Source organism: Saccopteryx leptura, chromosome 3, assembly GCF_036850995.1.
Source record: "Saccopteryx leptura isolate mSacLep1 chromosome 3, mSacLep1_pri_phased_curated, whole genome shotgun sequence".
NCBI lineage: Eukaryota > Metazoa > Chordata > Mammalia > Chiroptera > Emballonuridae > Saccopteryx > Saccopteryx leptura.
In genome coordinates, this window is record NC_089505.1 from 339,755,571 (window position 1) to 339,827,207 (window position 71,637).

The following is a 71,637-nucleotide window of genomic DNA, read 5'->3' on the forward strand; positions in this document are numbered from 1 at the left end:
GATGCACCTCAGTTGCCATCCGTCCCTTTCTCGCCACTGTCCCAGGTGAAGAGAGCTGCCCAGCAATGGGGTCCTGTGCTCTGATAGCTGTCAGTTACAGCTGCAGCTCCTGGGAGGGGAAGGTGAGGTGGCCTGTCCTTAGAGCCTGAGGCAGCCTTCCTGGAGCCTGTGTTCACCCTGACCCTGATCCCTGCTTTGTGACTTTCAATATATGGACATGGAGGAAGGAGAGGATATTGGGCCAGACCTTCCCTATATTTAAAATGACTTTCAGTCAGAGACAGTATCATTATCATCAGCAAACGGACACTTAAATCTCACCTCTCGTCCTCAGCTAGCTGAGCACTGACCTCCAAAGAGTGATTTGAATATTCCTGCTTGGTTCAGAGAAGAAGGCACAAGACCAAGCATTACAGCACTTCTAACGTCAAAGGTGAACAGAACTGTTGTCAATTAAATGTGTACCATTTATTGGATCCAACCTACTGTGCCTTGATATGATATAAGAGTTGTGTGTGCATTTTAATATGTGATGCGTACTTAAAAGTTCATTGTAGGCCCTCATGTTACCAATGTACTATATATATTTTGTAGGGCCTGGAAAATAAATTCACTCTTTTGAAAACTGTGCAGATTTATAATTACTATGACATTGTTTTATGGTATGTTCTTGGCTCTATGATCCATTTGTTCAGGAACCTCCAATTGTAACAATATTCCTTTGGGGAGCTTTTCTACTTCCCCTTGATAATCCCAGATTTCATTTTTATTTTCTCTTTGCTTCTATAGCTCGTGCTTTTTTGTTTGCTTATTTTTTATTTTTTTAAAATCTATTTATTGGTCTTTAGAGAGAGAGGAAGGGAGCAAGAGAGAGAAAGCAACAGGAACATCAATCTCTTCCTGTATGTGTCGTGACCAGGGATCAAACCCACAACCTCTGCGTACGGAGATGGCGCTCTAACCAACTGAGCTATCCAGCCAGGGCAGTTTGTGTTGTTAATTTTTTTTTTTTTTTTCATTTTTCTGAAGCTGGAAACAGGGAGAGACAGTCAGACAGACTCCCGCATGCGCCCGACCGGGATCCACCCGGCACGCCCACCATGGGGCGATGCTCTGCCCATCCTGGGCGTCGCCATGTTGCGACCAGAGCCACTCTAGCGCCTGAGGCAGAGGCCACAGAGCCATCCCCAGCGCCAGGGCCATCTTTGCTCCAATGGAGCCTCGGCTGCGGGAGGGGAAGAGAGAGACAGAGAGGAAGGCGCGGCGGAGGGGTGGAGAAGCAAATGGGCGCTTCTCCTGTGTGCCCTGGCCGGGAATCGAACCCGGGACCTCCACACACTAGGCCGACGCTCTACCGCTGAGCCAACCGGCCAGGGCCTAATTTTTTATTTTAACAATATCCACCACATCTAAAAGTTTTTAGTGGTAGGGTTGTAAAAGTAATTCATGCTTATTTTTTTTAATTTTAGAAGAAACAGCAGAATACAAAAAAGGAACTAAAATCTCCCAGAATCAAAACCTCTTGGAATATTTCCTTTTTGTCTTTTTTTTTTAAACTGAGTGTAAATAAGTAGTGCACGTGTGAGAGGAACAGGTGGGACAGGAGCGCCGTGTCTGCGGCATGACTGGGACATGTCCAGGGTTGTGTAGGAGACGGTGGGCGGGCTGCCCGTGTGGCGCCGAGGCCGCGGGAGGAGTGAGGAACCACCAGGTGAGGGCTCAGCCCCGGACAGAAAGGGGCGGGCGGGTGCCTTTGCCCCCAGCGAGAGAGCCTTAGTTATTGAAGGGCTGTGCGTCTACTGTAGCCCAGCCCGCCTCTGAGCGCGGAGCCTGTGGAACCAGGTCTGAGCCGCGTGTGTGCCTGTAGGTGTGTCGGTCTGAGTGTGTGCGTAGGTGTGCAAGGGTGTGGGTGAGGGGACAGAGGTCCTAGGTAGCCGTGTCAGAAACTGCAGAGCAGTTTCACTAGGAGCTCAGATGGCCCAGCCTTCCGACTCCCCGGCAGAGTGTGACACGGGCAGGACAGAGGCGTTATCCGTGGTGCCACCTAGGTTCAGGACCTGTGCTCCTCGGGCAGCCGCAGGGGCCCAGCAGGTGTGCGGTACAGAGTGCACGGGGACTGAGCCGTGAGGAGGGCGGAGGACAATCGTCGAAATCACATGTTAGCAGCAATGCCTGGACCTAGGCATGAGTCCACACGAGACACCACAGGGAACTTCTAGAAACACTGAGGGAGAACTTGCAGAGGAACATGGGAGCAAGAACATGCAAAGTGCCGGTGCCTGTTACTGTGATGAGTTGCTCCAGGGCGCCGGCAGGACAGTGAGCACCCTACAGTAGAAGTCACGCTGTATTTAAGTTCACTCTCCATCACCTAATTCACTACTTACATATATATAGTAAGTGTTCAGGGCATGAAATTTTTGCTGACAAAACACGATCTTCTTTGTGATAATCTGATTTATGACATGGTTTCCAGGAATATATTGTGGTAAAAAAGAGAGAGAGAGAGAGAGAGAGACTCCCTAGACAGAAATAATAAAATCAAAGATGCTGCTCACAAATTTGGCCTCAATGAATGTTAGCACTCCCTTCTCCTGAATTCCCTGGGTCCCCGCGATTCACAATGTCTGGAAATACAAGGAATAGAGAGATACCAGGGTTCTCCATCAATACCCCGGAGCTCTGACACTTCTCTTCATTATTTAAATGGAATCATTGGGTTAGAAGAGAGCTCAGAACCACCCAGGCTACCTCCTTGGATGAATGTGAGCCTGGGGACCTGGCCTTTGTTTTATTGGTAAATAAGGGGTATTAATTGAGTGCCAACCATGCTGGCACTGTGCTGGGTATCCTGTGGGCTCCTAGAGAAACAATCATAGCCCTTGCCTTGGGGAGTTTATCCCTAGTTAGAGATACCTCTATTACAGAGCCGTTCAGAGCAGCATGTAATCAGGAAGCTGCAGGTGTAGGTGAAGTAGTCAGAGGGGTCTGAGAACCTGGGGCTCAGAGGAAGGAGAAGGCTTCATGGAGAAGGTAGGGACAAGTGACAATGGAGGACAGTGTCATCTTGGATGCTGAGAAGGAAGTCAGCTAGCTGGGTTCTAACAGGTATAACCCCCATCTAGAGAGGTGTGCCACCTCTCTAAGCCCTGGCTTCTATAGTTTCTACCTTACAAGCTTGTTGAAACACAAAGACCTATACATATAAGGCACTGATCATAGTGCCAGGCACATAATAAGCACTCAACAAATGTCAGTCCTTGTTTTATTATCAGGAATGGTGGGTAGGATTTGGATAGGTGGAGAGATGTAGGAGCCTGACGGAGCTTCTGGAGTAATTCAGTTCAACAGAACAGGTGTTTATTCAGCACCTACTATGTGTCAGGCATGGTGGTTGGCTCTTGGGTGATGGAGACAAGGGCCCTGCCCTCAAAGAGCTGTCAGGCAAGTGGGACTATAACAGAAAGCAATGTTTCCTATTGTATTCCTTACAGTAAAGCAGGAATGGGGTGCTTTCATAGGAGGTCACTGAGCCAAGGCTACAGATTCAGAAAGCCCTTTCCAGGGAGATGCATTTAAGCTGAGATCTGGGCATGAACAGGAACTAGTCAATGAGTAGAGGAAGGGTGGAAGGGAAAGGAAAGGGAGGAGTCTCTTGGGCAGAAGGATGAATATTTTGACTGTCTGGAGAGTCCAGTTTATTCAAGCCACTACAAGTCAATTTGCTTTTGCTGGACCCAGTTAGATGGGAAGGGAATGGGAACCAGTCATAAAAGCTCCATCCAGGGGCTATAAGGGTCCCTGAAAGGGGATGCCACAAATGTGCCTGTGCTCTCAAAGAACCACCCCAATGGCTGACAGGAACGGACAAGGCCAGAGGAGACAGACCATGACATTTTGTGACTGTCCAGGTCAGAGATTGAGGTGGCCTCAACTAGATTGGTGGCGGTGGGAATGATGACAATGGGACAGATTCCAGAATTACTTTAGAGTGAAAGTGACAGGAGCTAGTCATTGTCCTCAGGGTTCTCACACATATCCTGCATTTATATCAGGTGTGTGAAGGACAGACACAGACACAGACACAGACAGACCATGGGAGACGTGTAGCAATGGAGGTATGCCCTGGTGCAAGAGGGGTACAAAGGAAGGCGTAGCAAAGCCTGGCAGGTGGAGCCAGGACACAGGCGAAGGCTTCTGACAGGGGTGCCAGCAGCAGCCTGGGAGTGATTGCGCAGAGATCTGGCAGGACCAGATTTACACTGGTCCTCGGGATCCCAGCAGGACCATACGTGGTGACCGAGGCTGTAGGGGCTCCCAGAGGAGAGGAGGCAGAAGAAGTGAAGTGCAGAGGAAAGCAGCTGCCTGCAGAGCTGATCGGAATGGGGGGAGCTGGAGCCCAGAAAGACAGATGAGCTGGTTTGGGCCCAGGACAGAAAGAGGAGGAGGAGAGAGGAGGAGAAACTTCACAGGAAGTGACTTGGCTGATGAGGGAAGGAATCCGTTGCAGCCCAGGGGACAAGATTGCAGCAGTGACCTGTCAAGCCCGGGCTGCTGGAAAGAGAGCGATTTGGCACCCAGTGCGATGAGCTCATTTTAACGGCTGCTCTTTCCAGAGTGCCCGCTGTGGCCAGACCCAAAGTCAGGTGACATCGTTTCATCCTCACCCTCACCATCATTCGTGTCGTTATTCCCCATTTTACAGACAAGGACACGATGGTTCAAAGAGGCTAGGAAACTCACCCAGGGGCATAAGGGACATGAAGCCATGAATTCCACACAGCCTGAGAGCCGATTATGTAAGTTCGGGTTAAAAATCAAGTATGTGAATGTATGCAGAGAATGTGGAACAGTGCTTTGGACAAAGTGAGTATTTTCCAAGAATTTCCTGTTACTGTCATGTGCCAGTCACAACCTCAGGCCCTGGAGATACTGTGGTTTAAAAAAAACCCGAAACAACCGTGGACCTTAGTGTCCTGTGAGGGAAATTGACATGAGACAAAGAAACATGCAAGTGAACACACAAAGCAGCTCACAGAAAATGCTATAAAGGAATGAGGATTCTGTGTTATGAAGCCCCAGTCAGACCCCAAAGCCCAGACCACTGGACCACAAAGCAGTGAGCATTAGTGGTCGGGTCACTGGGTCCTCCAGCTGAGTCTAATGTAACATGAGTCATGGTGGCCTCTCCACGCCAGGGTTTGTTTACCAGAAGAAGGGGAGGCAGGCCAGAGCAGGGTTCTCCAACTATGTTTTAACTGAGGAAATTTTTATTTAAACATCACCTTAAACAAAATCCAGTGTGCAAACAAATGCAAGCTTGGCTTCTCTGATTGAAGGCAGAACTTCCCCCACTCATCCCCCCACTCGCCCCCTTTACCCTCCTCCTCCTCAGCAGCCCCAGAGGAGCCTCACAGAATTCTCAGGGCTCTGCAGAGCCCAGTGGGAAAACCACGGGATCATAATAGGATTTGACATAAAATGAGCACTTCCTAAGCGCTACGCTTATTACATACGCTATCTTGCACATTTTCTCAACAACCCTATGAAGTCATCGTTTTACCAGTGTGGAATCTGAGGCTTAAAGGGATCAATCAATCGATCAATAGCTGCTTGAAATAGCTGCTTCTCCATCATGGCCTGGCCCCTGCCCAGCTGTCCAGCCTTATTGCTCCCACCCCCATCACCCCCCCACACACATACACACACACATCAATTGCACCTTCTTTGCTTAGATCGCAGGCACCCCTTCCCCATCCCTGGCCTTGCACATGGTTTTCCATTCTTCTCCTAGTGCGCTAGTTTTTCGTGGCTGCTGCAGCTAGTTACTACAAACTTGGTGGCCTAAAGCAACATGAATTTATTCTCTTACAGCCCTGGGGGTCTGAAGTCCAAATGGGTCAGCGGGACTTTGTTTCTTCTGGAAAACCCATTTCATTGCCTTCTGCAGCTTCTAGAGGATTTCTTGGCTCATGGCCTCCTTCCAGCTATGTCATCCACTCTGATCTCTGCTTCCATCACCACATCTTCTCTGCTTCTGACCCTCCTGCCTCCTTCATATATGGACCCCTGTGATTACATTGTATGCACCCAGATAAGCCAGGGGAAATCTATGTCAAGATCCTGAACTGAATCACATCTTTCTTGCCATGTAAGGTAGTGTATCCATAGATTTTGTGGACATCTTTAGGGACCATCATTCAGCTGTCACACCTTGTAATCCCACACTCATCCTTCTCATCTGAGCTTAAATGTCATATTCTGGAGGCAGCCTGACTCCCCTGATAGGACCACTTGGTGTGGGGCTCTCGCCGCAGCCTATTCTCATTGCTTGCCACGGCCACAAGTTAGCGTTTGTTTGGATATTATTTAGTTAATGCTATGACTCTAAACTTCAAGAGGGTGGAGAACCACATCATTTTCCCATTTGGATTTTCAGCAGAGCCTGGCACACAGTAGAGGCTCAACTAACATTTGCTATGTAAATAGATGAACAAATAAATGAAATTGCCTGAGGTCACAGAAGTAAGAAGCAGAGGCAGGATTTGAACTTGGGCAGTGAGTTTACAGAGTCCTATGGTCATAGCCTTCCACTAGATTGACTCTCGCAGCCCTATTGTAATGCAGGCGCAGGGTCCTGTTTAAGTGTCCAGTGTGACACCCCACCAGGTAAGTGGTTGGTTGGCTAGACTGTGCTTGAACACCCCCTCTGCGGCCCAGCAGTGTGACATCCCGTGCTTGAAAACATGATTCACGGTGTGGGGGTGGGGGCCAGAACTTCTCTAAACCCTGACTCTGTGTGATTGGTGACAGTGGGTGCAAGAGGCCAGACAGGCAGCTGTGTGGGAGGCAGTGGAGGCCCAGGGGAGTAGCTCTCCGGGGTGCCTGGAGCACAGGGGGAGGAGGGAGCCGAAGGCATGGCCACGAGGAGAAACCAGGAGCCAGTGAGGAAATGAGTGTTCAGAAGAGATGTGGGAAGTGCAGTGTCACGGAAACTGGAAGAGCCAGCATGTCCATCCTGGAAGAGACAGCTATCAAGGCTGCAGGGCAGGAGCAGGAGTGGGAGGCCCAAGGCCACCTGTCCTGGGCAGGCCAGCTCTGTTGACCTTCAGCTTGGTGATTTTAGCAAACTGCTCGGGAGTTGGAGGACGAGCTGGAGGCTGAGTGGGCGCTTCCAGGATTCAAGAGGAAACTGGAGGAGACCACGCATTTCCCTTCTGGCAGGGAGAGAGGAGGGTGGTTGCTAGGAGGGGCGGCGGGGACGGGGGGCAGGAGAGCCTCACGTGGGTTTGCAGGCTCCTGAGGAGAAGCCTGGGAGGAAGCAGCGGAGAAACAAGAAGGTGGCACGTCGTGGGCGTGCACCTGGTCGGACGGGGAGAGTCTGGGGATGAGTCAGCGCCCATGCAGCTCAGCGAGGGAGAGGTGGGAGACCAGCCTGTGGCTCCGGGCCCTCCTCCCACAGGGCATCGAGGGCCTGGGAGCTGAGCTTTCCTCAAGTCCCCGCAGGCACTGTTTTGGAGAGGACCCTGGGGAGCTGGGCTTCCAGCTCCTGGACTCAGAACTAAGCACAGCTTCTTGCCCAGAGGCCGAGTGCTCCCAGGGCTCTAGGAGGCCTCAGGGGGCCCCTGTGCCCCTGCTGCCGGTCACAGTGAAGCCACTGGGTGGGGCTGGATGGGGGAGTGCAGTCCCTCTCCTGCCTCACTTTTCCAAAAAGTTCTGGAACTATCTTCTTGATCCCTATGGGACCTGACAACCATATTTTGAAGTTACAAGTCCAATTTTGTGCATTGGGGCCCCTTTGGCAGGTTGGTGAAGCCTCTGGGTTGTTTTCTCAGAATAAATGCTTAAAATAAAATACATGAGTTTACCAACAAAACCAAGTATATGGAAAAACAATTGTCAAGAGTTAATTTGTAAAAACCAAACTTTTAAAAGCACAATATATGCTGAAGAAGGGGAGGGCACAGGGGTTTAGGGGGGATAAATGGTGATAGACAAAGAGTTGACTTGGGGGTGAACACAATACTATGTACAGAGATGTGCTGTAGAATTGGGCACCTGAAACCTGTATAATTATATTAACCAGTGTCATGCCAATAAAATTCAATTAAAAATAAAATCACGGCCCTGGCCGGTTGGCTCAGTGGTAGAGCGTCGGCCTGGCATGCAGAAGTCCCGGGTTCGATTCCCGGCCAGGGCACACAGGAGAAGCGCCCATCTGCTTCTCCACCCCTCCCCCTCTCCTTCCTCTCTGTCTCTCTCTTCCCCTCCCGCAGCCGAGGCTCCACTGGAGCAAAGATGGCCCAGGCACTGGGGATGGCTCCTCGGCCTCTGCCCCAGGCGCTAGAGTGGCTCTGGTCGCAACAGAGCGACGCCCCGGAGGGGCAGAGCATCGCCCCCTGGTGGGCAGAGCGTTGCCCCCTGGTGGGCGTGCCGGGTGGATCCCGGTCGGGCACATGCGGGAGTCTGTCTGTCTCTCCCCATTTCTGGCTTCAGAAAAATACAGAAAAAAAATAAATAAATAAAATCACAACATATGTGCTTCTTTATCAGATGCATTAAAGAATAAGATCTAAAAACAGGCCATGATTTTGGAGTAGAGATGAGCATAAACGACATTTGGAGATATTTGCAAACTCTGTGACATGAAAATGTCTGTGATATTTTCTGGTGACAAAGCCACACATCCCATTACTACTGTGGCCACTGCCCACAGTTGTAACAGAAGGAAATGTTCAGTTGTATGTAAAGGTTAGTGAAAATAATTACATAATTTTTACCCACCTAAGTGCTTGGACCACCTGAATTCTATCCATGACCTTAAAAATGTTAAGAGCTTTTGTTCTGTCGTAAGACTCAAAAGCTCCAGTGCTGACGGGGCCCGGAGCGGTGGCGTCACGGAGGCGGGCCGCGGGGAATGGCTGTAGAGTTGGTGCCATGGAGGGCACACACGCCTTCTGAAGGAGCAGCCTAGCTCAGCTCCTGGGATAGCACAGCAATCCTACATGTGCTCACATTTTTAAGAAATGCCAGAAATACCAATTCTTATGTAGATTGCCTAATTTTGAAGTGTTAGCAAATAATTCACATTTCATTTTATTTTTTATTTTATTAACAAGTTAGGGGGCAGGTAGACAGGAAGGGGAAAAGATGAGAAGCATCAATTCTTCGTTGAGGCACCTTAGCTGTTCATTGATTGCTTTCTCACATGTGCCTTGACTGGGGCAGTGGAGGGCTCCAGCCGAGCCAGTGACCCCTTGCTCAAGCCAGCAACCTTGGGTTTCAAGCCAGCGACTTTTGGGCTCAAGCCAGTGACCATGGGATCATAGATATGATCACAGATCATAGACATGTCACACTCAAACTGGTGACCTCGGGGTTTCAAACCTGGGTCCTCAGCGTTCCAGGCCCACGCTCTATCCACTGCACCACCTTGGCAGGCTAATTCACATTTTAAAGAGTACTTTGGGGCCAAACATGACACGGCTGCTGGTCAGATCAGCCTGGAGATTTGGGATCCCTGACAGATGGGGTCTGTTGTGGAATCTGGGCATCACCCTCCAGGTCTACAGTCTTCTGTGAGAGGGCCGTCGGATCAAACATAACCCACGGCTCAAGTCTAAAAATTTTCTAGGCAACAACCCCAATCCACAGTAAATTGCCACATTAAACCTAGCAACTGTCAACTGTGCCACCTTACGGGTTCAGCTTCCCGCCTCCCAGGGGGCTGACAGGGTCACGGCTGTGTCACCATGTGCATTGTTCCATGAAGGAGGCCAGATCGGAGCCAGAAGCCCTGGGTTTCAGTCTTCGCCTTGCCACTTATCAGCCCAGCGACCATGAGAAGGAAGTCATGATTCCCTCTCAACCCCTACAGCGTCTCACATACAAAACAATTTTATGGGTTAATGGCACGTCCTAAGTTGCAGGATGCCAGCCACATGCAAGGAACAAGGGTTATTTCTATCAAGCTTATTTTGTTCTCTGCTTCTGTCAGCTGGGTCCCTGTGGGCTGAGGGGATGTCGAAAATCAGGGAAGCCATATATGTCCCCAAATGTAGCATAATGATCAATATCTGTCAAATGCCTAAAGCAGGAGCATATGCAAGGCAACTGTGGCTTATTAACGCAAGGATCACTTTGGAAGGGTCCAGGGGCTGGGTAGTTAGTTACCACAGTTCTTCCCGCAGCACTGAAACCTAAGTGTCTTGCAGATTTAAGAAGGGAAGGGAGAGGGATGCTGGCTGCTTTGTTTTGTGCACATGTCTGGCCAGCTCTCAGGGGTTTCGCTCTCATTTTCACGCAGTGCAAACTGCTGTTCTGAGCTCTCAGCAGTCGGTTCTCGGGGGCTGGGTTGTTATGGGAGCGGGGAATGAGACTGGATGAGATTCCTGCCACCACACTGTCACATCAGAGCCTCTAAAAAAAAAAAAAAAATCCCTGTGGCTCCGTAGGAGTTTTGCCTGCGTTTTCCGGGTAATTGCTCGCCCCGCCCCCGGTCTCTTCGAGCTGGGCTGTGGCAGGTGCTGCCGGCTGGGGGTGGCGGCGAATGGCGAATGTCTGCCTTCTTCCGTTCTGTCAGCCACGGGGCAGGTGGGCTGCCTGGCGCCCGACTGGGGGAGCCTCAAACCCCCAAAGGCAGACAGATGAGAATAAATTAATGCCCTGTGGACAGTGGGGGCCACAGGGGTACAATCTATTTTGGGGCACAGAGGAAAACCCGGAGCCATTGGCAGCAAATGAAACTTCAAGAGGCACACACAGGAGACAGATTCGGTGGAGACGGAGGGCTGGTGTTCTGCAGCTGAACTGCTGCGTTCAAGGCCCAGCTAGGCCCTTGTGCAGCTATGCGAACTTGAACAGATACAGTACTTAGATCTCTTTCTGCCTCTGAGCATCTCTCTGCCTTATACTTTATTATGCAGATTAATACATTAGTATGGGAGGGGGAGCATTTAGAGTAGCTAAAAAGAAAAACTGTTTCTTCTACACTCACAGAATAACTGACACCAAATGTGTCGAGATTTTTTCAATTGTCTGGACAATTTTCCAACTGTCGGCAATTCTCCAACTGTCCAGACACCAACGGCTGCCTCCAGTTCTCTTATGCCTGGCGTAGCACAGACTCCACAGGTTGAGGCCTGTCCTACAAGACTGTCCCGATTTTAGGTGCCCGTTACAAGTCTCAGGTTATCACCTGAACTTTTGACCAACTTTCTATAAATCGGGGGGCTTCTACAACCCCCTTCTCAGGTTGGATAATTTGCTATTAATGACTCACAGAATTCAAGGGAGCATTTACTTACATTTGCTTACATTGCTTACATTACTTATATTTACTTACATTATTATAGAATTTACTTACATTCTATAATAAAGGATACAGATGAAGGCGTACGTAGGGCAGGTATGGAGAATGGGCTGCAGAGCTTCCATACCATGTCAAGGTGCCCCACCCCCCCATACTGTCACGTGTGCACCAACCCAGAAGCTCCCAAACCCCGTCCTTCAGGGGCTTTTACAGAGGGTTTATCACGTAGGCATGATCGATGATTAACTCAACCTCCAGTCCCTCTCCCTCCCCAGGGGATGGGGGACGGTTGAAAGTTCCAAGCTTTCAATGATGTTTGTTCTTTCTGGTGGCCAGCCCCCAGCGAGGAGCCTACCAAGAGTGACTTCATTAGAACAAAGGACACTCTTGTCAACCAGGAAATTCCAATGGCTTTAGGAGATCTGTGTAAGACACTCTTGTTATCTCCATCACTCAGCAAACTAGAGGGTTTTAGGAGCTCCGTGTCAAGGATCGGGGTCAAAGATCAAATACAACAACAACAACAACAAGAAAAGATGTTCCTAGCACTCCTATCACTCAGGAGATTATAAGGGCTTTAGATGCTTTTTTCCAGGAAAACCGAATAAATTTCTTATTATACTGTAGCAGCTCATTACAGGTGCTCAACAAATGCTGACTCTTATCACCCTATTAGAAGTACTCTCTGCTGCCCCTGGTGGGTAGAGACTGTCATCAGGCTCTTCCCTCCACATCGGGACTTGTCCCGTGAAGGAATGGCATGTAAGCTCTAATGTCCCGTCTATCTCTGCTGAACCCCAGCTTTCTCAGGCTCACAGACACAGCTCATTCATCTCTGCCCCTGCGGAGCCACAGAAGGCACTCGTACTTGCATGTTGACTAAAGGTACACGCTCCACCTTCTCTGTTTTATGCATTTGGTCTCCATCAAATAATCCATTTCATGTTTCTGCTCATGGGTTTCCAGCCCTAGTTTAATGTTTTGGGGAAAGCTTTATGGAGCAGAAGAGGATGGCAGGGGGCCGGGGAGGGGGGAGAAAGAAACCTTCTTACAGGACCTAAGAAACAAGGTTACAGAAGAGGATAGGCAACTCGTACAATTAACAATGGGTTATTAGGTATCCTTCTAAGCCCTAGGAAGCAGGAGTGAACAAAACAGACAAATATCTCTGCTCCTAAGAAGCTTGCCTACTATGGAGGGGAAATAGACCATAACAAAATAAATAACAACATCACAGGCTAACAGATGGTGGTAAGTGCTGTGGAGAAAAGTAAAGCAGGAAAGGAGCACAAGTGTGCTGAGGGAAGTGGGGTGTGTGGGAACACCTCGTGGAAAAGGTGACATTTGAGAAAGCCCCGAAGAAGATGATGGAGTGAGCCATGTGGTCATCTAGGCAGGGCCTTCTTGGCAGAAGGAACCACAAATGCAAAGGCCCTGAGATACAAGCTTGCCTACTGAGTGAGAGTGAGAGGAACAGTAAGAGCCATTATTGTGAGTGAGGACAGACGAGCAGGAGTGTGGGATCCGTGAAGTGACAGGGGCCAGAGGGGATAGGCTCTACGGGCCACGGTGGGAAACTTGGACTTCACTCAGAGAGAGACGGGGGCTGGGCTACTGCAGGAGGGCGAGGAACGGAGTGACCTGATCTGGCTTTCAGTTTAGAAGACTCCCTCCATCTGCCAAGCTAAGAATAAACTGTGGAAGGCTAGGCTGGAATCAGGGAGACCAGTTAGAAACTATTTCAAGAATCCCAGATGGGAAATGGTTGTAACTTGGAAGAGACTGGTAGCTGTGAAGGGGTCAAAGGTATCCCACTGCCAAGTAATTTGGAGGACAAAGACGATGGGAAGCGGAATGTAAGAGAAAGCATGCAGTAAGGAGGACTGAGGTCTCAGGACTAAGTAACTGGAAAGATGGGCACGCCAAGGAGAGGAGGAGCTTTGGGGGATAAGGTCAGGATTCGGGGTCTAGACACGTTAAGCTTGAAAAGTTTCTTAAAGTCAAGTAGACAAGTGGATGCATAAGACTGGAGTTGGGGAGGAGATGCAGACTAGACAAATAAAATTGGGAAACATCCAGATATGGTCGGTATTCGAGGCCACGAGACAGAGTGAGATCACCATCGGACAGGAGACAGAGAAGGGGCCAAGGTCTGACCTCTGGGGCTTGGCAGTTCTTGGGTCAAGGAAATGAAACAGAAGAAACCAGCAAGGTCAGGGAAAACCGGGCGAGTGTGGTGTCTGGAAGCCAAGGACAGACGGTGTTCCCAGGAAGTGGTCAGCTGAGTCTAACGCTGCTGATGGGTCAGGTAGATGACAGAAGTGGTCACTGGGTTAATGACTTGGAGATCTCTGGTGACCTTGTCAATAGAAGTTTCTGTGGAGTGGTGGGGATGGAAGGGTGGGTCTAAGAGAAGTGAGAAGTGGAAGAGGGGAACCGCAGTCAGCAGGTGTAGACTGTCCTGAGGAGGTTTGCTATGAAGGGGTCAAAGAAAGGGACAAGAGCTGGTGAGGGAAGCGGGGTCAAGAGAAGGTGTCTGACGATGGGGAAGCAGCAGCATGTATACATGTTGATGGGAATGACTCAACAGAGAGGGGGGATTACATGTTGCAGGAAAGGAACAGGAGAGCCACTTGAGTAATGGGCGTGAGTTGGGCTGGGACCTAGGGCACAGTGGGCAGATTGTCCTCAGACCCCCTTTGGCTGTTTGGAGACATGAGCCCTTCTCAGAATAACATCCTTAAATTCATGGAATAAAATCATAAGATTACAAAGAAAAACAACTCTACTGAAATAGTATAAAAATACTAAATAATTATGATCTAATAGTAAATAACACATTAAAGAACAATCTAGCAATAGATCTATTAACTATTCTGCTTTCAGAGTCATAGCAATGAGAATAAATGGCACTTCACAGGATCTGCAGCGTAAATGATATGAAAATATCTGTGATTTCTATTGGAAATGAGGTCAAAGCTTCTGCCAATATTTTTGTTGGTGGCCTGATATCGTAATGGAAGAAAACGTTAATTTTCAGGTAGACCTTAGTGAAAATCAAGATGTAATTTTCTTCCCATGAAGGTTCAGAAAGCCTGGATTCTGGCCAGCCCTGTTTGAAACGTCTAGAACGTTTAGAACATCCCAAGTTTAGGACATCTGCCTTTGGGGATGGTAGGAGGACAAGACGGATGAATACTGTACTCACAAATAGCCATGTGAGGCAGAGCCACCCTGTAAGACTGTGACGGGAGAGAGAATTAAGTCCTGTCTCATTTACACTGTCATCTTTTATGGTAATTTACCCGGCATCCTAGTAAAGAGGTGGATGGTGACTAAACAATTTTCAATATGCAACAGCATGAATCAATTGATTTCCTTGTTCCAAAGCAACCTGAAACCCAGCCTGGGCCTCTGGACTCCCCACCGCGAGGACTCAGGAGCGAGATCGTGGCGTTCCACCCTGCGCCTCCTGACGCCCGGGCGTGGGCCTCCGCATGGCCCACCCCCATCTGGGCCTCGGCAAAGTCCACCTGTTTCCTGTTCTTGGCCTGGACAGGCTGTGGCCTGGCCTCACCCTCGATGTGACTGGCTGACAGAAGAACAGCTGCTGCTCCCCTCCCTCCCTCCGTCACCCCCTCAGGCACAGACACACCCGGACGGACCTCAGGCAGATCCCTGACTGCAGTCGGCAGGAATGTTAGCAGAGGACTCAGACTAGTTGGGCCATGACTGCTGGCAGGATGCCAGGACTCCGAGAGGGTCTGAACTGGAGCTGACGGTACAGCTGAGAGCTGCAGAAATGCCCTTAAAAAGGGAAAGGAGAGCGATGCCAAGGAGAGAGACAGTGCCTGGGCCAGCAGGACAGAAATCTCCCAAGGTGGGCACAGGGAACCAAGTCCACTGTCATGATAATGAGAGCTCCCATTGACTGAGCGCTGACTAGCTGCCGGGACAACTCCGGTGCGTTCCATCTACAGCCTCTTTAACCCTCACAACAGCCTCCCTCCCCAAGTTAGATTTTTACCATCTTCACTTTACAACAATGCAAACTGAGGCTCAGAGAGGTTGAGTCACTTGTCCAAGGTCACACAGCCAGTGAATTAATACGTGTTTATACCTCTTCTTAATAACAAGCCTGAATCTAAGAATGAGGTACCTCCTTCTTTCCTCGGAAAAAAAAAAGAAGTCTCAGCTCTCACTTTAAAAATTCCTGCCACTCTGGTTAAATGTGTGGCTTTCTCAGAAAAAGGCAAGGCAAGGCCTCTCCAGGGAAACTCTTCTGTGTGCTGGGGTGTTAGGGAACGCGTGGCAGCCACATGGAGCCGTAGGATGAGGACAGGGCCAGGGTGGGTGGCCACCGTCCAGGCTTCGTGCAGGACTGGCCAGCCTGACCATGCTTGCCTAGGCACAGGCCAGGGTGGCCAGAAGCTTTGTCTTGGCAAAATGTCACAGAAGGTGGCCCATGGAGCTCCAAGAGCCTGCGGAACAGAAGGAGGTGGCCCCGGATTTTGTGAGGCCCTGATCTCGGGGGGGGGGGGAGATGGAGCTAGAGAAGCAGCCCTGCGCTGTGAGGCCAGACAGCCCCAACACGCCCCAGATGTGTGGCGCTGGAGGTCGGTCTCCTTGCCTCCAGAGGACAAGCACCATCCCGGCAGCATCAGGGTCGGCCAAGGACTGAGATCACAGGGACTCTGTTACAAAGGGATGCTGAGGAAGGCGCTTGGCACACACTGTCCACCACGTGGTCACCCTAATTACTGTCCTAGAGCTCTGAGCGAAGAGGGTCGGGGCATGGTTGGCAGTCACAAGTCCTGAGAAATGGGCGAAGGCTTGGGGGAGGTGGGCGAGCTGACCCCCTGGAAGAGGCTCTCTGGCTCCCTGGTGCGCAGACCTATGGGGCAGTGACCCAGACTCCAGCCGGGCCTGGGGACTCATCTGGGTCTGGGACAGAGAAGACAGAGACGCCGCTCTGGCCTGTGTCCGGCGGGACTTGCTTACACCTGAGGCTCTGTGTTCCATTCGGGTTCAAGGAGTGAAGTCCCTGCGCCGTGAGCCCCGGGAAGAGGGGGAGTCTGAGCTGGCCTTTCTCTCCTTACCTCAGTTTCCCTCCACCAGTCCTCCCAGGCCGCTCTGTACCTGCTGACCCTTCATGAGCCACAGAACCCTGCTGTCAATGGCTCCCCTGCACTGCTGCCCGGATACCCCACCCTCCCTGGCCAAGGACGCCTTTAAAGTGGATCCTGCTGCCACCACGGCATTATCCAGCCTAAGATGAGACAATCTAGGTCTGTGAAGAAGAGCAGTGAAGAAATTAGTGTGGTCCCTAAGACTCCTCAGTCCACAGCATCCTCAGGTGGCCGCATAGTCTGGGAACCCCGGCCCCAGGGTCATTCATTCCTTCATTCATTCAACAACGTGTTTGTGGAGCACATCTTCTACAATTAGACCCTGAGCAAGAAGCTAGAAACAGTGAATAACCTGGTCCCAGACCTTAGGGAGCTCTCTGTGCAAACAGAGAGACAGACAAAAAAACACGCAACCATCTGTTCTTCACAGGTGTGCTTGGAGGGGTATCTGCCATCTTTGGGTGCTCAGGGAAGGCTTCCTGAAGGAGATAGCATCATAGAAAGTACCTGGGGGTGAAGCCCAGAACAAAGCAAGAAGGTCGTTAGAGGGAGACTGACACCACCTTAAAGCTCTGCAAGGAATTCAGTAAGCAGGAATGAGGAATTCAGTCAGAAATGAGGAGGAAAGGCAAGCAGGGGCCCGGTCAGTGGGGAACCGCTGACGGGTTTTATGTTTGACAGAGGAAGAAATTTGATTGGACCATGACTTTAGAACCAACACCTGGCTGCAGTATGGAGAATGTGTGGGGAGGACCAGCCTGGGACCCGGATAGAAGACCTGTTAGGAGGCTGCTGCGGGAATCCAGGTGTCAGGTGGTGGCCGCTAGAACCAAGGTGGTGGCAGTAAGGATGCAGACCGGGAGCTGCAGGTGAGAGTAGGTGCTGGAGCAGATGTGGGGTGAAGGGGGAAAGGACAGAATGACTCGGGGTCTCTGCTGTGGACTGCTCTGTAGATGGATGGTGGGGCTAGTCTCAGGGTCCGGAGAGAGAGCAGGCTTGGACAGAGGGAAATGATGATACCATTTCGGACTTGGGTTTAAGGTGCTGGGGGGGGGGGCTCCAAGTGGAGACAACCCAGGAGGTAATTACACACAAGAACCTGGAGCTTAGAATGCCATCTGGGGAAAGGGCCTAAGTGAGCGATTAGGTGGGCCAGAGCATCCAAGCTGGGAGGCTCAAGAGAAAGGGCAGACCCTGGGGGAAAAGAGAAGGAGAGAGGAACGGCACGTTCACAGCCAGCTCTGGTGAGCAAAAGCAATACACGTAGGAGACTAAAAGTGGTTCCGTGCAGCCGAGACAGACAGGCTGGGCTTTATCTTGAGGGCAGTGGAAACCATTGGAAAGGCAGAGCCTTGCTGAGATTGGCTCGTATAAAAGATGAATTCAGGACAAGGGACCCATACTTAGCATGAGTTGCTGGAACATCACAAAGACCCACGGGCTGTAGAGACATAGTAGGAGGTGCATTGGATAAGGACTCCTGCAAGATCTGGGAGTCCCTTGACCTCGGTTTCCCCATCTATAGTACAGAAGTTATAATACCTGCCTCCTTGGGTGTGTGCTGAGGACAACAAGATGGGGTGGGTCTGAAAGTGCTGCTTAAGGGGCTGGCTGTGCATGACTAGAAAGGCTGCCCTTCTATGGACGGTTGGGCTGCAGGACCTCCAACGCTAACACGTTTTAGAATGCGTTAGAGGAATCCTGGAAATGAGGAGGAGGGAAGAGTCAGATTCCCCAATCCAACTAGCCTACCGACTGACCACACGACCCTTTCTTGTCAAGACTTGATGAATAACCTTGAGCAGGCTAAGAATGAGACAAAGGACATATGGGGGACTAATAGCTGAATGCTTTGGGTTGTAACTGGCAGAAAACCCAACCCCACCTGATTAAGGACAAAAAATATATTAGTCACATCTCATTTCATTTCTCCCTCACTTCATCTCACCCTGGCTCTAGTGTCTCTTGTTCCAGCTCTTAGCTGAATTCTTCTGGGTTCTTGTCATTTTTAAAAAGCTCCTTTCACCTGACCAGGCGGTGGTGCCGTGGATAGAGCGCCGAACTGGAATGCAGAAGGATTCAGGTTTGAGACCCCGAGGTCACCAGCTTGAGCTCAGGCTCATCTGGTTTGAGCAAAAGCTCACCAGCTTGGACCCAAGGTCGCTGGCTTGAGCAAGGGGTTACTCGGTCTGCTGAAGGCCCGTGGTCAAGGCACATATGAGAAAGCAATCAATGAACAATTAAGGTGTCGCCACGAAAAAGTTGATGATTGATGTTTCTCATCTCTCTCTGTTCCTATCTGTCCCTATCTATCCCTCTCTCTGACTCTCTCTCTCTCTCTCTCTGTCTCTGTTAAAAAAAAAAAAAAAGCTTCTTTCTCTCTTGGGTAGCAATCTGGCCACCCCAGCCCCAGCCACACAACAACAGCCCAGTGTAAATGCGGAGGGAAAGCCTCAGCTCCGCCCTCACTGTGTCTCTGTGGCTCTGATTGGGCCATTTGCTCCTCTCTGAACAAATCACAAAGCTGGAAATCCAAACACAGGGAGGGAGGAGGCAGGAAGAGATCCCTCGGAGCAGAATCCCGTTGCTCTGCAGCTGAAAAGGGGCAATGGCCCCTGAGAGGCAGAGTGGCAGGTAGGCAATGACCCTGCTTCTCATTAACCCCCATGGTGGTCTTGACTGTGCTTTCCTCTGTTGGAGAAGCCAAGGCCACAGGCAAGAGGGTTGGGGTATGGCTCGTGTCCGCCTTCACTGACCCACAGGCAGGCTCTTGTTGGCACTGCTCTCAGCTGCTGGCCTGTTCTCTAAAGGGCTCTGCAGTGCGTGATAGACAGCCCTTTATGATAACCATCACACATGAACTTATTTTGATGCTTAGCTCAGTCTCTGTGCTCTGGGTCTGGCTATGACTGCATGGGCAGCTTGGGTCCCAAGGAGCCTGAGAGCTGGTCCCTCAGTCATCAAGAGCTCTGTGGGGCTCCTGGCCTTCAGCCAACAGGACTGCATAGATCAGCACTGTGATCTCTAGCTGTGGGGCTAAGAGAGGAGCCTTCATTTTCTCCTCTACAAAGCAGGGTGAGTTAAACTTCCCTCAGAAATAAATAAGACAACTTGTGAAAGTTTAATAAGGTTTCTGAGGTCTAGACCAGTGCTTCTCAAACTATCTGTGAAGAAGGAACAGTTTTGGGATTCTTTCCTATCTGCCATGGACAAGTGCTTATGTAAAATACAATAAAAACAAATTACTGGAAAAATTAAATTTAAGAAGATATACAGTCCTGGCCAGGGAGCTCAGTTGGTTAAAGCATCAACTGGATATTTCAAGGTAGCAGGTTCAATTCATGGTCAGGGCACATAAAAAAAAAAGTCTAAAAAATACAAACTCTAATTTTTATTATATTCAACCAATATGAAATTGTTCTGCCATATAGCTTTGAAGTTTCTAAAGGCTCACTCTCAATCCCTGTACTTTCCTCATGTGCAAACCAGTAACACTCAGACCAGTATAAATCCATGGACCATACTTGAGTATCACTGATCTAAAAAGAACTTCTCACAAATGGTTATGGATTTCCACATAAACCATTCTTGTTTATGTGATTATTATTTCAAAACTGACTTTTCTCTTCTTTCTTTTGCAATTCCAGGTTTCACTGGAGCATGAACTAGGCTTGTTGGCTGGTTCAGTGATGGAAACAGAAAGTTGTGTGTGAGGCCAGGGGTGATTCAGCATCACCCCTACCCAGAATGCCATAAGCAGCTGCAGCAGACACATGGACTCTGATCTCACCAGGTTTTATAACCTTGCAGTGGCAGAGACTACTAGGTGTTCTTCAATACCCATTTTCCCTGTCTTCCATAACAGAGTTTTAGGTAGCAACATAGTTGCCCAGCTAAAGACTACATTTCCCAGCCTCCCTTGTAGCTAGGTATGGTCATATGACTGAGTCATGGCCAATGATCCATAAGCAGAAGAGATTTCTGTTCTCTTGATTGGGTAAATGCTCCCCTGTCTCCCTTTTCTTCTTTCTGTCAGCTGATCCATCACAAGAACTAAAGTAACTTTGGAGCTAGAGATGAAACCTATGCAAGGAGAATGGTAAAGTCTCCCTAAAAACTCTAGATAACTGACTAGCAGACAAATTCCTATTTTGTCCCAGTCACTGTATCTGCAGGTTGTTCTGTCTTAGTAGCCTAAGCCTGGATCTTGCTACTGAAATGAACAGTGGCAACAGATCACAGTGGGTCTCTGGTTTCACCTGGATTCTGCAGAGGTTCCTAGTGCCTTGGGAGGGCTTGGAGAATCCTGTTCTCACAGTAAATAAGACTGTTACTGAGATCTAAGTTCTGACAGATGTCCAGAAATAATAAGCAAATACAATCTTCTAAAGTCCTTTAAGTACTAATATGCCAAGTACAACCACAGTTAATCCTCACAGTTAGTAGCCCTTTGAGATCGGAAGGACTGCTACTTACCTACTCCCTGAGCTTCTCCTAAGTTCTACCCTCCCTCTGATGAGGACCCAAACCAAAAGCAGCTGAAACCAGGCCGTCTATGGAAGCAGAGCATCCACAGAAAACCGGAATTGGGATGCAGAGCTGAAGTCATTCGGCTCACTCATTCGGCAGCTAGCTTATGAGTGCCGACTGTTTGCCAGGTCCTGAGCTAGGCACCAGAGCTACAGTGGTGAGCCAGCCAGTGAGAACCTGCCCTCCAGCAACGTGCCGCCTGTGTGGGGGAGACCTAGCGTGAATGGAGAACGACGCGGTGATCAGTCATTCCAGTGAGCACGAAGGTGAGGAAGGGAAAGACCGACCACTGGGTCAGAGTCACGGAGAAGGGCATATGGAGCCAGGTGTGGAAGACAGAGTAACTGGGGTGGCAGCTGGACTCTGGGACTTTGGGGAGAACAGAGTAGGAATTGCTTCCCCCAGTGAGGGAGCTTAAGAGCTCTGCCAACACAACATAATAAAAGGCCGTCTCCCCGTTTATTATGACAGGCCATGCACGTGGCACCTGTGCCAGAGCGGTTCTAAAAATCTGTGTCCCGTGTCCTAAATATCTGAGATAAAGATTCCCTCACACCTCTTTGGTTTTATTCCAAGGCGATTATTTTCAAAATGTTTTAAAAAGAAAGGTCTCTGACTTCAGCTATTAACAAAATAAAACTCCATCGTGTTCATAATAAAAAGGCAGCTTTTTACGATCGAAGGACTCAGAGTCCACTAACTGAGAAGTTAAAAGAGCCAGAACCGTGAGCTGGACCCTTCTCCCTTTGTGCCTGTCCATGCAGCTGCTCAGCCCCCACAGCAGAGCTGAGGAGTTTCTAGAAACGGGTCTGCTTTTTCATTTAGGGATGGACTTGTCTGGGAGTCTCCCACTAATAACCTAATTCCTGAGGCCTGCGTATTGTAATTCTCAGGGTTACTATATTTATTTCTGTAGTCCTCCAATTTAACAAGGGAGTAAATAAGGCGGGGGTTTGTTCTACAGAAAGATGAGCGGTGGAAATGCTTCATAAGCAAGCTGCCGCCTGTCAGCCCAGACACCTGAATCCCCGCACAGTGTTCCGCTTCCAACCAGTCTAGACCGTGTGGGGGACAGGGCGGGGGAGACTGCAGGGGAGGCTCCTCTCTCGGTTTCTTGGTGGGCAGATGCTGCCACTTGTCCACAGAATCTGGGCCTCAGGGTAGGGGTGGGGGGTGCAGGGTGATAGAGTGTGGGCAGTGCCAGCGAGGCCAGAGCAAAGTCAGACGGTGGCTGTGGGAGTGATGTAGAGTGAGTCCTACTTGAGAGAGTCACTGGGAAGGGGGCCCAAGCCATCAGCCCCAGGGACAGGTTTCTGTGTAGTCAGGGAAAGTGGGCTGGGGGCCCTGAGCGAGGAGGCAGCCCTGGGCCTGTGTGATTGGCTCACTCCAGGAGCAAAGAGGCAGGGGCCTGGAGAGGAGACATTGAGCTGGGAGGGAACCCCAAATCCTCCAGCCTCTGGCCTTCTCACAGCTGACATTACACTCAGGGAGCCCAGGTGCTACTCAGTCCTCATGAAAGAAAAACCATGGTGTCTCATCAGGCAGCAGAATGCCTGTGTGTGCACACATGCACACACACGAACGCACACATATACAGCAAACTTAGGTGAGGGTAATAAATTCTAGTCACGTGCTTTTTAATTTGAAAGCAAGGACATGGTGACTATTTAATAAAAGTTTGTCAGTTGCATGATACAAGTGGTAGCAGAATGGAGGCAGTGGTCATGGCCCACCTAGTTAAAGGAAAGGGAGGAAGAGGAAGAGGGATGAGAGAGAGAGAGAGAGAGAGAGAAGATGTGGCAGTGAGGTGAGATGAAACGAGAGGATGGAGCAAGCCCATTGGACATTGCTCATGCCTTGATCACCATGCACTGGCCTCCTGTCTTTTAATAACTGAGCACCTACTATGTGCAGGGCCTTTACTTCCATCACTTATTTTGATTTATTTTCACAAACCTGGAAGAGGAGCATGATCAGCCCCATATTGTAGATGAAATAGCTGAGGCTCAGAGAGGACAGATGACAAGGTCACACAGTGGACCTAGAACTGGAGCCAGCTCAGCTTGACTCCAGGGCCAGTTGTTCCTCAGCCTCCAGCCATCTCCCTCACTGGCTCAGCCTAATGGAGGGGATCCTGGTAACTTACCTGGGTCTGAAACTCCTCGTCCCTACCACAGTGCCTGCCACAAAGCAGGTCCCCGCGCCATGTGTGAGGGACGGGGTGAATGAGAGGAGACGGGACGTGGGGGCAGCGGTGAAGGGAGAGCTATGGGGCCGCTATGAAGATGAGGAGGGAAGGGAAGGAAAGCAGAGGAGACCTAGACAGCTGCTCCATTTCTAAGGAAACTGGGCTTCTGCCACCAGCAGGCTAGGGGGACAGAGCTGCCCTTGTGGCCTCAACTGTGGGTTGACTCTTGAATGCACAGCTCTTACGCAGCTTCATTAAAGCGAAATATATGAGGAAATGGGGGGGAGGGGACACCGCTGGGGAGGGGCCAGCTTGGGCGTGCCAGACTCGGCCATGGCAGCTGGTGCATTGTACCCTCCAGCCCCCTGCTCTCCCGGCTGGCTGCCTCAGAACTCTCTCAGGGAGCTCCGAAAGCAACAGCAGCCCAGGCCCAGCCCCAGAGGTTCTGAGTTCATTGGCCGGTGATGGGTCCCGGGCAGCAGAATTTATTAGAAGTTCCCAGGTACTCAAACATGCAGCCCAAATCAAGGCCTATTGCAGGCTCTTCCTACCACTTAAGGGAAACAAGGAGAAAACTAACACTCCTTGGACTGCCCACTGTCCTGCAAGGTAGGTACCGCTGTCTGTACTACAGGTGACAAACCGAGTTTCTGCAAGATTAGGGACTCACAGTTGTCACTACTCACTTTGTTAACTACTAAGGGGCGGAGGTGTGATGGGAATTCAGATGTGACTTCAAAACTCCAGCTTTCCACATGCAACACACAAAAGCCCACCCATTTGCAACGGACCCTGACTGGGATTGCCCTGTGTTCCATTGTAGAAGGCTGTCACCCTGGCTTTCTTAGTCCCCTGTCCACTCTCTGGGAAAGGCACACTCCCCTCCTTGACTAGGGACACAGGCAAGACTTAGCGCTGTTAACGACAAAGCTGCCACTTTGTACAGCTCTTAGCCTCTACAGGGCTTTTCCCACACACATTTCATTTGGTTCTCACACCAACACTATTAGGTAAGCCGGGCAGGAAGGATCATTAAGTCCCCTTGGAACTAACGCTCTGAGAAACTATGTGATTTGCCCAAGGTCACAGAGCTAATTAACTGGCCCAGGGGAGACTAAAATCCAGCTTTTCTACTTCATTTTTGAATCAGGGTTTGGACGATCTGGCATTGCTAGAATAAGCCACAACCAACGGCAGAGCAGGCAACCTGGCTTAACATGGTCCAGAACAGAGCCACCCTTGAATGGTGCAGAGCATCGAGAAAAATGCTGATGTGTGAGTGCCAACGAAAGTGTTACTCATGATCATTATTGTACAAAAGGTGTTGTGTGTCCTGCTAAATCAGAAAACAGGAAACACTGTCTGGCAAGTTCAAGCTTTTAGCGGGTAAAGGTTTTTGTTTTTGTTTTTTTTTAAATCAGAACTGAATTGGAGACTTATGTGTATGTCTCTTAGTTTTTTTTGTGTGTGTTTTTTTTAAAGTTGTTTTATTTATTCATTTTAGAGTGGGGGACGAGAGAGAGAAGGGGGAAAGGAGCAGGAAACATCAACTCCCATATGTGCCCTGACCAGGCAAGCTCAGGATTTCGAACTGGCAACCTCAGTGTTCCAGGTCAATGCTTTATCCACTGCGCCACCACAGGTCAGGCTGTCTCTTAGTTTTGAAGCAACCCTTTCAAGCAATTATAATGGGGCCACCAAGAGCTGGGCCTGAGTGGCATGACCTCAGAGCCTTCCTGCCTGACAGAGAATGTGCTCTGACCTCTGGCATGGCCTATGACCTTGACAAGGTACAGTATTTCCTCATGTATAAGACGTTCCCAGGTATAAGACACACCTTAATTTAGAGGCCCCGAAATTGAAAAAAAAAATGCATTAGATAAAGTTATTGAACTCAAGCTTTATTCATCATAAAATTCACACAACTCCTCATCACTGTCAAAACTCCCATCCATTAGCTTGTCCTCATCTGTGTCTGATGACGAATCACTGTCTTCAACAATGAGCGCAAAAACAAGCACGAAAAAGTGGAAAATGCAAGTAAAAATATCTACTACCACTCTATAAGACGCACACAGTTTTTTAGACCCCAAATTTTTCGAAAAACGGGTGCGTCTTATACATGGGGAAATACGGTAAGTCTTTCCTGTTGAAGAGGGTGTGGCTGGAAACCAGCTTGGGCTCCGCAGGATGAGACCACTGGGGGGGCAAGGTGTTAGGCAGCACATGACTCAGAGGATAACTGTTGCTTGCCACAGGTCCTGAGGGAGTTTTGACTCACCTGTCTTGGCCAAATAGGATTGTTTAAAAGGCCATAGAAATAGAGAAAATAAAGAGAACAGAGTTGGAAAACCAGGAAACGGATTCCCAGGATACCAGAGGCACTTCCCGTGGCTGTGTGTTCTCAGCTGACCCAGCTAAAGGAGTCTGAGCTCTAGAAGAGGGTCCAGAGGCACTGTTGGCTCCTAATCCAGCTCCTAGTCGTAGCTGTGTGGGTCCCATGAGAGCAGACATAGGAGCATGAGGGCAGGAAGAGGGCCTGGATAGCCAGGACCCCGCTGCCTTGCTGAAGCCCTACCCACTCCGCAGCCCTGGGAGGCTGCCTCTGCTCTGCTTCTCTCTGGCTTAAGTTAAAGATTTTTTTTTGCTGGCTCATTTTCCCAGTTTGAGTGAGTATGGTATTTCCCAGTTTGAGAGGGAATTGGATCCAACTATTGTATTCATTTTAATAAACATTGATGAGGGATTGTGAGCTTGCTGGCAGTTGAGGGTGAGTGAGAAAGACTCCACCTCCACACCAAGGATGACCAGGCTCTCTACTGGGAATGTAAAAAATGTCCAGACCTAGTCCTGGCTGGGTAGTTCAGTTGGATAGAGCATCTTCCCAATATGCCAAGGTTGCAGGTTCGATCCCCAGTCAGGGCACATACAGGAAACAACCAATGAATGCTTTGGCAGGTAGAACAACAAATCAATGTTTCTCTCTCTCTTTCCCTTTTGTCTCTCTAAAATCAATCAGTAAATGAAATTTAAAAAAAAAATCCAAACCTATAGAGAATTTTTATAAGAGTGTATTTGAACAAAACTGATGACATATGCCAGAAGCAAGATCCCCGATGCTCTGGAGAAGAACAGTTTTGCAGCTTCTTTTATGTATTTGAAATTAAGGAGGGAACATAAGATTGGAGAAAGCAAGGTGGGCTTGGATCCCAGGATAGTTAACAAGGTTTTGTGCTCTCCTGAGGGTTAATGCTCCCTGCAAAGGGTATTACCTGTGGCATTTCAATGGTACGTTAACCTAGATGCTCAAGAACAATGGACAGGGCTGGCTTAAAACCTTTCACTAAAGAAGTTGAAGTCCTGGGCATGACTACCCACCGTGACCTGCCCAGTTAGGAATTTATGATCAGATCTCCTGCGAGGTTACATTTCATAGAACCCCTTTTTTTGTCCACATTACCTTCCCTGATCCTTGTTCCTTCTTCTTCTCCACGTGTACCTATAGCACCCCACCCCGGAGGATGCCATGCTACTGTGTGCCCTGATGCCTTTGCACATGCTGTTCCAACGCTTAGATGTTCTTCCTCCCTCCCCACCCCAACCTCCAAAGGCTCCAAGTCAAGACTGAGCATCAAAAATAATTCATGTTTATTGAGGACTTACTAAGTACCAGGCATCATGCTAAACCTTTCATATCCATTACTCCCTGAATGTTCATAGCAGCCCTATGTGGGTGGTACTACTAGCACCTCGTTTGAAAGATGAGGTAACTAAAGCCAGCATTGCTAGTCACAGGTAACTGCAAGTGGCAGAGCTGGGTTTAAAATCTGGGCTCGATTCCATACCTATGTCATTACCAGGCAGCCTCTAGCATCACCCAGGAAATAAAAAGCTCACTAGCCTAGGATGCAATTAGTTAATGGACCCACGCTGGGAGTTCCCCATGCCCTTGGCACATATGGCAGTGTTGGTCCACACCTCATTCCAGCTGTTCAGGACCGGGACTGCTCCAGGTCAGCGTTCTGTTTGATCTTTGGATTTCCGGGGCCTAGCAGAGTCCCTGGAATGTAGAAATACTCAATAAATGTCAACTAATATTTAATAAATGTTGAATGAATAAATGAAAACAAATAGACAACAAAATAATATATTACACGGATTATGGCAAATATTAGAAGAGAGATCTGAACAACAACAAGAATAACAACAAAAATAATAAGGGTTTTGGAGCAGGAAGTGACATGTCGAAGTGTGGAATCAGGAAAGCTTTTCTGAGGGAAGAGGAAGTGGTGTTTGGTCTGAACCTTGGGCCTGGTTGGGTTTCAGCACTAGGCACAGGGAGAAGGAGGGGCGGAGTCAGCTGCTGGGACAAACAGGCCTAGGGGCCCCAGCACAGAGCACACTCACAGCTGTGCTTAGAGGGACCCAGCAGCCTGCTGCAGAGCAGCGGGAGGGGAGGGAAGTGCAATATGCTGGTGCTACGGGCAGAACTGTGTTCTCCTCAGAAAGACATTGAAGTTCGAACCTCCAGCAGCTGTGATTGTGACGTTATTTCAAAATAGGGTCTTTGAAGATGATCGAATTAAAATGAGGTAGTTAAGGTGGGCTCTAATCTAATACGATCAATGTCCTTATGAAAAAGGAGAATTGTAGACAGAGAGGTCTGCACACAAGGAGAACACCATGTGAAGGTGAAGGCAGAGACAGGGATGATATGTCCTCAAGCCAAGAAACACACCAAAGAGGGCCAGCAAGCCATCAGGCCAGGAGAGAGTGTCAAACAAACTTTCCCTTTCAGCCCTGGGAAGGAACCAACCCTGTCCACACCCAGATGTCAGATTCTAACCTGTAGAACTGCAAGAGAATAAATTTCTGTCGTTTAAGCCACTCAGTTTTGGTACTTTGTTGTGGCAGCCCCTAGAAACTAATACTGTGGGGGAGGGTCCATGTGGCCAGCTAGGGTTTGGAGCTTGACAGCTAAGGGGCAGTCAGTGAAGGCTTTGGAGCAGGAATGATCCCACCGAGCAAAAGTTATGGCGCCGCACTCCACCTCTCACAGGGGAGCTGAGAGGCAGACAAGTATGCAGGATCCGTGGGAGCAGCACAGCTCCAGTGTGGGCACCGGGTGACCCAACAGAGGACTGAGCAGGGAGTGCCTGACCTCCGCTGGAGCACAGAGGGGGGTGCACAGTGTGACGGGCCTCCTGCTGGCTCTGATGGGCGTGGGTGGCCTATCAGCTCAAGGTTCTTTGGTTCCAAGCTACAAAATACCACGCTAACTTGAGCAAACAGAGGAATTTGTTGGGCACATATAATCAGTGGAGGAATAAATGTTGAATGAATGGAGATGATTTGACAAATAGCACAAGTTTAGAAAGTGACAAACAAAAAACTAAAAGAAAGGTTTAGATAAAATGCTACAAGGCAGGAAGTGGTCACACAGGTTGGCGGAATCCAGAACCATCCCCTGAAGGCAGGTCACAAAAGGCAGGAATGGCTGGCCTCGGGAAGGATAAAAACTGGTATTCCAGGGAACAGGGTGGGGACTCTGGTGGTCTTGAGAGGGTGGCCATTGGTGTGGCAGCTCTCAGTGTGACCCCCCCCCCACCCCTAACTCAAATTTTCAGGGGAAAAAAAACTGATTGCCTTACTTGGGCCATGGTGATTGGCAGTTCAGGTGGCAGGGACTAGTTCCCCGAAGTAAAAGAATAAAAGACCTATGGCTAGAACCAATGGAGCATCAAGGGATTCTGGGCAGGCAAAACTGCAGATACCTGCGCAGGTGGAGAGGCAAGGGAGGGCTTGAGTCCAGAAGCTGAATGACAAGGAAAGAGCTGGAATGAGTCATAGATGAGACTAAGGCAGGGAGGAGACACACCTGGTCAGAGCCCAGTGCGAATGCAGAATTAACAGACACCTTTTTTTTTTTTTTTTCATTTACGCCAGAGTCTTCTGAGAACGTTCCCTCCCTTTCCCTTCCCACATCTCTATGGTTCCCATGGAAGCCACTCTGACATTCGGTTCTCCCCAGGGCTGGCACTGGACCCAGCTTGGGCCAACCACGATACTCAGCCCTTGCAAAACCCTCCCCCAGCAAGGAGTTTGAATTACATTCTTATCGCTTGTGGTTGTCTGGGTTTAGGGTTCTATCTAATGCACAGTTCCTGCCCTCAGGGGACGTTAAATAAAGCAAGGGAGACAATATGGACAAAGGGAGCTAGAATGCAAGGTGACCATACTCACCCTATATTTATTTGCTCCCATAAATGAATACACAGGTACATATTGACAAGTCGTAGACATGCATTCAAGAACAACAGTATTGGGAACACAGATGAAACTTCATAGAGGAAGAAGGGCATTCCAGGAGACAGGACAGCTTGGGTGAAGAACAGAGGGAGGAAAGCACTCGACCGTTTTGGAGAATTTAGTCCAGCATGGCTGGAGTACCGCTTGCATGACAGGGTGTGGTTGGAGGGGGACAGCCTGTTTGACATGAGCCTCATATGGGCTGTTAGACAGTTTGGACTTCATTCTTAGACGTGGGCAGAAAAGGACTTTTAGAAGAAGCAAGGAAATCCATAAGCTGACAGACCAATGGGGTGGGTGACCCAACCTTTGTAGCAAAGTTTTCCTTGTCACACTCCTGGAGGTTGGTTGAGTTTATTTTGCCATCCTGATGAGAAGGGGACAGAGGAGGAAGGAGAACTGCCATGCTGCTTGCTGATTCCTGGGACAGGGGATAGTAACAGGCAGCCCAGACAGATCTAAGCTAAATTGTGGTGGTGCAGATCCCATGGAGAGAAGCCAGAGGAAAAAGCTCTTCCTGAGGCTTGGGGTACCTGGCCTCGCCTCCTGAAAGCTGTCCTGGTGAAGGGGTCAAATTTGAAGCACTGTGAACAAGATTAGCGAGGTCGGGTGAGGCCAGCCTGAGGTCAAGCTGGACCATCGGGCCAGATCAGACCTAACGGGGATCCCTGAGAGTTTTCTGAGCAAAGGAATCACACTAGAAAGGCAGTGTTCTAGGACAAATTATAGGAGGGTCAGGGAGCTGGGAGGTACCAGGTGGCTTTTAGAGGATGTTCCGTTCACAAACATTTCTTGGAAACCAAGTGTATACCAGGTACTAGATACAGACACAGAGAGGAAAAGAAGGACAAAGATTTAAGAGAAGAATCAGAAAGGCTTCCCAGAGGAGCTGAACTTTGAAGGATAAATAGGAATTTGCTAGGTAGACTCTCCTCTGCTTGGAAATACCTTTATTTATCTTTTGAAAAACTTATGGAAAAGTCAAATAATACAAAAGGATATGCAGTAAAAGTAAAGCCCCAATACAACTTGGCTCACAGTGTCCCCTCCCTGAAAGGCAGCCACTGTTATTAACCTCTCTCATAGAGTAGTGATTAGGTGTACAGATTCTGATCCAAACTACCTGAATTCACATCTCAGCTCCACCTTGGGCGAGTAGCTGAACTTTTCTATGCCTTGGTTTCTAGTTTTTTCAACCACATGAAAAAGGTGATGCTAAAACCTTCAGGGGTGTTGGAAGAATTAAATAAGTGAAAATGTGTACTGAGTTCAGAACAGGGCCAGGAACATGATGAGTCTTCAGTTCACGTCTTCTTGGTAGCGCTCATTTTATGCTTCAGGTATAGAGTGTGTATGTACTGAATCATTTGGTATGGCTGAGGATGAAATAAGATAATGCATATAAAACAGTATGGTTTTCAGCAAAATGTTTTTTTAAAAGTGTTAAAAAATTAATTGCAGTTATCTTTGTCCTCATTAGTGCTGCAACGTAGCCAAATGGCCAGTGAGAGTCAAGGGTCAGAGCTTCTGCCTAGGATGATCCCCTATACATGTGAGTTAAAAAAGGAATAAATGCCCTGACCAGTTTGCTCAGTGGATACAACGCCAACCTGGTGTATAAACATCCTGGTTCCTGTTCAGAGCACACAGGAGAAGCAACCATCTGCTTCTCTCCCCTTCCCTCTCCCCCTTCTCTCCCTCTTTCCTTCCCACAGCCAATGGCTCAGCGGGTTCCAGTGTGACCCCAGGCACTGAGGTTGACTCAGTAGGTTCAAGTTTGTCAACCTCAGGCACTAAAAATAGCTCTGTTGATTCAAGCATTGACCCCAGATGGGGGTTGCTGGGTAAATCCCAGTTTGGAGTGCATGTGGGAGTCTGTCTCACTATCTCCCCTTCTCTCACTTAAAAAATAAATAATTAAATTTTAAAAATGAATGAATGAGTAAATTAATCCTTCACCTTATAGTCACAGGATTGGTTATATCTTTTCCATGCTTCTTGTCCTAATTTAAAAATAAATTAAAAGTACAAAGGTAGGGGGGAAAAAGTACAAAGGTAGGCCTGACCGGTGGTGGTGCAATGGATGGAATGTCAACCTGGGATGCTGAGGACCCAGGTTCAAGACCCCAAGGTCACCAACTTGAGTGCAGGCTCATCCATATAATCCTGTTATCCTTAGTGTGAGCCCAAGGGTTACTGGCTTGAAGCCCAAGGCTGCTGGCTTGGGCCTAAAGTCGCTGGCTTAAGCAATGGGTCACTCAGCTTGAGCTACCCCAGTCAAGTCACATATGAGAAGCAATCAATGAACAACTAAAGTGACTCAACTATGAATTAATGCTTCTCATCTCTCTATCTCTCAAAAAAAAAAAAAAAAAAGTACAAAAGTAAGAAGAGAAATGTTCCCTTTTTGTCCCAGAGTGTCTTCACACCATTCCCTACCTTCACTGTGGAGGCTGAGAGCCTGGGAACTACAGATCCCAGAATCCCTTGCTAGCAACAATCTGTGTTAGAGTGTACCTGTGCAAGATTAGGAAGAAGAAAGAGAAGAACGAACTTGAGATTTTGTAGTGGCCTCTTGGAATTTGCCTAAAATTCACCTGCTGTGGTCTTCAGAGGGCTGTGGTCCTCACTGCAGCCTCCACGAGAGCTGCAGCTTCCTGACTCTGAAAGCCAGCGGCAACCTGAGCGAGGGGCTGGCTGGCATGAATGTCTGTTCCTCCGGCCCTTTCAGCAGTTATGTAGCCACTGAGGCCCCTTTATTAAACCCTCTCCAGCTTGAGATACTTAAGAGTGATGTCTTCTTTCCTGACCAAACCATAACTAAACATTTTCTTTTTATCAGGAAAAAAGAAAACTTTCCCAGAAATCCATCATTAGACTTTTACTTACCTGTAATTCGCTAGAACTGTTCACAAACCCTAGCCAATTGGCAAAGGTAAAGGGGATACATAACAGGTTTAACCCAGTCCAACTTACCCCGTGGAGTTGGTCATATTGCAGCCTCATACCCAAATAAAGAAGTAAACGGCTGCTGTGCAGGCACCTGTTCTTTCAGCTGCCCAGTGATTTGGAGACCCCAGTCCTGTTTGGAGGGTTCTAATAAAAAAAATTAGACCTGGAGTAGGGTTTGTCTTCCAGGTCTGGCTGATGGAAGCAATGAATGTCTAAGGAACTGGGCTTCATGATCAGGCTGAGAACCCATTAGAAAAGAATGTGTTTACCTTGACTTGAGGTACCAGTGGTACTTTCTTCTCTGCAAGGCATTCTTGGCAGATACTAAAAAATAAAAGTACAGTAAAGTAAAGCAGGACTAAAACTTATTTGCACATTACCCATTGAAAGAGCAAATAATGTGTCTCTTGCAGTTATCCTGTCTTTTTTCTTTATTCTTTTTATTAAGTGAGAGGCGGAGAGGCAGAGACAGACTCTTGCATGCGCCCCAACTGGGATCCACCTGGCAAGCCCCCTATGGGGTGATGCTCTGCCTGTCTGGGGCTGCTGCTCTGTTGCTTAGCAACTGAGCTATGTTAGCACCTGAGTCGAGGCCACAGAGCCATCCTCAGCATCTGGGGTCAACTTGCTCAAACCATTTGAGCCATGGCTGCAGGAGGAGAAGAGAGAGAGAAAGGAGAGAGAGAGAGAGAGAGAGAGAGAGAGAGAGAGAGAGAGAGAGAGAGAAGGAGGAGGGTTGGAGAAGCAGATGATCACTTTTCCTGTGTACTTTGACCAGGAATGGAAGCCAGGACTTCCACATGCCAGGCTGATGCTCTACCACTGAGCCAACTGGCCAGGGCCAGTTATCCTATCTTTTTTTTTTGTTGTTGTTGTTTTTGTTTTTTTGTTTTGTTTTTTTTTTTTTTGTTTTTTTTTTTTTTCATTTTTCTGAAGCTGGAAACAGGGAGAGACAGTCAGACAGACTCCCGCATGCGCCCGACCGGGATCCACCCGGCACGCCCACCAGGGGCGATGCTCTGCCCACCAGGGGGCGATGCTCTGCCCATCCTGGGCGTCACCATGTTGCGACCAGAGCCACTCTAGCGCCTGAGGCAGAGGCCACAGAGCCATCCCCAGCGCCCGGGCCATCTTTGCTCCAATGGAGCCTCAGCTGCGGGAGGGGAAGAGAGAGACAGAGAGGAAAGTGCGGCGGAGGGGTGGAGAAGCAAATGGGCGCTTCTCCTGTGTGCCCTGGCCGGGAATCGAACCAGTTATCCTATCTTTTAATAAAAATTATAATAATCCTCTCTTTTATAGCACTTAGAGCATGCCAAGCATTTTCCCAAATGTTTTTTGCACATGAAGTCATTTGATCCTCGTAATAATATAGGATAGGTAATATCAGTATTTCCACCTATAGATGAGGACACGGAAGTACAGAGAAAGTGCTCAAGGTCACATGGCTTTACCTGGTAGAACTGAGATTCAAATCGGACAGCCTGGGTCAGAGGTCACATTCAGAACAAACTGAAATATAGAAAAGAAAGGCTCTAAGCATGGGTAATTTTTGGCAGAACTTACTTTCTCTAAAACAAAGAGACTTTTAGCAGAACTTACTTTTTCTAAAAAGACTCCCTACCCCTAGCCTTGAGGCTAGGTTCCTAGGCTATGGCCTTAGATAACCCCGCAAGGTTGCAGGTGTTCCCAGAATGTTTCTCCCTGAATTAATCTTATAGATAAACATTGTAAAAGAGCTTGTTTCACTGCTTTGTTTTACTGCTCACTTCTCCTCCTCCCCATTCCCCAATCAGTATGTAATTTTGTCTTTAAAAGCTAGCCCCAAACTGTGTTTGGGGCCGCATTGATTTGAAATGACTTAGGTCTCCGTTCGGTTGCCAGCTTTAAATTAAAGACTCCTTAATTTGGCTACTTAATTGGATGGCAAGACGTCTGTTTCTCGCTTTTCCAATACAACAAAACAAGTGAACAAATGAATAAATGAATGAATGAGTGAATGAATCCATCACCTGCTATGAACTGGCTGTGACTTCATTGCTTCTCAGGTGTTTATTGCTGCTGTGTGGTTAACAAACTTGAAGTGCAATACCGAATTTGAGGTGGCATTTTGTCATGTGTTATATTCATCAATAGATGCTAAAAAAAAAGAAAGAAAAGAAAATCCAGGAGGAGCCAGTGCATTTTTTCATGTTCGTATTCATTTCCAGTTGCTGCTGTAAGAATTTATCACAACTGTGGTGGTTTTAAACAATATGAATTTACTCTTTTACAGTTCTAGAGAGCAGAAATCTAAAATCACCAAGGCTGCAGGCCTCCCAGAAGCTCTAGGGCAGAATCCTTTTCCTCACCTTTCCCAGTTTCTAGGGCTCCCTGCATTTCTTGGCTCATGGTCCATTCTTTCTTCTTGAAAGCCAGGAGTGTAGCATCTTCTCTGCACTCTGACCTCCTGCCACCCTCTGATAAGAACCTTTGTGATTATATCGGGCCCGCCGGATAACCCAGGAAAAGCTTCCCATCTCCAGATCTGTGACCGAGTCACATCTGCAAAGACCTTTTGACCATTAAGGTTACACATTCCCAGTTCCAGACTATCCCACGTTATAAAGATGGCCATTATCCAGACTACCATGAGTAAGGAAGAGATCCTAGCTCTGGAAAAGGGTAGAAGAAGACCCTGCTAACACAAGTCCAGCACACGGATGGAAGGAGGCAGAGGCCCTTCCATAACTTCTTCCCGTGTGTGGCTGGTGGGGCTAGGTGGGCACCCCAGCTGCGAGGAGAGAAGCAGACAGGAGAGCCCCAACGGGCAAAGCAGCCAGTCTCCCAAAGAGCCCCTCCCCTTGGCTCGGCAGGACTGGCGTTGAGGGACCTTTCCAGAAAGGCCTTGTTTTCCCAGAAGAAAACTCACAGAGGGACAGACAACAGCCCCAAAACAACAAGAACTAAGTGGAAGCTCCAGATGTCCACATGGGCTTTGTGTCTCTCACGTGGGGTCCCCTCAGGTTTCAGCAGCCACAGGATGTGTGACGAGATCTAGGAAGGAGGGGCAGAGAGCCTGCAGCAAAAAGCCCCAGAGGGCACGGCATCATTGCGTCTTCCTCAAGGGTTTGGGGATTGGGCAGGTGCACAGTCCGCGCATGGGGCCACTTGGGGAGAGTGTGGGGTGCAGCGGGGCAGACAGGAGGCTCTGTTCCCTCTTCTCGGGAGACGCTCAGCCTTCCGCACACTCATGGGTCATGCCCCAGCTTCTCTTCCTCCCTAGCAGCAAACACCCGGACCACCTTCACATGAGGCCCTGGACTGTGAGTAAGGTGGGGATGGGATGGGGGCAGACGGGGAGGCTACTACCAAGAGGTATCCTGCCCTCCATGGCTTCCCGTCGATCTGCGGAAACAAGGCATGAACACAGACCACAGCAGGTAGGCCACACCACTGAAGTGCTGCCTTGCTTTCTGAACTCTCCTTTGTAAGTGGAGATTATGGAAGAACCATGGAATTTATGGCTCTACAGAGCAGGTCCCCATACCCCCCAGTGAACTTCATCTGCAGGAGCAATCACAGCAGAGCTCTTTCCAGTGTGGCCTCCTGTAACACTGCTGTAACAGGTAGCTTCCCACAGTGCTCCTTCCCCTGGAGGCATTATGGAGTTTCTGTGCCTGCCAGGAAGCTCTCTCATCACCACGTTGCAGAAGGCAGACCTGTCGAGCGAGAGCTCAGGTCTGCACATGGCCACGGGCACAACTGGGCCCGTGCCCCACAGCTGCCAGCTGTAGAGGGTTCATTTTCACAGCACCCCCCCCCCCGTTCTTGACAACAGCAGCCTGGGGCCCAGCTCTGGGGTGACAGCCACAGTAGCTTTTGTCCCATCTGCCCACGATGGGTGCCAGCTGGGTATGTTTGTTCCTGGCACTTATGAGTCTGATTCTGGCTGATCCCTACCCTCTGACTCAACTTCCCTCACCGTTGAGCCTTGTTTGAGCTCGCAGAACCTTCCCGGGCTAACTGAGAGCCTTGGGAATGCACAGCTGTTCCCAGAAACTTGGTCAGGGAAGAGAACGAGACACCGAAAACATGGGTGAGAAGAGAGTGTTGAGAAGGTGGTGAGAGCCCATCGTTGCTCATGCTAGGGGAAACGGGCTTCCCAGGTCCCCCTCCAGGTCAGTTTCTGTCCCTGAAGCCAGAGCTGTGAGGGCACATACCCAGCTTACTTGCCTGAGCAAAGAATCCTGGCATGTGAGGGTAGGAGGCACCTAAAGATGACTAAGACCAGCCTTGACATCAAACAGATGAGGAAACTGAGGTCCAGAGATGCAAATGACATGCTCATAATTGGACAAGGGTGGGTGGCAAATCTAAGAATAGAACCTGGGACCTACCAAAGCAAAACCAGTAGAATTGACTTTCAACTTCCACCCCAAGACACAGACACATGCACGTTGTCTGTGGCCCGTACACTTTGGCGAGAGTGCTCCTTGACATGAGTACTTCTGCATACAAATGCAAAGTGAAGGGGTGCCTGGAACCCACTCCATGGTCACTACAAAAAGCATCCACTTGGCCCTGGCCACTTGGCTCCATGGATAGAATGTCAGCCCGGTGTATGAATGTCCCAGGTTTGATTCCTGGTCAGGGCACACAAGAGAAGCAACCATCAGCTTCTCTTTCCCTACTTCACCCTTTCTCTCCCTCTTCTCCTCCCACAGACAGTGGCTCTATTGGTTGGAGCATCGGCCCCAGGTGCTGAGGATAGCTTGGTTGGCTCGAACATCATCCCCAGACAGGGTTGCTGAGTGGATACCGGTCAGGGTGCATGAGGGAAAAAAAGAAAGAAAAAAAGAAAAGAAAGAAGAAGAAGCACCCACTTGTTGCTGCTTAGCTGTGTGCCAAGTATGGGGCCATGTGCCTAATTGCATTAGCTTATGTAATCTTCATAGTGTCTCACTGGAGTAATGACTGTCCCCAGCTACAAAGGAGAAGCCTGGGCTTGGAGAGGTCACTCAGCTAGAAAGAGGCAGAGCCAGGCTTTGGGCCTAGGTCTGCTGATTCTAAACTCAGGCTGGGCTCTCAGCCACGCTGGGATCTGCTGCCATTCAGACAGGACCTGCTTCATTCCTCCCTATAAGAGCCTCACAGAGGCCTCTGGAATTCTCCCTGGGCCTTCTCTCCAGGTCGCAGGCCCGTCTTTCTGGCAGAAGGGGAAGTTAAAGGGCTGTAAAGTTTTAGGGGTATTAACCTGCATGCAAGTGTGTAAGAAGCCCACGGACCAGCAGGGGAACCACACAGACCCCTCGGTTACCCGAGCCTGGACAGAGCAGTGGCCAGGGTGGGCGCGTCTGGGGCCAGCGCTCAGGGGCCAAAAGGGAGACACATTTTGTAATGTATACCATTTTATATCTTCCCAATCTATTATAGTGTCTATAATTTGCCTTTTTAATAATAAAATGTGTTTTTTAAAAAGTTACCCAAATATATTCTAAAGGGGTTATGACCCCAAACTGACCCACAATACATGCTTTTTGTAGCACAAGCCCTTGTGACACCTGCCAGCTTCTAGAACCAGCCAAGCACTTCATGCTTGGGAATGGATTGTCATAAATAATAACTTGTCACCACCTTGGCGGAATGGTACAAGTGGGTTCTCGCATCTCCTGGCCCAGCTCACACTTTGACTAGCCTGAAAGTTCCACTTAGCAGAGGCCCGGGTGTTCTAGCTTCCTTCTTACTCATCTAGGAAGACAGCAGGGGTACGGGAGACATGACTGTCACCAACCACTACCCCCCCCCCCCACATCCCCGTTACTTTCTTCAGTTCACTTAATGCTGTGGCTTTAAATTATCTCATTTATGCATTTGTTCCCAGCTAATTGCATCTCACCCCAGTAGCATTGGCTTAATCCTGTTCCCAGTACCTACAACAGGGCCTGACACATAGTGGGCACACAGGAAGCCTTTTTTGAATAAATGATCACAGAGGCTCATAGATTGTCACAGTAGAGCAGCGGTTCTCAACCTGTGGGTCGTGACCCCGGCGGGGGTCGAACGACCAAAACACAGGGGTCACCTAAAGCCATCGGAAAATACATATTTATTATACAATACATTTTTAAATAAAATATGTATTTCCGATGGCTTTAGTCGACCCCTGTGTTTTGGTCGTTTGACCCCCGCCGGGGTCGTGACCCACAGGTTGAGAACCGCTGCAGTAGAGTTAAACTTACAGAATTAAACTGAGAGTTAAACGAGATAATCCACACTGTATGCGAAGCTCTGTGAGTAGAAGTGTTATGCCTAGCACAGTGCTTTGCACAGAGGAGCTTGGAGCTATTGGGTGAGTAAATGAAGAAGCAATGATTGAATTCACGATTCATGATGCATGAATGAAGGGGCCTTCAAGACTAACTAGCCCAAACCAAATATTTGACTAAATATAACAAGATGCTCATACATCTTAGCCTTCTTGGGAAATAAAGAATTCTGTACTTCTCTTTTTTGTTATGAATCAAATTTGGGGCTCTCTTAGCCAAATGCCAAATGCTGTCCTAGCCCCTGCCCGGCCTCCTAGTCCACAGGTATGTTCAAATCCCTGTCGCCTGTCCCATCCCTGGACACCACAGACACCACAGTCCCTCTCTCCCCACTGGCTAATGGGGTTGGGGAAGATTGTGACACTATAGTCCCAAGGACTGTTGTCTCTAGACAGTCACAAGTCTCTCCAAATTCTAGGCATTGCAGGACATTTCAGTGAGAGGGCAGGCTGCCTGGACAGTCTCTTCAGCTAGGGTCCCTCCTATTCTCCCAGGCTGGCTCTCCCACCACCTCTGTGTCACACACTGGAAGCTCAGACAGAACCTGTCCTGCTCTTTCACATCAGATCTACACCTGGAACTGGTCTGGAGCTCCCAGGCCACAGTCTGGATTTGAGTGCACCTGTCCAGCCAGCTCCTGGGATCACCACTTCCACCTTGGTATTTGCCGCTCACTTTTGCTTACTCCCAACCTTGCCTTCTAACACGCCCCAAGCCAGCAGCATACTCCAGCCCCTCCCAGAAGCCAGAGGTGGCCGTAGAAGTCTGGGTGGAAATAGAAAGAGGTTCTCTTGCAGGGAGTTGTTGTTTAGCCACTGCCTTTATAAGGGCCTCCATCAGTTCCAACCTTCTCCATACAAGGAGTAGGATCCCAGCAAATCCCCACTGAATCAAATTTATTTTCATTCTTTCTCTTCCCAGAAGTCCCCTCGTTCCTCTAACTCAGTTACCTGGATGATGGTGGCAAACACAAATATTTAATAGAGGCCAAATAACAGAGAGAAACTGAAACAAACATCCTGAGAGTTTGCGTTTTCTGCTTGCTCTTCCATAACCCAGCTTCACACCTGCTTTCCTGTCGGTACAAAGACCCAGGCGGGGCCGGGGTGCAGCCAGACGAACACTGGCAAGGAGGGTGTCTGGTTTCCAGATCAGAGAGAAGAAGTCGGTAAACAGCTTGAGTAGGCCAAAGGGCAGGGAGAGGAGCCCAGTTGACTTCACCCGCTCAAGGTGTGGGAACAGGACAGTCTGGTGATGGATGCCAAGGCCCCAGCGCAAGGCACGGGGGAAACACTTCTGATTGACATTTCCTGGCACACCTGTGTGGCTTGGCAATTTCCTGCTCCTGGGACATATGGGCTCTTGGGAACATTAATCCAGAGGCAAGTGGGGAAGGTTTAGTTTTGATAAAAACTTCTCCAGCTAGGCCCTGGCCGGTTGGCTCAGTGGTAGAGTGTTCATCTGGCGTGTGAAAGTCCTGGGTTCAATTCCTGGTCAGGGCACACAGGAGAAGCACCCATCTGCTTCTCCACCCTTCCCTGTCCTTCCTCTCTGTCTCTCTCTTCCCCTCCCACAGCCAGTGCTCTATTGGAGCAAAGTTGGCCCGGGCACTGTGGATGGCTCCATGACCTCCACCTCAGGCACTAGAATGACTCCGGTTGCAGTGGAGCAATGCCCCAGATGGGCAGAGCATTGCCTCCTGGTGGGCTTGCTGAGTGGATCCCAGTCGGGTGCATGCAGGAGTCTGTCTCTCTGCCTCCTTGCTTCTCACTTCAGAAAAATACAAAAACAAACAAACAAACAAATAAACAAACAAAATCTTCTCCAGCTAAAGTGACAGAAGATCTAAACAAAGTAAAAGTAATAATAGGTGATACGGTACATAGCATCTACAGTGTTTCAGGACCTTTGTAAGCTCTCTGAACTTGAACTGCCTATTCCTCTCAACAACTCTATGAGGAAGGAATTATTATTATTGTCCCCATTTACATGTTAATTCACTGAGTACCTGCCCAAGGTCACACAGCTTGGCAAGCTAGGATTAGAACTCAGCAATGTGCCTGACCTGTGGTGGCACAGTGCATAAAGCATCAACCTAGAATGCTGAGGTCACCAGTTCGAAACCCTGGGCTTGGCTGGTCAAGGCACATATGGGAGTTGATGCTTCCTGCTCCTTCCCCTCTTCTCTCTCTCTCTCTGCTCTCTAAAATGAATAAAAACAAATCTTAAAAAAAAAAACCCAAAAAACTAAGCGATGTGGTTCCTCCTATCTCCTACACTGTCCTGTTTCTTTAGATCAAACAGGTAAAAAGATGTATGTGCCGCCGGCTTATGTCAGTCCTCCTCCCCCCACCCCTGGACTCCTCTCTTGGTCTGAGTTCCTCTTTCCCTCTCAGGTAGAGTGACTCTCCCCTACTGCAGCCTGACTGCCTCCACACGTAGAGGGAACCTGGCTTCCGGCAGCCCAGGGCCACCTTCAGCCCCCACAGGAGACCAGACTGCCCTCTCTCTGTGCTCTCAAGTTGGCAGCTTCCGGAAGAGGGCTCCTACTGCCTGTTGGGTCAGCGCTCACTCCTAGTTGGTCTACAGGGGGCCAGGGGCAGGAATCTGTGGTCACATGTTAGTTCTCATTCCAATTCTTGGTTAGAGCAGTGGGAGATGCCAGTTCCAAAAAAAGGGGGTAGAGAGTCCTTTTGGGACCCAAGTGCCCAAAGTCCACAGCACAGCTGAGGCAAGTGAGAGCGGTCCAAATCCAGCCACTCAAAACCCCGTGGGCCAGGAGCCTCGGAGCCCACGGGGGCGGAGAGGAAATGAGACGGCTCAGATGGGTTGCTCTGAAAGGAAATGTGGGTGAGCAGAGGAGGAAGGGGAAGCCCAGAACGAGCACTGGTGGAACAGGAGAGGTCCTTGAGACAGGCTGGCAGAGAACACTGAGTGGGAAGGACAAGATGCTCAAGGATGGAGAGCCACAAAGACTGTTCTCTGTTCTGTCTTCTACGGTGACTGTCTCGGTTGGATGCCAGGTGGGCTGTTGGAAATTAGTTCTCATGCTTCTTTTGTTAGCCTGTACATGACCTATTCCTGAATGACAAGTCATCCCCAAACAGCTTAAAACAATGGTATTCATTTATTATCTCTCTCACTTTTTAAGAGTCATGAATTTGGGGCCTGTTCATCTGAGTGATTCTGGCTCAGGGGGTCTCTCATGGCACTGCAGCCCCACAGGGGTGGCTGGGTCATCTGAAGGGTTCTGCACTCACCTGTCTGCTGCCCAGGCCAGGGCTGCTGCAGCTGGGGCTCCTCAGACATCTCTCAGCAGTGCTATGTGGCCAAGCTATATGGTCTCTCCAGCATGGCAGCCTGAGGGTGGTGCATGGTGGCTCAGGGCTCGCAGGCACACGCTCAGAGAGACACGTAGAAACCATCCCATCTCCTACAATCCAGCGCCAGAAGTCACTCAATGGCACTTTCGCAGCACTTGGTTGGTCAGACAATTTCAAAGGCCCACCTAATTTAAGGAGATAAAAACCAGACTCCATCTCTCCATGGAGGAGGGTCAACGTCACACTATGTGAAGAGTGCATGGTGTGGGACACATATTGATGCAGCCATCTAGGAAAATGCAATCTGCCCACCATTCCTCCGCAGAGGCCCCAAGCTGGGCCTCTTTTTCTGTTGTAACTCAATACAGAGCATAAAGTAAAAGCTGAAGGCCCCTCCCTTGTCCTGCTTACCCAGAGAAAACCTCCCTAAACAACTTGGGATTCACCCTCTCAGATCCTTTTGCTAAGCATTTACAAAGATGTATCTAAGAATTAACGTGCTGGGAACCTTCCACTGGTCCTCCAGGTCGCTTTCCATGTTTCTGCACCCTCCAGCCCTACGTGCCCAGGAGGCTGACCTGCAGCAAGGGTCTCCTTCATCTTCTGGCTTCCAGGTGGGTTTGGCAAACGGGGAGCACCAGGTGGAGATCGGAGGGTGAGAAGAGTGAGGTCAGGACATTGATTTCCCCATCTCCCTCCCTGGCTGTCTCAGTGGATAAACTATATTCTTCTATGGAGTAACATTACTCAGCTTCTGTGAGTAGCCCTTCCACACCATTGTCTCTATCTCTGGGTTCCAGCCGGTGGGATTGGAGCCCCAGTGTTACATGCCACAATACCTGGTGATTTCTCCCTATTTAGTCCACAACTCTATAAATACTCCTTTTATTAAGTTATTCTCACATTACCCAATACAAGTATACCCCTGACTGATACAATATGATGTACCTCATATTTGAAGTGGTATGTTATGCATATTATTTAGTATCTAGCCTTTCTTATTTAATATATCGTGTATATCATTCCTCATCAGCACATATAAAAGCCACCTTGCTCAGCTTAATAGCTGCATGTATCATTAATAATGTGGAGCCCTAACTGATGTGATCCTCCCCTACTGATGGGCATTTAGGTGGTTTCTAGCTTTTTCCTCTTTACAAACACTGACACAATGAACATACTGTCATGTGTCTGTTGGTCTACGCTGTGTTTCCTTGTCTGTTATAACTTAGAGCTTAAGGGGTATGCTTAGAGCTACATCTCCCACAGCTTGAATCCTATCTCCTCTACCTCATGGCTGTGTGGCCACTGGCCCATGGAACACCCCACATTCCAGTTCCATCATCCATTAGTAATACCATAATAATACTTCCTCATAGGACTGTTGAGCAGGGAATCTCACAGGACTGGCCAAAGGATTACCTGATAGAAACCATGCAAAATATCTAGTATGTTCGACCTAAGGTTAAGTTTCTTCATCTGAAAAAACAGTGATATTACTTCCTTGGTTGAGTGGTTCTGAGGATTAAATCTGACAGGGTTGTAGAGGGTAAGTGAAATAATCCAAGTGAACTACTACTTAGCACAGAGCTTGGCCCGCAGTAGCCGCTTTGTTGCTATTGCCCGTACCCTCTACAAAGCTTGATAGTTTATTACAGGTATGAAGACTGCTATATAGCTTTACAGCAGTTATAGTTTATGTTGATTATGGTTCTTAACAATAAAATTACTTGCTGAGAGTAATCTAGGCGGAAGACTTTACTTAAATAGATCCTTTAGGGATAGAAACATACATGGAAACATAAAGCTTATTAATTTGCTCCTTGTTATTTCCTACTGGGAAAATCAACCACGGTTCCTTCTTTAGGTGTAACTTATAAACGAACATTTGGGGGCTGGTGGATGAATGGAGTGGCTCTCTCTGATCACATCCCCATAAAAACAAACACCAGACGTATTGTACATTGTCTTCCATGTCACTCACTTTGCCAACAAACCTAGTTGCTCTTTCCATATGCCTCGCCTCTTGAGAGCCGACAGGGGCCACAGAGGGGGAAGGAACCTGTACGGAGTTCTTGAGCAATGGGCACCTGTAAACACGGGGTTGGAACACCAGCCCCTCAGAGCAGCCTGAGCGGCCAGGGGAACCCGCTGAAGTGTCGCAGTGGCTTCAGAATAAACACCTACGGAGGCAGGGGCTTCACGTGAAAGAAGTCCCGGCAGATTTTCAGAACAGACACCCCCGCCAGAGAACTGCTAGTTTTAATTGCAGTTGTGACCAACTGCAAGAGACCAACAAACATATTGCTTAACCGCCATGTGTCAACCCCTAGGCAGTGCGGAGGCTGCCGCTGCCTTCCCCTAGAACTCCACGTTCCTATTTGGGTCATCTCCCAGGAAAGGGTTTCCATCCAGACAAAGTTCACCGGGAGGCTACAGGCGGCAGGGCTTGCCGTCGCACTGCCCACTAGGGTAAAAGCCACTGGGACGGGCATCTGAGCACGTGGGGCTGAGCAGAGCCAGAGCAGGCTGGGGAGGGGGGCGTGCCCTTCCTGCAGGCCCCTCCCTTGCCCTCCCCTGCTCCTGGCACATGGAAGTAGTGCTCTGGACTGCTGTGTGCACTGAGAAACTGGGACCGGGCCACGGGCGCTCCCCTGGCACGAACAGGGAACATGATCCTGTCTGCCCAGCCCTCCATGATGTGGGAAGCTGCCTTCCTTGCAACTCTGGTTTGTTTTCAAACACCAGTGGGCATCAGACCACTGAGGCTGGGGCAGGGTGCGTGCGTGCGTGCGTGTGTGTGCGTGCGTGTGTAGCAGTCAGAACGGAGGCTTCTCTGGAGGCACATTCCCCAGTTTGCCCCCAGGATCCTGACCTTACGAAAGACTCTGCATCTGAGAAGCAAATCCAGGTCAGAATCACAAATTGGTGGACAGTTCACCAAAATTGGCCCCAAGGTAATGTTTTAAAAATGTCTGTGCTGTCATGTAAAAATGGGAAGCTTTCATATAAAAAATTGTATTTCCACCCAGAGTGTGGCCAAGCCCAGGTCTACACCGCCACTTGGCAGTAAGAGACTGGTGCCAAGCAGCACCTGCCCTTTGAGGCAGAGTTGGGGCTCCCCAGTGTGCCATAGGCCATTCCCCTTACACAGATGCCTGTGCACTCACCCATCTGAACCTCTCCCCTGGCTGGGCCTTTAAGCCTGGGAGTCTGCAGACTCTGCTCTGCCCTGCCAGGGTGAGGAGAGGTAGAAGAGGCCCAGGGCTCACTTTTCTTCTTTCCTAGCTGCAACCGGGAAGTTCTGATGTCCCTGCTCACTAACGAAGTCAGGTGTCCTAACCCCTTTCTCCTGTGTCGTCCCCCCACTATTGCGGAGCGTCCACAAAAGCATAGCCTTTGCTGCTGTGTTCTCTGTACTATCCCCAGTGCCTAGCCCAGTGCCTGACACAGTAAGGAGTCAAAAATACATTTGGAACGAGTCAAAACCACAATGAGATACCACTTCCCACTCACTGGGATGGCTATAAAGAAAAACAAAGCAAAACAGAAAATGAGTATTAGAGAGGACGTGGAGAAATTACATGGGGACCCTCCTACACTGTGGTGGGAATGTAAAATGGTGCAGCACTGGGGAAAACAGTTTGGCAGTTCCTCAAAAAGTTAAACAAGTTACTCCATAATCCAGTCATTCTATTCCTAAGTTTATAGCCAAGGGAATGGAATACAGGTGTTCAAACAAAAAGTTGTACACTGCCCTGGCTGGTTGGCTCAGTGGTAGAGCGTCGGCCTGGCGTGCAGAAGTCCCGGGTTCGATTCCCAGCCAGGGCACACAGGAGAGGTGCCCATCTGCTTCTCCACCCCTCCCCCTCTCCTTCCTCTCTGTCTCTCTCTTCCCCTCCCGCAGCCGAGGCTCCATTGGAGCAAAGATGGCCCGGGCGCTGGGGATGGCTCCTTGGCCTCTGCCCCAGGCGCTAGAGTGGCTCTGGTTGCAGCAGAGCGACGCCCTGGAGGGGCAGAGCATCGCACCCTGGTGGGCAGAGCATCGCCCCTGGTGGGTGTGCCGGGTGGATCCCCGTCGGGCGCATGAGGGAGTCTGTCTGTCTCTCCCCGTTTCCAGGTTCAGAAAAATACAAAAATAAAAAAAAAATAAAAAAAGTTGTACATGAATGTTTACAGCAGCACTATTCACAATAGCCAAGAGGTGGAAACAACCCAAATGTCCATCAACTGATGCATGGATAAACAGAATGTGATATATCCATACAACCAAATATTATGAAGTATTGATACATGCTATGACATGAATGAACATTATAACCAAAAGAAGCCAGACACAAAAGGCCACACACACATTGTATGGTGACATTTATATAAAATATCCGGAATAGGCAAACCCAGAGAGGTGGAAAGTAGATTAATGGCTGCCAAGGGCTGGAAGGAGAGGGTAATGAGGAGTGGGTTCTTAATAAAGAGGGAGTTTCCTTTGGGAGTGGTGAAAATGTTCTGGAACTAGAGAGTGATGATGGTTGTACAACACTGTGAATATTCTAAATGCCACTGAATTGTACACTTTAAGATGATAAATTTTATGTTACATGTATTTTATCATAGTAAAAAATAAATTATAGAAAAAATGAATGAATCAGCCACTGCCATGGTATTCCTGTGCAGCCTCATGTAGCACTGCCCGGGCCCTGGAGAGGCAGATGACTAGGACCTGAGCCTCCCCAGTGATCCAGGCTAGAAGGGGAGTGTAATGCCAGGTCCACACTGGATTCGGGCAGATGGTAGAAACACTGTGGCGCCGGAAAGGGTTGGGCCATTCTGTTTCATAAAGTCTCACAATGGCGGACAAGCACACAGGCAGGGGAAACCGCCTCTCAAGCAAACAAACCACAAAATGGCCCCTCACTGCGGTGGGCAGGCACCCCGCGCATCCGCAACCCCCCTGAGCGCAAGCAGCCATAGCCTTACATAGGCCATGCACACGTGGTGCTGCTCACGCACTCATCAGGCAAAGGGCTTGCAGCTGGTAAACTAGCAAACAAGCCTAACACAGCTGCCCCACCGGAAGCAAGGAGACAGATGACTTGAATGCAGAGGGAGTGGTGAGCTTGTGTGGAGTCTGGGGGTGAGGTGGTTGGGGGAAGGCTGGTGGTTTGGAAAACTGCAGACAGTTTGATTGTCTGGAGAGCAAGGGAGAGGAAAGGGAGCTGCCATGGTGGTCAAGTCACATGACAAAAGAGCTCACAAGCCATGCTGAGGAGCTCAGAAGTTATCCCACAGTTGGTAGGAGGAATTTTAAGCAGGGGAATGATAGGATCAACTTTGCAGTTTTCATGTCCTTTGAACCTACAGATGTACCATGAAGCCCCCAAAGCAGCTGTAATGCAACTGCCCTTCTCACCCCTCGGGCTCTGTTCATTTTCACCCACACACATATTCTCCTCCCTCATAGGTCAGGTGCCCTGGAAACAGACTGAGGTCTAGATTTGCATGTGGATGGCTTACTGGAGAGAACACCAGAATAGCCCCTATGGGGAGAGTGAAGGCAGTGGGACCGGGTTGTGGGGGGAGGGAGGAACCTTCCCTACCCTCCAGGTTATTCTGGCTGGTCTAATAATCAAACCTACAGAATCCCATGGGGGTGAGGGTGGGGTGGGGCTGAAGCTGGGGTGTCCTAAAACAAGGGAAGGGGCCTGGGTCTTTGTAACCTTCCTTGACTAGTCATTATATGCAGGCTGCCCTCAGGGAAGGGACACAGCCTTGAACCCCCAGCTGTGGGGGATTCCTGGGGGAACACAGAGGAGACCCATCAGTAGGAGTAGGCAACACTCCTGCAGCTGGGAGAGGAGCCCCTGGGTCCCAAAGGGGGGATGTGGGTGGGGCTCTGGGGTGTGAGTGGGGCCCCATAGCATCCATTTTTACAATCAAGTGTTCCAAGAGATGCATGCCATTCCCAGCTTATGCCCCTCATTGCTGCTGCAGGAGCCAGTCCACTGCAGAATTTTCTTTAAGCATTCCAGGACATCAGCAAGGACCATCGATTGTCCCTCTCCTCCTCCGGCCTCCTTTGCCAGGGCCCTTCCCATCACGAGGTACTATCACGGCAGCTGCTGAGTTGCTTCCACGCACCACCCAGGCCCCATACACGAACAGACAGAGCTCCATGGTCTTCTCTGGCAAAGTGGGGGAGACAGTCCTCTCCCCTTCGTGACATACTCCCCTAGAGGAGCCCTAAAGAATTTCTGTGCCTCAGTGTATGGGTTAGCTCATTCACTGGGCTCCTGCTGGGCGAGGAAAGAAAAGTACCACAAACGATGGTTCTTGAGGCTGGCTGCCCAGGAAATCCTCCGGGAAGCTTTTTAACAACACCAGGGCTGGGGCTCCACCCCAAGCCCACGGAATAGGAGATTTGAGAGGCCCAGGCACTCGAAGTGCTTTTTCAGTCTCCCCTGGTGATTCTAATATGCGGCCAGGACTGAGAACCAGTGACCTTGATTTTCATTTACAAAGATCAGTCAGGGAGTGGAGGACAGCTGTGACTCGGAGGAGAGAAGTGAAGGTCTGAGCAGAACAGGAGATGATGGAAGAAGGAAAGATGAGAGGGGAGATTACAGAAGTCGGAGGCGCAGGGCGCAAGCACAGTGAGCGCAGAGCAGAGAGAAGTTGAAGGAATCACCTGGAGCTGGAAAGAAAAGCTCCGCCCCGGCACCGCCCCCAGGGATCCTGATTTAATTGGTCCAGACAGCTAATCCCTGGGGGCGGATGAGGGGGCGTCAAATTTCCCAGGTGATTCTAATATGCAGGCCAAGCTGAGGCCAGAGCTCTAGGCCGGGCCGCAGCCTCCTGCCTGGGAGCCCCACCACGCAGGTATCCAAGGTGCCAGGTGGCCTCTACCCAGTGCTGATAAACCAGCCATGTTTCTTACCACCTGGACCCTGGAATGAGGTCAAGCGCAACACCAATTTCCATCCAATCTAAACTCTAATGCTGGCACAACCAGCCTGACTCCTGGGAGAGTATTTGAGGAGAGCTGCTCTGCAGGACGTGGAGCTGGTCAGATGTTTATGACTCGTGTTCCTGGGCACTCAGTGTGCTGGACTGTCTGTCCCTTCCTTCAGACACACTGGCAAATGGTTGATCTAGTTTAGCATTTTCTTATATAAGTGATTTTTTTCCCACCAGAAAGAAAATAGCTATTTTTCTAAAGATAAATGTAATACATGATTGTAAAAAAAAAAAAAATCCAGAATGTGAGGTAGAAAGTGAAAATCACCCTTAATCCCAACACTCAGAGGTGCCCCCACTGAGAGAGAGCGCAGCGCCTCCTGACAGCCAGGAGCCGGCCTGGCGCTCACAGCTGGGGCTCTGTCTTCTGTGAGCATGACCAGTTCCACAGAACACCACCAGCCAAGGCCACTGTGACTGTGAGGATCCAAATAAAAACAAAACCACGTCTGAGTGAGACAAAAACAAGAGCATTGTCCAAACCACAAAAATAACCAAACATCCCCCTAGATTGGCTAATGGGAGACCATTGTTTTTGTCCTTGCCAAGTATGGGCTCGTTCCATTTGCCTTGATACGAATTAAGATATCCAATCAAAAAATTGCTCTGCTTGCCTGACCTGTGGTGGCGCAGTGGATAAAGCATCGACCTGGAAATGCTGAGGTCGCCAGTTCGAAACCCTGGGCTTGCCTGGTCAAGGCACATATGGGAGTTGATGCTTCCAGCTCCTTCCCCCTTCTCTCTCTCTGTCTCTCTCTCCTCTCTGTCTCTCTCTCTCTCCTCTCTAAAAAATGAATAAATTAAAATTAAAAAAAATAAAAGATTTCATTCAAAAAAAAAAAAATTGCTCTGCTTACTGGCAGCATCTAATCCAAAGCAGAGTCCTGCCTGCCTGAACCATCCCTCTGAGTACAACCACAAGGCCAAATCTGATCCAAATTCCTCTTTAGCATCCTCAGGCCGAGACGCCCCGCTGCCCATGGTGTGTGCACTCTCCGTCACGGCAACAAGCCAATAAGCGCAAACACATGTGTTCCCGCTGGCCTTTGACTAGACAGCACTTGCACCATAGATTTTGGAATATACCTATTCGTTTTTTTCTATGCATTTTTATAGATATATTTTTATTTTTTAAAAAAGAAGACACTAGCGTCGGCCTAGCGTGCGGAGGACCCGGGTTCGATTCCTGGCCAGGGCACACAGGAGAAGCGCCCATTTGCTTCTCCACCCCTCCGCCGCGCTTTCCTCTCTGTCTCTCTCTTCCCCTCCCGCAGCCAAGGCTCCATTGGAGCAAAGATGGCCCGGGCGCTGGGGATGGCTCTGTGGCCTCTGCCTCAGGCGCTAGAGTGGCTCTGGTTGCAACATGGCGACACCCAGGATGGGCAGAGCATCGCCCCCTGGTGGGCAGAGCGTCGCCCCTGGTGGGCGTGCCGGGTGGATCCCGGTCGGGCACATGCGGGAGTCTGTCTGACTGTCTCTCCCTGTTTCCAGCTTCAGAAAAATGCAAAAAAAAAAAAAAAAAAGAAGACACTAAAACTATTTTGCACTCTACTTTTTGTTCAATTAATCTCCTAAAATGATCATTTTAAACAGCTGCCTCTCTTGCTGTATGGATGTTGTAGACCCACTAATACTACTTCCCAAATGTGTGAAGTTCTGTCTCTTTAAACCCTCTGAGAGGAGGTTTGTGTGCTTTGTTCGTATCAGCCGTGGGCTGCTGGCTCCCCTTCAGAAAGTCCTGAAAGGGACCACCTCCTTACTAGGCTTTGGTGTGCCAAAGCCACAGGTGAGGGCGGAAATACTACGACTGCAGGGAAAACAGCTGTGTTAGGCTTGCTGGCTTGTACTTTGCATGATTAGTGCACGAGCACGTGGCAGAGCCACGTGTGTATAGTCTACGTGAGGCTGGCTACCTTTGACTTGGGGCAGGTCGCTTGCCCGCCACTGTGAGAGACCGTTTTGCTGTCTGTTGGCCGGCTGCCACGGGAAGAGGGTTTCCCCTGCCTGTTTGCTCCCCCACCATGGGGAGACTCTATTAAACAGGGAGGGCCCAACGCTTTCCGGCTCCACAGCTCCTCTACCATCGGCCCCACAGCTCCTCTACCATCGGCCCGAATCCAGTGTGGACCTGCCTGGCCTCGGCCACCAGCGGTACAACAGCCACTCCCCTCAGGCCGGGCATGTCCTCTCAGGTGTGGCAGGAGAGTGGGCACCGATTCAGCACTTCCGAGCAGGCCCTGAAGGGAGGTTCTCCATCCCACCCCACTCCCAAAGTGCCACCTAGCCACAGACGGGGGATGTGGAACACATTTGGCCCTCAGCTTTCAGAACACCCACTGCACGAGAGGGAATTCCATCTGGGGTAATGGTGTGTGAAAACCCTTTTGGCAGATTTATGTTTCAGAGAAAGTTTCTCCAGGGCAGTGAAGTCAACAAAATTCTGAAACAACTGGGTCAGTTCAACTCTGTTAACTAATTCAAGATACGTCTAGTAAATCAATGCCAGGTAATGGGCCTTGTTCTAGCTCAGTGCTTCTCGAGCTATGCTGTGCACCCACTTCACCCGGAGATCCAATTACAGCCCGGTCTTGATTTCACAGGGGTGGGGCTGCCTCTCTCACAAGCTCCCGAGTGATGCTGATGGGTTCGGTGTAGCCTGGCCCTTCCACCTGGCTAGGGCTTACCCCTAAATCCACCCTCATTGCTTACCAACAGGAGGAGGGCATGTGATGATCACCAGAGGACATCTTAGACCTCAATTCCCAAGTAAAAGTCCCTGAAGCTGAGGTTCTCCCCCCTCAGAGGAGTTGTCAGGACCAGCCAAGGGATACAGCACAGCTGAGCCAATGTCCCCCTCACCGCAGTTACTGTATTTCCCTGTGTATAAGACACTCCCGTGTATAAGACGCACCCTATTTTGGGGGCCCAAAATTTGAAAAAAAAAATACATTACATCAAGTTACTAAACTCAAGTTTTATTCATCATAAAATTCATACAACTCCTCATCACTGTCAAAACTCCCATCCATTAGCTTGTTCTCATCTGTGTCTGATAACAAATCACTGTCTTCAACAATGAGTGCAAGAACAAGTGCAAAAAAGCAGGAAATGCAAGTAAAAAAATCTGCAACTGCTGTATAAGATACACCCAGTTTTTAGACCCCAAATTTTTTTTAAATGGTGTGTCTTATACATGGGGAAATATGGTAAAACAAGCTTCTGTCCGGACCGATTGACTCAGTGGATAGAGCATTGACCCGGCATGCAGATGTCCTGGGTTCATTCCCTGGTCAGGGCACACATGAGAAGTGACCATCTGCTGCTTTTCCCTTCCCTCTCCATCTTCTCTCTCCTTTCTCCTCCCAGAGCCAGTGGCTCAGTTGATTTGAGCATCAACTCCAGATGGGGGTTGCTGGGTGGATCCTAGTTGGGGCGCATGCAGGAATCTGTCTCTCTATCTCCTCTTCTCTCACTTAAAAAAACAAAACATAACAAAGACCTGGAGTTTTGACCTCACATGTGCAGCTGTACTCGGACGATATGGAGTGGCAGAGACGGGGAAGGCTTCCACCTTTGGTAGCTGAGTTGACTGGGAGCTTAAACATAAGTATGTCCCCAAAGTCCCATTTTAAGAATCAAGTGACCCCAAGACCCAGGAGCCCCCAGACTGGCACCCCTGCCCGTCTCTATGATTATCCCCATGTTAATGTTCATTATTTCAAATTGAGAGTTGAAAACATTAATAGGTTCAAAAAATGAACTAACTTCATGAATGAAAGATTTATAAAGGGTTGCTAAGGAGAGAAATCAGCAAATTGGAGAGCAATCTCTTACCTGCTCAGGTACATCTGTCTTTTCCTCCTTCGATTGGGGAACTTTGCTCCAATCCAGAGGGATGTTTCTCATGCTGACTGGCACACATCTGCCACCACCTTGATCCCTGTTAGACCCTCTCACCCCCCTTCAACAAGAAGTGCAATTGCGCCTGACCTCTGGTGGCTCAGTGGATAAACCGTTGACCTGAAATACTGATGTTGCCAGTATGAAATCCTGGGCTTATCCCATCAAGGCCCATGTGGAAAGTAACTACTATGAGTTGATGCTTCCCATTCCCCCTCACCCCTTCTCTCTCCTCTCTCTGAAAAAATATGTAAATAAAATCCTTATAGAAAAAAAGTGCAGTCGCAGAGGGGCCTCTAAACAATATCAGATGAATAGTGGCCAAGCTTTTGGCGACTAAATTTTGCATCAAGCATTCCTGAGCTTCCATTCTCTTCTCCTAGAGCTATGTACCCAATATGGTAGACACCAGTCACATGTGGCTATTTAAATTTACATTATTAAAATTAATAAATTTAAAAATCAGCTTTTCAGTTGCATATGCCGCATTCTTTTTTTAAGTGAGAGGAGGGGAGATAGACTCCTGAATGTGCCCTGACTAGGATCTACCCGGCAACACCCGTCTGGGGCCAATGTTCACATCAATCAAGCTATTCTCAGTGCCTGAGAATGACATTTGAACCAATCGAGCCACTGGCTGCAGGAGGGATAGAAAGAGAGAAGGGGGAAAGAAGGAAGAGAAGAATATTGTTGCTTCTCAAGTGTGTCCATCCCCAATATGTCTGCAGGCCAAGTTGATGCTCCATCCACTGAGCCAACTGGCCAGGACTACACATGCCATATTCTAAGTACTCAAGAGCCACATGTGTCTTGTGTACTCTATTGAACAGTGCAGATATAGCATTTCCATCCTTATAGAAAGTCCTATTGGATAGCATAGTCTAGAGAGGTTCCTCTCCCAAAACCAAAAAGGTTTTGTGTGTTTTAGGAAAAGGCATCACTTTCTCCAGATACCTTACTGCCCCTTGCTGGGAAAACAGCTGTGTTAGGCTTGCACTATGCATGATTAGTGCATGAGCACATGGCAGAGCCACGTGTGCATTGCTTTGTAAGGTTAAGGGTGGATTGCCGATTGCCTGCGCGCTACTGTAAGGGGCCATTTTGCGGTTTGTTCACCTGCTGCCAAGAGGAGGGTTTTTTTCCTACTGGTTTGCTTGTCTGCCGTTGCAAGACTCTATTAAATGGGAATGGCCCAATGCTTTCTGGGTCCACAGTTTCTCTACCATCTGTCCTAATCCAATGTGAACCTGCCTGGCCTCAACCACTGGCATCACATCTGGCGTAGTGGGCAGGATTCGGATCAGATCAGTTTGGAGCCGCCAACACCTTTGAAGGGTCAGATAGAGGAGCGGTTGTTATTCTCCAGCATATGGTTTCCCATGGCTGTCATTTTGGGGGCCATGTGTTGGGTGTTTTATACAGCCCTGTGAGAAGAAACTGAAAGCTCTGTGCAAGGTCAAATGCTGCAGGATAAACTGCAGACTGAGCACCGACAGCAGCTTAAACTGCAACAGTTGCTGGAGAAGGAGGCTGACTGCTCTCGAGAGTTGCAGTATGAAATGCAGGCTGAACACCAGTGGTGCCTGGAGCTGAAACGGTTGCTGGAGAAGGAATTGCGGGTACAAAAGCTGCAATCTGCCCTAGAAGCAGCACATTGGCAGCAGCAGTTGTTTGGGAAACAACTGCAGGTTCAAGAGCTTCAGCTTCAGCTTCAGGCCGAGTCAGCAGCCACAAGAACTACAGCAGGCGCTGAAGAAGGAGCAGTGTTCATGCCAGCAGAGTGACTCTGAGTCAGAGGAGCAGGTGTTTCCAGCTCCTCCTCTTCTGAGGAGGAGGTTCCAGCTGGAACTGCCATCCGCAGACTCAGAGCCTGGGCAGTGTCACACAAAAGGTAAAAAAAACCCCAGCAGCCCAGAGTACGTCAGAGGCAGGCACAACCCCCTCCACAGGTAGCTGAGCACTTTTTGGTCCAGCCCTACACTCAGGCAGAGTTGATAGAGTTAAGGGTGAAATTCAGGCAGAAGCCCTAGCAACTTGGTAGCTGTGGTTGTGGGACATAGGGATGGAGGGCATCATGCTCTTCAGAACCGAAATGGAGAAATTAGCCGCCATTACCACACACTCCTCCTTGAGGCAGCATCTTCAGAACTGCCATGACAACCCAGGAAACCATACCCTATTAGAATGGATGATGACTGCCATTTGTACAGTCTGGCAGAACGCTGGAGACACGCCAGGGGCAGTGAGTCAGGGGCAGTCATATACTGAGCTACAGCAGGTCCTCCGGGAACTAGGTATAAAGAATGCTGCTTTCAACTTGAGGTCCTGTGGACCAGATGAGCAGGTGTTTATGGCAGGGATGAGGGACCTTTTTCTCTGTAGCATCCTGTCAGCCCTTTTTGGGTCACTAGTGGCCATCTTGAGTCCCTATGTGGGCAGCCCATCAACACGGTTACACAGACAGTGGCAGATTTGGGGGAGGGGGGTGGAGGCAGCACAAAATCATGAGGCTGTGTGGGCTGCTGACTGTTCTGTCCCCCTCCCCAACTAAAGAGAAACAAGCCTGTAAAGGTTACCTGAACACATATGTGGGTAGATCTGATCACACCTGGGGCAGAAAGGGGGAGATTAGATGGCAGGTATAGTACAGTACTGTTAGAGCTTTGGCAGCAGCTGAAGCCACAACAGAGGTTCCAGCCACCGAAAAAGTGGTAGAGGTGGGCATCCTTGGCAGCTGCCAAGAAATGTCTGGTGTTCAGGTCATACAGTTAGTTGTAGGATTACTTGTTGGAGGCAGCTGTGAGAGAGGAGGATATATAAGACCCATTATTCCAATTTGAATAGGGGGGAGGCTAGAGGCCCATGTGAAATTGGCAATCTACTGGTCCCCTTCTAATGTGCAGCAGGTATTGGCATTAGAAGATAATAGGTGCTTTTCTTTTTTTCTTTCTTTTTTTTTTTTTTTGTGTGTTTTTCTGAAGCTGGAAACGGGGAGGCAGTCAGACAGACTCCCGCATGCACCTGACCGGGATCCACCCGGCACACCCACCAGGGGGCGATGCTCTGCCCATCTGGGGTGTCGCTCTGTTGCGACCAGAGCCACTCTAGTGCCTGAGGCAGAGGCCACGGAGCCATCCCCAGTGCCCGGGCCATCTTTGCTCCAATGGAACCTCGGCTGCGGGAGCGGAAGAGAGAGACAGAGAGGAAGGAGAGGGGGAGGGGTGGAGAAGCAGATGGGTGCTTCTCCTGTGTGCCCTGGACGGGAATCGAACCCGGACCTCCGCACGCCAGGCCGACGCTCTACCACTGAGCCAACCAGCCAGGGCCAGAAGATAATAGGTGCTTTTCCAGCAGAGAACTAACAAGGTGGCACAGGCCTTGAATGTGTTTGACTACACCAAGCCCTGTATGCTTTCTGAGGGGTTTGGATGGGGCTTGTGGCAATGAACAGAGTGCTTGCTTATGGAAAAGCGCTGAGGTCTGTTATCAAAGAGCTGTATGGTTAGTTGCCTGTATAGACTTTCACCTTGGGTGATTTGTGCAGACAGCTGGGCTGTCTATTGTGGACTGATCATTGAGTGGTATAATGGACTTTTGGACTGCAACCATAGGGGGCACCAGCTTCCTTGCTGGATGAACACATCACTTGTGGACAGTACTACAAGAGACCTTGATGGAGGCGCCATGACACTTGTGGAGGCCCTCCTGCACTGGGAAGCTGCTCCCATCCAGTTGCAGAGACATACCAAGGACACTTTCTTTCAGGAACATGGCCCTGGACTTTACAGGCCCCCCCACCTACCATGGGTGGTCTTGTTGGCACCATGGGGGAGGAAGCTAAAGGTGGACCTCCAGTTAACTCTCTGGTAGAGTGCTCAGGGAGACATTGTAATTGTTGTATAACTTGTGCTGTTGCTTTAGGCTCTGTTTGTTTATGTAATGTACCTCACTCCTCACACAGGGATCATTGCAGAAGGTACCTGCCGCAGAGTGTGAAGTAAGCAACCCTAAAGGGGTGGAGTGTTGTGAAAACAGCTGTGTTAGGCTTACTCACCTGCACTTTGCATGATTAGTGTGTGAGCATGAGGCAGAACCAGGGTGCATAGCCTATGTAAGGCTGCAGGTGGTCTGACTCAGGGTGGGTTGAGGATTGCCTGCCCGCCACTGCGATGGGCCATTTTGCTCTTTGTTCACTTGCTGCTGTGAGATGAGGTCTTCCCCTGCCAGTTTGCTTGTCCACCACTTCGAGATTCTATTAAGCAGGAATGGCCCAACGCTTTCTGGCTCCACAGTTTCTCTACCATCTGCCTGAATCCAATGTCAGCCTGCCTAACCTTACCAGCATTACACCCCTGTAAGAAAAACAAACAAAACAGAAAACACCATAAGGACTCGAATCCACAACTCTGCTGCACACAGTGCCCGCTGCTAAGCAGTGCATGCCTGCACCATCACATGCAGCAACCTGAAGGAAGCCCTTCACTGATCCCTTGAGTTTCACTTCTCTCTGCCTTCCCCACTTCAGACCATGCCCCCTTATCCTTTCCTTCCTGGGATGGGGGGTTGCAGTTGGTCCTTGTATTAGGTTTCTGTTGCTGTCATAACAAATTACCACAAACTGAGTGACTTAAAACAACAGAAAGTTATTCGCTCACAGTTCTGGGAGCCAGAAGTCCAAAGTCAAGGTGCCTGCAGGGCTGTGCTCTCTCTGGTCTCCCTTCCTTCCCTCTTCCAGCTGCTGTGGCTCCAGGCTCTCTTTGGCTTCTGGCAGCAGAGCTCCCCTCTCTGCCTTTGTCCTCACATAGCCTTCTTCTCTGTATCTGTGAGTTCTCTCCTTCTGCTGTTATAAAGACACTTGTCATTGATGTAGGTCACAGTGGTTTTCAACCTTTTTACACTAGAGAACCAGTGAAAGTAGAACTATTTCGGGGACCACTAAGGCAGACATCACCCTGAGCATAAGCGAATTCGTCTAAGATCAGTGGGTCTATCATCTTCACACAACATCGGGTGGTTAACTCTTTCGTGGACCAGCATGAAATTTCTGGCAGACTGGTCCATGGACAGGCGGTTGAAAAACACTGATGTAGGCAGAGGCAGATTTAAGTGTGTGCCCTGGGCCCCAACTTCTGAAGGGCCCCACAGAACCCCAACTTTACACTTTTTTCTAATGACACCAAGTTTGGTTTCATATATATATATATATATATATATATATATATATATATATATACACACACACACACACACACACACATACACACACAATTTTAACATAAATAGTACATAATAATTTTTATTTATTTAAAAAATAGTTAACATGTATTTTATTTTCCCTGTTTCTTTTCTTTAAGGGGCCCAATATTTTCTTCTGCACCTGGGCCTCAACTGAACTTAATTCGCCTCTGGATGTAGGATATACCTAGACCATTGGGAGTCAACCTGTTCCCTACCGCCCCCTAGTGGGCATTCCAGCTTTCATGGTGGGCGGTAGCGAAGCAACCAAAGTATAAATAAAAAGATTTAACTATAGTAAGTTGTTTTATAAAGATTTATTCTGCCAAACTTAGCGAAAATCTGACATAAAGTACTTGGTAAGTAATTATTATTATATGCTTTAACTTGCTGTAACTCTACTTTATAAATTTTATAAAGTAAAGTTACTTCCCTACTTTATAAATCACCATTACTGTGGAACCGGTGAATGGTTAGAAAATTTTACTACTAACAGAGATACAAAAGTGGGCAGTAAGTATAAAAAGGTTGACTACCCCTGACCTAGATAATCCAGGATGATTTCATTTCGGGAGTCTTAATTACAGCTGCAAAGATACTTATTCAAATAAGGCCTCATCTGCAGGTTTGAGGGCTAGGACATGAACATATCTTTTGGGGAGCCAGCAATTAAAAGCTAGAGTCCTGTTGCAAGAGTGTCGAGACCACAGCCTTCATCTGGACATACTCGGGAGTCCTCTGACTTTCCCCTAAATGAAACTATTCGGACCTAAAGTAGATGCTCCTGCTACCAGGCCTCTCATCCATCCCAGTACTGTGGCGGCCAACCTGCTCCTTCCCATCTGAGAATCATCTGTAGGGGTCCCCACACCTTCTCCGACATCAGGCGCAGGGTCATTTCTGTGTGACAGACTTAAGTCTTCCAACCCACCCACACACCACCCTCTGAGCATGGTTCTGCTCAGCGAGACTGCCGAGGCTTTGGAAGACCACTGCCTTCATAAAGACCGAACCAGAGATGTGGGAGGGAAGGAAGAGGAGAGAGAATAATCATATTAGCAATAATACTAATGCTAACTGTGAACACTTACATAGGGCCCACCATGCGCCAGGTGCTATTTTAACTCTTCTATGACTAACATAATCCTCACAAAAACTCTAGGCAGTAGGTACTCTTATCCTTACAACAGAGACGAGGGGTCTGAGGCACATTGGAATTAAGTAACGTGCCCAAGTCTGATCGTTTTGGAGCCAGAATTTGAACCAAAGGCAATCTGGCTCCTAAGTCCACACTCCAACCAAGAGAAGACATTGTGCTGGCTGGATGTTTCTGGAGACTTCGGTAGCTACAAGATGTCACAGAAGAAAGGCACTTCTGAGAAATGCTAGTGTGCATCCTCAGCACAGGAGGGGCAGGCAGAGCTTGGGATCCCTTCTTAATGGTTTTTGGTTGAGGGGCTGCCTCTTTGAAGAGACTTGGGGCTGAGAGCTGGGCTATGTGGGACCCTGGCTGGAATGATCAAGTCCCACCTCCATCTCTCTCCACACTCCCCCGGCTGGCCAACACCCCGCACGGGCAAATAAATGAATCGGCGGGTAACGTTCAGGATGAGAAGAAACAGCCCTCTCCCTTCCTCCCAGCTCTTTCTCCTCAAGTCTTCCCCAATCTCTTCCCTCCTCACTCAAATCAAAGTTCATTGTCATCTTACTGCTGTGAGGTGTTGAGGGGGAGGAATATGTTACCCACGGTGGCCCGAGTGTCAGAGAGCATGAGAAATACCCGAGGCTAACTGGGGAAGAGAAGGAAGACTTGACCCCCTCCATGTGAAGAGAACTGAAGAGGGCTAAGAGGCAGGGACAGCACGGGGCATCCCTCAGGAGGTAGGGAGGTGACATCATGGGGGCCACAGCCTGCAGCTTCACCAAACTGAGCCCACATCACAGGCGGGATTTATGAGGTTGGTTTTCAGTCTGTCAGAAACGACCAAACGAGACAGACAAAAGCAGGGACTAGGGACAATGCCCAGCGTGCTCAGACCACCGCAGCCTGGCCCCGCAGGCTCACTCAGCTCTGTGGGAGGCGGGTGGGGAGCCCGGGACATGAGCTCCTGGCAGAGAAGTAGAGAAGCACAGCTGTTTCCTTTCAGCATTATTTTCTAGTGGAAATTTCAGTCAGAAGCCAAGTGTTGGAGGTGGCGAGGGAAACAGGAACCTGACAACAGGAGAATATCAGAGTTAATGGTAGATGTTTCCTCCCCAGATACACCACCATTTTCCTGGGCAGCAAAGAGGAATAGAATCAGCCCAGGCTTTAGAATCAGAGAGTTCTGGGTAGGATTTCTGACTTCATCACCTACTTACTGCGACTTGAGAAAAGTTCCATAACCTCTTTGGGCCTCAGTTTCACCCTCTGTAGAAACAGGACTAAAAGCGCCCAGCAAGATGGTCAAAGGTGCTCTGCTCAGAGGCGGCCACTCCTCCCTCTCTCGGCACTCCAGTGAGTGCTCCCACTCCATGGTCACGTTGAAGCGTCCTCGCAGGACTGCCCCTGCTTCTCCCCCCCCTGGCTCCCTCTGTTCCCTCTCTCGGCACCCCAGTGAGTGCTCCCATTCCACGGTCGGTCACGTTGAAGCGTCCTGCAGGACTGCCCCTGCTTCTCCCTCCCTGGCTCCCTCTGTTCCCTCTCTTGGCACTCCAGTGAGTGCTCCCATTCCAGGGTCACGTTGAAGCGTCCTGCAGGACTGCCCCTGCTTCTCCCTCCCTGGCTCCCTCTGTTCCCTCTCTCGGCACCCCAGTGAGTGCTCCCATTCCAGGGTCATGTTGAAGCGTCCTGCAGGACTGCCCTGCTTCTCCCTCCCTGGCTCCCTCTGTTCCCTGGAAAACGGCACTCCAGTGAGTGCTCCCATTCCACGGTCACGTTGAAGCGTCCTGCAGGACTGCCCTGCTTCTCCCTTCCTCGCTCCCTCTGTTCCCTCTCTCGGCACTCCAGTGAGTGCTCCCATTCCATGGTCACGTTGAAGCGTCCTGGCAGGACTGCCCCTGCTTCTCCCTCCCTGGCTCCCTCTGTTCCCTCTCTCGGCACTCCAGTGAGTGCTCCCATTCCACGGTCACGTTGAAACGTCCTGCAGGATGCTTCTCCCTCCCTGGCTCCCCCTCCTCCCTCTCTCGGCACTCCAGTGAGTGCTCCCACTCCACAGTCACGTTGAAACGTCCTGCAGGACGCTTCTCCCCCCCTGGCTCCCTCTGTTCCCTCTCTCGGCACTCCAGTGAGTGCTCCCATTCCACGGTCACGTTGAAGCGTCCTGCAGGACTGCCCCTGCTTTTCCCTCCCTGGCTCCCTCTGTTCCCTCTCTCGGCACTCCAGTGAGTGCTCCCATTCCAGGGTCACGTTGAAGCGTCCTGCAGGACTGCCCTGCTTCTCCCTCCCTGGCTCCCTCTGTTCCCTGGAAAACGGTGCTCCCATTCCACGGTCACGTTGAAGCATCTTGCAGGACTTCCCTGCTTCTCCCTCCCTGGCCCCCTCTGTTCCCTGGAAAATGGTGCTCCCATTCCACGGTCACGTTGAAACGTCCTGCAGGACTGCCCCTGCTTCTCCCTCCCTGGCTCCCTCTGTTCCCTCTTTCGGCACTCCAGTGAGTGCTCCCATTCCACGGTCACATTGAAACGTCCTGCAGGACTGCCCTGCTTCTCCCTCCCTGGCTCCCTCTGTTCCCTGGAAAACGGCACTCCAGTGAGTGCTCCCATTCCAGGGTCACGTTGAAGCGTCCTGCAGGACTGCCCTGCTTCTCCCTTCCTCGCTCCCTCTGTTCCCTCTCTCGGCACTCCAGTGAGTGCTCCCATTCCATGGTCACGTTGAAACGTCCTGCAGGATGCTTCTCCCTCCCTGGCTCCCCCTCCTCCCTCTCTCGGCACTCCAGTGAGTGCTCCCATTCCAGGGTCACGTTGAAGCGTCCTGCAGGACTGCCCTGCTTCTCCCTCCCTGGCTCCCTCTGTTCCCTGGAAAACGACACGAGAGCAGCTCCCACAGACCCCGGGAGGAAGGTGAGGAGGGCCTGCCCCCTTTAGAGCTACATGGCTGGGGGCCTTTGAGGGTGGTGGGTCTGTAGCTGCCAGGTGGCCTCAGGCAGGCAGGCTCCTGGGAAACTGTGACTTACCCTCCCCTTCCCAGGGCACCTTTGGGCAGTGCACAAATAACTAGCTGCCCAGCTAGTGCCCCTGAATTGGCACATCGAGCCTTACAGGAAAGGCTGGGGATATTCAATGACCTCAGTCCCTGAGAATGTGGGGGAATTCAGTGTGAGGCACGGCTGACACAGCCACGCCTGACGGGGAGGTCTGGGCTAGCTGGTGCGTTGGTAGGATCTGCTGAGGCGTGGCACGGTGTTACTGTACCCTGGGGGTCAGGGTGACCCCTCCGGACATGGGAGATGGGCCAGGGCGTGGTCTGGGGCCCTGGTGTACTTGTAGATGTTGCCACCCTGAGCCTGGCTTCTCTTGCATTTGACTACTGTGTGGAGAAAACAATTGTTTTCAAGGCTTCCTTCTGCAGCTGTTGGGCCCCACCTGTTCCCTCCAGAGGGACAGCTCCCAGAGGAGGCCCGAGCCTTCCCTTAGGGCCCCACCTGCTCCCTCCAGAGGGACAGCTCCCAGAGGAGGCCCGAGCCTTCCCTTAGGGCCCCACCTTGGCCGTCCTGGAGCCTGAGGCCTTGGCTCCTTGGCGTCTTGCCAGCCTCTTTTCCAGAATTTGCTTCTCTGCCTTCCCCTGCTGGGGTGGCTATAAGGCCCATGTAAGGTTGCCAGATTGAGCAAATAAAAATACATGATAGCCAGTTAAATTGGAACTTTAGACAAACAACAAATAAATTTTCAGTATAGATAATGCACATGCAATATGTGGAACAAACTTATACTAACAAACTATTCATCTATTTTATCTGGAATTCAAACTTAGCAGGTCATCTTGCACTTTATCTGGCAACCTTTACTCCACCTCATTCTTTGAATTCTAAGAACGTCCCTGTCTGCTTCTTATCTGTGGGGAGACACTCAGACATTAGGCACATGTGAGGCATGAGTGTTTTTCATGTTATTGCAAATATTAATCTGGGTTTCAAACTCTGGAACAGGGATAATGTTTGCAAACATTTCTCTTTTTTTCTATTCAATGAGAGGAGGGGAGGCAAAGACAGACTCTCACATGTGCCCTGACTGAGATCCACCTGGCAAGCCCACTAGCAGGCGTCCCCAAACTACGGCCCGCGGGCCACATGTGGCCCCCTGAGGCCATTTATCCGCCCCCCCCCCCACTGCCGCACTCCCAGAAGGGGCACCTCTTTCATTGGTGGTCAGTGAGAGGAGCACTGTATGTGGCGGCCCTCCAACGGTCTCAGGGACAGTGAACTGGCCCCCTGTGTAAAAAGTTTGGGGACCTCTGCGAGGGTAATGCTCTGTCCTTCTAGGCTGTTGCTCTGTTGCTTAGTGACCACGCTCTTCTTAGCACCTGAGGTAGAGGCCATGGAGCCATCCTCAGTGCCCAGATCCAAGTTGCTCCAATTGAACCATGGCTGCAAAAGGGGAAGAGAGAGAGAGAGAGAAGTGAGGGGGGATGGAAAAGGAGATGGGTACTTCTCCTGTGTGTCCTAACCAGGAATTGAACCCGGGACATCCACAAACCTAGGTCTACGCTCTACCACTGAGCCAACCGGCCAGGGCCACATACATCTCTTAAACTTTTTTTTTTTTTGTAACAGAGAGAGAGGGACAGATAGGGACAGACAGACAGGAAGAGAGAGAGATGAGAAGCATAAATTCTTCGTTGCAGCACCTTAGTTGCTCATTGATTGCTTTCTCACATGTGTCTTGACCGGGGGGCTACAGCAGACCGAGAGACCCCTTGCTCAAGCCAGTGACTTCGGGCTCAAGCTGGTGAGCCTTGCTCAAACCATATGAGACTGTGCTCAGGCTGGCAACCTCAGGGTTTTGAACCTGGGTCCTCTGTGTCCCACTCCTATGCTCTATCCTGTGCCACCTCCTGGTCAGGCTGAATTTTTAAATGCTATATATCAGTCACCTATTGTAATAACAATATCCAGTGGGTTGTTTTAATTTCTTCACTTTTCTTTCTTATTTTTGTTACCATATGTGTCTTGGAAATGTAAGAAACTGCCCCATTCTTGTCTTATTAATGCCATTGAAGGACAATATTCTTTTACCTTTCTTTTCTGTTTTCTTTAAGGAAAGCCTAGCCCCTCTAGCCACTGATGCAGCGGATAGAATGTCACCATGGAATGCCACGATTGCCAGCTTGCGGGTCACAGGCTCAATCCTAAGGGCGCTATTTGAACCCCAGTCAGGGCACATATGATAAGCAATCAATGGCACAACTAAGTGGAACAACACATTGATGCTTCGCTCCCTCTTTCTCTTTCTGTCTCTCTCTCTTAAATAAATAAAGCCCAGTCACCTTGTACTGTTTTCCTTTGTAAAGGGAAGCTGTTAGGCAGGTCCCAGCTTTCTGGAGAGGGGAGCTTACTGGGGAATGACAAATACCATGGTGTATGCATACTCTTAAAATAATACTTTGGACTGAGAGTGTGGGAGGCTCAGGGCCCAGTCCTATGGGTCAGAGCCACAAGGAAATATCCAGCTGGATATGCTTGGGACTGTGGGAATGGGTCCGTTCTATTTTTGCCTCCTTCTGCTCTTTTCCCCACCTTTTCCCCCAGAGTAATAGAAATAGCAATGTTCCAACATCCAAAGTCACAGGAGCAGGGAGTGGCCGGGGCTCCTCCACAGCAGGCACAGAGGTCCTGGGTCTTTTTTTTTTTTTTTTCTTCATTTTTCTGAAGCTGGAAACAGGGAGAGACAGTCAGACAGACTCCCGCATGCGCCCGACCGGGATCCACCCGGCACGCCCACCAGGGGGTGATGCTCTGCCCATCCCGACCAGAGCCACTCTAGCGCCTGGGGCAGAGGCCACAGAGCCATCCCCAGCGCCCGGGCCATCTTTGCTCCAATGGAGCCTTGGCTGCGGGAGGGGAAGAGAGAGACAGAGAGGAAAGCGTGGCAGAGGGGTGGAGAAGCAAATGGGCGCTTCTCCTGTGTGCCCTGGCCGGGAATCGAACCCGGGTCCTCCGCACGCTAGGCCGATGCTCTACCGCTGAGCCAACCGGCCAGGGCTTGGTCCTGGGTCTTTGCCAGTGGGCGTGGGGCAGGTACCTGAGCCACAATCCACAAGCCCCTCAGGTTGGACCGTATGCCCTGGCGGCCACCTGGCCCCGTCGAGGCCCAGCGGTTCCTCTCAGTCAGAGCAGAGGGGCCCTCGGGAGCACCCTGGCCCTCGCCAGGCAGCACCTTGGCAAGGGACCAGCTTGGGGCCCTCCCTGCCCTCTCAGAAAAGCCAGCCTCTGCCCAACCCAGCTGAGTCCGGAAGCTCAGAAAGCAGCCTTCCGACGGCAGCCCTCCTCGGCCCTGCAGACAGAGCCTCTGGGCTTGCTCGGCACCCCAGCCGCGGGCTCTCCCCTCCCTCTGCGCTCCTGCCTCTTCCCACGCCTCCCTCTCAGGATGCCCGAGGACTTTGTCAGGGTGCCTCAGGCCAACATCACACCCACCTTGGCTCAGAGAGTGCGAGACAACATACACGCCCCCCTGGGGTAGCTCCGCCCAGTTCCCAGGTTGTCAGCAGGGCAGTGGCTGCACGCACACTAGGCACTAAAGGCGAGACATAGCCCCACTGGTGGTGGTACAGTGGATGAGCATCAGCCCAGGATGCTTAGGCCCCAGTTCAAAATCCTGGGCTTACTGTCTTGAGGGCGGGTTTGTCAGCTTGAACACAGGGTCGCTGGCTTGAGTGTGGGATCATCAACATGATCCCAAGGTCGCTGGCTAGAGCCCAGAGGTCACTGGCTTGAGCAAGGAGTCACTGACTCTGCGTTAGCCTCCCGGTCAAGGCACATATGAGAACCAATGAACAACTAAAGTGAAGCAACTATAAGTTGATGCTTCTCATTTCTCTCCTCCTCAACCCCTCCACCCCCTCCCTTCGTGTCTCTCTAAAAGAAAGAAAGAAAAAGAGGAAGAAAGAAAGAAAGAAAGAAAGAAAGAAAGAAAGAAAGAAAGAAAGAGAAAAAAGGAAAGGAAAGGAAAGGAAAGGAAAGGAAAGGAAAGGAAAGGAAAGGAAAGAAATGGAAGCGGTGCTCCTCACTGTCTCCTCTTGGGTCCCCCTGGAGAAAACCTGAAAGTACCTGCATAGCCGATTTCTATTGTGCTTTCTGCCCACCTTTGTGTGAATCCTTTGCATGTGTTTTTGCTATGTTGGGAGAAAATCCCAAATTTAAGGCCCATGCCTCTCTAAGGTACAAGCCAGAAATTCCATTTTTGAGCCTCCCTGCAGTGGGGAGTAGGCATATGACCCAGGCTCCACCAATCAGATGCATTCACGTGGGACTGGAGGACCAGGAGACTTGAGGCACCTCTCCTCCATACTTTCCTACACTTTTCTATTGAGGGTGTTATAGACTGAATTGTGGCCATCCTCCAAAAAGTGTTGTTTGGAGATGAAGTCTTTTCAGAGAGAATCAAGTTAATGAGGTGCTTAAGGTGGGCTCTAATCCAATATGACTGGTGTCCTTATAAAAAGGAGGGAAATTTAGACACAGACACATACAGGGAGAACACCACTCAAAGATGAAGGCAGATATTTGGGTGATGTTTCTACAAGGCAAGGAAGGTCGAAGATCACCAGCAAACCCCCAGAGGCTGGTGAGAGGCCTGGGACAGACTCCCGCACAGTCCCCAGGAGGCGCCAATCCTGCCGAGACTTTGATCTCAGAGTTGTAGCTTCCAGGACTGTGAGAAAATATATTTCTGTTGTTTCAGTCACAGACAGACAAAGGTCCTTCATCCAGAGATTACACTCTTTTCATCCACCACCATGGACCTCAGCTGTGGTTGGGTGCCACGTGCCTTCCACGCCCCTTGCAGACATCTGCAGAGCCCACCTGATGCCAAAAGGTCTCAAAAGCTGTGTGGGCAGCAGGTTCTGGTGCACGGCCACGTGGCCTTGTGGCTTTCGGGCCTGACTGATTACAATGCTGAAGAGACCTTAGAAATCATACTCCAGCTGTTTCCTTTTAAAACACAAAGCCCACTGAGGGTTTAAGGAACTCCCTGACGGATCCCTTTCCATGGCATAGACCCCAGATTAACTTCAAACTTGGCTGAAAGACACAACAGCATGGACACTTTCAATATATCTTCCATGTTATTTTGCCTACTCAAAGGTCCCTTCCTCCTTTCCTCCCTTCCTTTCTCCCTTCTTCACGCACAGCAAGGTTACACTGAGGACACACTTGGAGGCAGGGAGAGACTGAGATCTGAAGAAAATGGTAATTTGCCTGTGGTCAGTATGGTGGTTCTTGTTATATACTTCCTCGCCTGATTTCTTTGGGGCCTAGTCTAATTTCTCTGTGGCGATGGCTTGGGGCTTGGAGGAAGAGTCCGCACTGCATAGCTGACGAGTCTGAGCATGGTTAGGCTGAGGATCTTCTCGCATTGGGTCTCTAAGTGTGAGTGTGTGTGTGTATGTGTGTGTGAGAGAGAGAGAGAGAGAGAGAGAGAGAGAGAGAGAGCTCTAAAGATAGATCGATAGACATATAGTGTGTGGTGGACCTAAAAGGCTCCTTCCCAAAGGAAAAGCAGCAGCTGCCCATGTCCTGTGAAGCTAAGCTGCCTGTCCAGATCAGATGATGAGCCGTGAAGTCACCCAGATGGGTCCCCAGCAGTCCCCTGGGCCCTGCCCAACAGGTTCAGCTCACAGGCCACACCGAGGCCCGCCCGGCAATGGGCCTCCTTTGTGTTGAGTAACACGAGCCTCCCAGATTGCACACAGGGCTGGGAGTGTCCCTCACAGGGAGCCCTTTGTGCCTGGGAGAGGGTTGGCCCCACATCCTGGCTGATGTCCAGACACTGCCCACCTGCAGCCACCCTGCCTGGGGCTGCCCACCTTCCCTCCCCAGCTGTGTTTCCCCTCCCCACAGGGTGCAGCCGCCCTGTTGAGGGCAGGGCACTCTGGAGGAGGCCTGGGGGCCCCTGGCAGGGACTGCTGTCAGGGAGAGGAGAGGGCTCTGGGGCCGGCTGACAGCGCAGGGCTGCTGACCGGGGCCAGGAGAGAACTCCCGGGCTGCAAAGCCCTTCCCGGTCATCCCGCCTGTGTCGGGGTGGGTACAGCATGAGCCGGCTTGTTGCTGGGATACACCTTCCCTGAAGGTCCACCATTATAATTGCAACTGTTCATGTTTCTTTAAAAAATTAAATTAAAAAACCCACGAGAAATCTCATGCTTGTCAGAGCCTTCCTCCCCCGCTGTCGGCTCCCATTATGAATCTGTGGCATCTTCTGCTGGGAGCTAATTACATGTTGTGTGAGAGATACGGGGCTTCCTTTTACATATTTTTCTCCTTGATGGGTCCTAACCCTTTTGGCTGCCTTGCTCTGCTCCCTCCCCGTGCTGCTGGAAAGGGGCGTCTGGGAGGGGGCAGCAGGCCTGCGCCTGCGCACTGGGCTCCTGGGAGCAGGGCGCTCAGCGGCAGACTGAACAGGACCATCCTGAGCTGCTGAGCGGGAGACAGCCCTGCCCACCCATGTCTTCCTCCCACCGCGGGAGACCCGGGGCTTGCCAGAGCACTGGAGGTGAGGACAAGGCACAGATGGAAGGTGCCTTGTCCCGACATTTTGTCCCTCTGGAGTGGAACTCCTTTTGCCCCCCACCCCGCAAAACAGGGTCAGGTGGAGGGCATCCTGAAGCCCTCTGTGGGAAGGCTCAGAAAGGGATGATGACGTCTGTCAGAAGGTGAGATGCACAGGCTCTTAGTTGCTGTTCTGATTCTTTTCCTGATTGCTTTCGCACATAGACAGGTATTTCATTCTCAGGATGGCTCACCCAAGAGCCTGTGACCAACTCCGGGAGCAACAAGTGTAGACTAATACCTGGAATTATTGCCTCTTTGCGGTGTTAAGTTTCACCTCCTGATGAGCTGGCCAATTGCACAGCTGGTGGGCCCCCTCTGAGCATGCCATCTCCTGGGTCTTGACAAGTCACAGCACCGCAGGGCTGGAAGGGCCTTCTCCTCCAACCCCAAGCTGGGACACACCTTTATGTGAAGAACTTTCTACCGGCCTCTGTCCTCTGATATTGCTCCCTGTAATGCTGATGGCCGAGGCCAGGCAGGTCCACATTGGATTTGGGCAGACAGTAGAGAAACTGCAGAGCCAGAAAGCGTTGGGCCATTCCTGTCTAATAGATTCTCGCAATGGCGGATAAGCACATAGAGGAAACCCTCTTCCCACAGCAGCAAGCAAGCAAACAGCAAAATGGCCCCTCACAATGGCAGCAGGCAATCTGCTATTCACCCTCTGCAATCCACTTGAGCACAAGCTCCTAGGCAGGGGTCTCAAACTCGCGGCCCTACCACCAATTTTGTGCGGCCCGCAGACTAATCAAACTTCGTGGATTAGTCTGCGGGCCAGTCTGCGGGCTGCACAAAATTGGTGGGTGGGCTGCATGTGGCCCACGGGCCCGAGTTTGAGACCCCTGGACCTAGAGCCTTACACAGGCCATACACACGTGGCGCTGCCACATACTCACGCACCAATCAGGCAAAGTGCTTGCAGCCGATAGACAAGTGAGCAAGCCTAACACCACTGCTTCCCCACACTCCACCCCTTTAGGGTTGCTCACCTCACAATCTACATGACAAGTATCTTCTGCGATGGTCCCTGTGCAAGGAGTAAGGTGCGTTACATAAACATAGACAATGCAGACTACAGCAAATTACAAAGACATAAGCTATTACCAAAAATGACAAAGGTGCCTTTCACAACGTCTACCCTGAGCACTCTGTCCAAGGAGTTAACTGAAGGCCCACCTCTAACTCGCTACCCCACAGTAGGTGGGAGGGCCTGTATATAGTCCAGGGCTGTGTCTATTGAAGAAAGTGACCTTGGCGTATCTCTGCAACTGGATGAAAGAAGCTTCCCGGTACAGAGGGCCTCCACAAGTGCCACCCACCCACACACACCAGGGACTCTCAGAGTACTGTCCACAAGCAACATGTCCATCCAGCAAGGGAACCAGTGCCCCCTCTGGTTGTAGTCCAGGGGTCTATTACACTGCCCAATGATCAATCCACGATAGACAGCCCAGCTGTCTATTCAAATCACCAAGGTAAAGGTCCATTACAGGCAACTAGCCACACAGCTCTTTATTAACTGACCTCAGTGCCTTTCCATAAGCACTTTGTCCATTGCCACAAGCCCCATCCAAACCCCTTAGAGGTCCAAGCTGACAGGGCCTGGTGGAGTCAAACACATTCAAGGCCTGTGCCACCTTGACAGTTCTCTTACTGCTGCTGCTGCTGGAAAAGCACCTATTACCTTCTAATGCCAACATCTGGTGCACATTAGAAGTGGACTGCCATTTCACATGGGGCCTCTGGCCCCCTGTCCATCCCTGTTAGGCGGGTCCCTCGGCCTTCCCCCTATTCAAACTAGGATAACAGATCTTGGGAATCCTCCTCTTCCACAGCTGTCTCCAACAAGTAATCTTGCAACCATACAATCTGAACACCAGCCATTTTCTTGGCAGCTTCCAGGTCACCTGCTTCCCCCACTTTTTCAGAGGCTGAAACCTCTGTTGTGGCTTAAACTGTGGCCAAAGCTCTAACAGGATTTTATTAAGCCCGCCATCCAATTTCTCTGTATCTGTCCTGGCTGCAATCAAATCTACCCACATCTATCCATATGTTCGGATAGTCTTTATAGGCCTGTTTCTCTTGTTAGTCAGGGGGGCAGCACGGGCAGCAGCCCTCACAGCCTTACTGTCCATCTCTGTTCTGGAGAGCATGATGCCAGCCACTCCCTGTGTCCCACAGCGGCAGCAACCAGGCTGCCAGGGGCTCGGGGGGTTTCTGCCTGAATCTCACCCCTAACTCCATCAGCTCTGCCTGGGTGTAGGGCTGGACCACAGAGTGCTCCACTACCTGTGGCAGGGGCTATGCCTGCCCCTGGGGCACTCTTGGCTGCTAGATTCTTGCCTTCTGGGTGATCACTATCCAAAACTCAGAGTCTGCAGATGCCAATTTCTGCCTGAGCCTCCCCCTCAGAAGAGGAGGAGTTGGAAACACCTGCTCCTACCAACTCAGAGGAACTCCGCCAGTACCGCTCCTTCTCAGCGACCACTTTGGCTCTTGCCGTTGCCTGCTCTCGGCCTGAAGCTGAGACTCGAGCCCTTTAACATGCAGTTCTTGCTTCAACAACCGCTGGTGCCAACATTCCACTTCCAGGGCAAACTGCATCTTGCAAACCCATAATTCCTTCTCCAGAGATTGTTCCAGTTCCAGGCACCATTGGTGCCGAGCCTGCATCTCACACTGCAACTCTCAAA

The 71,637-nt window shown here is 50.0% G+C and overlaps 1 long non-coding RNA gene across 1 annotated transcript; it reads right to left on the reverse strand.

Annotated features, from left to right (window-relative positions):
* Window positions 1-33,880: 33,880 nt before the first annotated feature.
* Window positions 33,881-39,806, reverse strand: LOC136398053 (uncharacterized). The gene is made up of 3 exons (XR_010749969.1): window positions 39,675-39,806; window positions 34,429-34,555; window positions 33,881-33,928 (listed from the first exon to the last, which is right to left on the reverse strand). It is a non-coding gene; the product is annotated as an uncharacterized lncRNA (long non-coding RNA).
* Between the last annotated feature and the right edge of the window lie 31,831 nt (window positions 39,807-71,637).